This window comes from Hibiscus syriacus, unplaced genomic scaffold (genome assembly GCF_006381635.1).
Source record: "Hibiscus syriacus cultivar Baekdansim isolate YM2019G1 unplaced genomic scaffold, ASM638163v2 tig00004988_pilon, whole genome shotgun sequence".
In the NCBI taxonomy this organism is placed as follows: domain Eukaryota; kingdom Viridiplantae; phylum Streptophyta; class Magnoliopsida; order Malvales; family Malvaceae; genus Hibiscus; species Hibiscus syriacus.
In genome coordinates this window covers 1-64244 of record NW_024062038.1, presented here as the reverse complement: position 1 = coordinate 64244, position 64244 = coordinate 1, and the positions used below count along the sequence as shown (strand labels likewise).

At 34.8% G+C, this 64244-nt stretch overlaps 5 protein-coding genes and 3 pseudogenes across 8 annotated transcripts; 6 read left to right on the top strand and 2 right to left on the bottom strand.

The window, feature by feature from the left end:
* The first annotated feature begins 39 nt into the window (after window positions 1-39).
* On the top strand, window positions 40-2959 carry LOC120198896 (protein CONTINUOUS VASCULAR RING 1-like). 4 transcript variants are annotated; one of them, XM_039200138.1, is made up of 7 exons: window positions 40-154; window positions 270-344; window positions 1102-1211; window positions 1760-1927; window positions 2030-2121; window positions 2242-2374; window positions 2649-2959. In XM_039200138.1, exons 1-7 carry the CDS (start codon window positions 126-128, stop codon window positions 2741-2743), a joined length of 702 nt encoding a protein of 233 aa, XP_039056069.1. In that variant the 5' UTR covers window positions 40-125; the 3' UTR covers window positions 2744-2959. The 4 variants fall into 4 exon arrangements, with proteins under 4 accessions (XP_039056069.1, XP_039056068.1, XP_039056067.1 ...); XM_039200137.1 differs by having other exon boundaries at window positions 47-157; window positions 273-344; window positions 2030-2127; window positions 2248-2374; XM_039200136.1 differs by having other exon boundaries at window positions 48-154; window positions 2030-2127; window positions 2248-2374.
* Window positions 2960-4019: 1060 nt separating this feature from the next.
* Window positions 4020-5411, top strand: LOC120198895 (annotated as a pseudogene).
* A 297-nt stretch (window positions 5412-5708) lies between these two features.
* LOC120198893 lies at window positions 5709-8766 on the bottom strand (annotated as a pseudogene).
* Window positions 8767-10495: 1729 nt separating this feature from the next.
* LOC120198888 (protein Mpv17-like) lies at window positions 10496-11340 on the top strand. The gene is made up of 3 exons (XM_039200132.1): window positions 10496-10645; window positions 10724-10815; window positions 10953-11340. The coding sequence occupies exons 1-3, from the start codon at window positions 10496-10498 to the stop codon at window positions 11338-11340; spliced, it is 630 nt and encodes a 209-aa protein (XP_039056063.1).
* Window positions 11341-15732: 4392 nt separating this feature from the next.
* LOC120198892 (kinesin-like protein KIN-13B) lies at window positions 15733-20235 on the bottom strand. The gene is made up of 12 exons (XM_039200135.1): window positions 19975-20235; window positions 19702-19878; window positions 19219-19407; window positions 18599-18700; window positions 18186-18263; window positions 18024-18105; window positions 17589-17748; window positions 17208-17510; window positions 16832-17050; window positions 16319-16748; window positions 16165-16230; window positions 15733-16085 (listed from the first exon to the last, which is right to left on the bottom strand). The coding sequence occupies exons 1-12, from the start codon at window positions 20104-20106 to the stop codon at window positions 15909-15911; spliced, it is 2115 nt and encodes a 704-aa protein (XP_039056066.1). The 5' UTR covers window positions 20107-20235; the 3' UTR covers window positions 15733-15908.
* A 9548-nt stretch (window positions 20236-29783) lies between these two features.
* On the top strand, window positions 29784-42861 carry LOC120198891 (splicing factor, arginine/serine-rich 19-like). Its single transcript, XM_039200134.1, has 4 exons — window positions 29784-30074; window positions 30374-30573; window positions 30609-30642; window positions 42852-42861. Exons 1-2 carry the CDS (start codon window positions 29865-29867, stop codon window positions 30569-30571), a joined length of 408 nt encoding a protein of 135 aa, XP_039056065.1. The 5' UTR covers window positions 29784-29864; the 3' UTR covers window positions 30572-30573; window positions 30609-30642; window positions 42852-42861.
* Window positions 40173-57268, top strand: LOC120198890 (annotated as a pseudogene).
* A 709-nt stretch (window positions 57269-57977) lies between these two features.
* LOC120198889 (fe-S cluster assembly factor HCF101, chloroplastic-like) lies at window positions 57978-63086 on the top strand. Its single transcript, XM_039200133.1, has 15 exons — window positions 57978-58121; window positions 58226-58366; window positions 58988-59127; window positions 59220-59270; window positions 59738-59893; window positions 60070-60213; window positions 60286-60428; window positions 60564-60633; window positions 60779-60874; window positions 61105-61194; window positions 61367-61420; window positions 61838-61961; window positions 62062-62186; window positions 62539-62661; window positions 62876-63086. The coding sequence occupies exons 1-15, from the start codon at window positions 58052-58054 to the stop codon at window positions 62948-62950; spliced, it is 1602 nt and encodes a 533-aa protein (XP_039056064.1). The 5' UTR covers window positions 57978-58051; the 3' UTR covers window positions 62951-63086.
* Window positions 63087-64244: the final 1158 nt, after the last annotated feature.

Here is a 64244-nt window from a genome sequence, read left to right as displayed (position 1 = left end):
ATTATTATATATTTGTATTCAATCTCTGCTAGAAATTCCCTTGGATAAAATATAGGATATTGGATTGTAGAATTGAATTTGATGCTGACCTTCCACACTTTATAAACTTGTTACCACCATTTTAGATGGCTAAGCAAATTATTATGGTTCCTAATGAGATCTTTCTAAAACAAATGCTTTCAGCATGCTGGCCTGTATAGGATCTGTGTGCTTATGCGTGTCCATGTACTCATGTAATGATGCACGGGTGCTATTTTTCTGAATGTTCCTGACAAGCTTTGTTTTATCCAGACCTTTTACAAAGTTTTCCAGAGCTGGGCTTCAAAGAAGTTCATAAGCGGATGGTAAGCAGCATTCTTTTTCTGTTTGCTTAAGGTTTATTTACTAATGAGATTTTTGTGCAATTATCACTTGTATGATGTTTAATGATTTGCATATTCTATTCTTCCATATAACTTTTCTTATGTCCTTGATATCGAGTGAAAATGCTTTCACTAGTGCAGTGAGCCTAAATATCTTTGTTTAGCTTTACTTATAGTAATGATTATAGTGACTTTTAGAACTGAGTTAGCTGTTAAATATTTGAATAAGAGATAAGTGTAAATGCCTTGAAATAGTTTCCAAATTATCCGTATATTTTATACACAAAGAGTTTGGTGAAAAATAAGCATTTCAGTAACGATTGGGATGCCAATTGCTAGTCTTTCCTTGCCATTATTCAATATAATATAATTCTTTATTCACAATGCTTTCTTGGAATAGTTATGTTGAATCTTCATTTGAGAAGTGAAATTGGTGTGGCAGATTTAATTTTGTATCCAGCCCAGTACCATTTATTTTGTCTTTTTTTCTCTTTTTCTCATAAATTTGGTTGGTTGTCTTGAAATTCCTCTGCTACTTATCTCTCATCTTACAAAATCATAGTTCTTGGGTTCTTGCCATCATGGATTTGTGCTAATTAATTATTTGATGAACTCAGAAACTTCAGAGATTTAGTTTCTAATACCAAATATATTCTCGTGGCATTTTGTCTTATCAAATCTATATTGTCATTCACGATTCTGTTATAACAGCAACTAATTCATAGAAGATGTCTTGCAGTGTCATTCTGTTTCCTATTGCAATCACTTTCTACATAACATGGTGGTTTGTTCACTTTGTTGATGGTTTCTTCTCTCCAGTTTATGATCAACTTGGCATTGATGTATTTGGTGAGCATTTCTCTTAGCAGCTAAAAATATTTTCTTTTTGCCTTGTTTCATGATTGTTAAATCTCTATTTTCCCCTTTCTTAAGGCTTCTAAATGTGAGGACAACTTTGCCCAACTAGTTATTATTATTATTTTCTTAGAGATTGTGGAAATAACTGTGATAAGAGCTTGGATGATATTTTAAAAGGCTCGAGGAATCCCTTTTTTTGGCATCCATCATTCTTTTTAGAAGTTTTCCTTGTGGTTACTGCCTGCATTATACTTATTAGCATGCTTCATATGAAATTTCTGTAAATCAGCCTGATAGTATTGGAAATAAATATTTATGCATATATTCAGGACATTTTAGTATAGGAGAAGTGCTTATTAGATTGTTGATTTACGATTTTAAATGTGAGATCTTACCAAATATGGTGTGTACTGCAAGAAAGCTGAATTGTCTTTTCACAAGGTGGCCTTTGCAAATGATCTACCCTTGTATCCTATATCTAAATATTGGTAGTCATTTTTTAAGGTCTCTTTATGTTTTCTCCTTTTACTTCTTGATAGGTCTCGGATTTGTAACTTCTATTACATTCATCTTCTTGATTGGAATATTCATGTCATCATGGTTGGGAGCATCTGTCCTCGGCCTTGGTGAGTGGATTATCAAGCAGATGCCGTTTGTTCGCCATATCTACAATGCCTCCAAGCAAATTAGTTCTGCTATTTCACCAGGTGTGTGTTCTGCTGGTTTTCTTCCTCATGAAATAAATAAGTTTAGTTAGTCATCAGATATGCTACATTACTTTAATGTTTTACATCTTTATTGCAATTCAGATCAGAACACACAGGCCTTCAAGGAAGTAGCCATCATAAGGCATCCACGTCTTGGAGAATATGCATTTGGGTTCATCACTTCATCCGTTATTCTGCAGGTGAGCAAATGAAGCTTTTGCTCCGAAGCTATCATTATGTTATTACTTTCCTCATTTTACTTATTTTCCTGTTTCATAATCATCATGCTTCACATGGTTTCATTGGCATGCTGCCTGCAGAACTTCTCTGGGGAAGAAGAGCTATGCTGTGTCTATGTTCCCACGAATCATCTTTACATTGGTGATATATTCCTCATCAATACAAAGGATGTTATCAGACCGAATTTATCAGTTCGTGAAGGAATTGGTGAGGGTTTCTCTTCTTGTGTTGCGTCTGTTATTTACGGATATTTTCCTTGCTATTATCAAGTAGTCTGTTGTGTTATAGGCCTCCTATTGTTTGGCGGAATTGGTTTGAAATTGTCACTTAATATAAGGACGTGTTCTTGATTTTTAAAGCAATGGTTTTGGTATTGGAGTAGTTGTATGAAAAAGGGAAGAAAACAGAATGGAGCAAAGGCGTCACTCTAACTTTCTCTGCTCCAAATTAAGCTTATATCTCACTCATTCTTCTGTTGCAGAAATTGTTGTGTCCGGGGGAATGTCAATGCCGCAAACCCTATCAACATTAGGTTCGCGGTTGCCCCTTGAGAGAAGTAGGTCTGACATAAGCTGAGGTTTAATGTGGCGGTTGTAGAGTTTTTATTTATTGGTTTTTCCCCTGGTTTGAGATTGAAGTCAACAGAGTGCCCCACGCAATCAATGTTTCGGTAATGCGGGATTCAGAATGAGATTGCAAATTTTGTATAAACTTAATGCTTAACTCAATTGATTCATTCAAGTTCTGTGGTTAAAAATATTACTCATAAATTTCTTTGGTTTGTGTATGATACTTGTGGCTTATGTATGGTTGCTTGTTTACATTTTATTTTAGTAAATATCACCCGTTTGCTTTCAAATATTGTTGGGTTAAAATTACGGGGCAGGTGCCACCGAGGTAGGTAGTTTATCTTGGTCTTTAAAATTTTTGTATTTTTAAACTTTAAAAATTGCAATTTTTATTTTGAATTATTAAAAACATTAGAGTTTTACATGTTTTTATCTTGACGTCTCAATATAAAATCTACAAATTAGCTACCATTTATGGGTATTTCAAACGTTAAAGATACTTTATCTAAAATTGGTTTGTTAGACGTATTCAAGGATGGGAGTATTCATCCAAGTTTAATGATTTATTCGAGATTTTAGAGGGTTTAGATAAAATTAATAGGTTTGGAAAATGAGTGTAGATAAGAATAATAAACATGGATTGAGTTTGAAATTCATTATAGACTTGAATTTGGTTTGGTTTAATTTCTTTTTTCTTTTATTCGTTATATAATATAATATTGTATATAATATTTGAGTCGACAACATTGGAGAATGATTGTTAGTGTCGGAGAAGATTGAGATTTTTGAAAGGGATTTTAAGTTGGATTAAATTGATAAGATTTTTAGATACGGAAGATTTATTGAAGTATTTAAATTATGATCAATTTGATAGGATGTATATGTTTTGAGGATTAAAATTGTTATTAAGTCGATAAGGAGTGATTAGAATAAAAATATTAAATATAATTTTTTTAACAAAGGAATAGTTAATTAAAAGCGAGAGAATAGATGGTTGGCGAAATATAAGAACAATGCAAGTTTCTGATGGTAATATAAAGCTCATTTATGAAAGAGTTGAACGTAAAAACAATGTCGTAAGCCCTGAATCCTGATGCATGCTCCGTCAAACATGACGCTAACGTTAGTCCAATCCAACAACCAGATTAACGGAATCACTGCCGACACTCGTTCCCGAACCCCTAACTTCACAAGTTCCATACCTCAGCTCCGAACCTAACCTTTGGTAATATAGTTCGTACACTTCTTCTCTTCTCTTGTCTACCTCCCTTTGTCCTTCTTCACTTCCCTCACTGTAACTCCACAACTCAGCTGATCTCTCCGTCTTTCGAAAACAATTCAATTCAAAAGTTTACGATGCACACAAAATCCGATTCCGACTTAACAAGCTCAGTCGATCCGTCGTCTCCGAGATCCCCCAAACGCCAACTTTACTACGTCCAAAGTCCTTCCAGGGAATCCCACGATGGCGACAAGTCATCGTCCATGCAGGCAACGCCCGCATACAGCAGCCCCATGGAGTCTCCTTCTCACCCTTCTTACAACCGTCACTCCAGGGCCTCATCCGCTAGTCGTTTCTCGGGAACCCTCGAGAAAGGAAGGAAGAGAAACGAAAAGGGCTGGACTGAGTGTAACGTTATTGAAGAAGAAGGGGAGTATTTTTATGGGAAAGATAAAGGGTTAGCGAGGAGGTGCCAGATCTTGATGGCTGTGTTTGGGTTTTTGGCGGTTTTCAGTTTGTTTTGTTTGATCATTTGGGGTGCCAGCCGCCCTTACAAAGCTCAAATTGTTGTTAAGGTTTGCTTTTATAGCTATATTTAAAAATAATACAATGTTCTTGTCGTTATATAAGAGTATTATTTAATTACCCTTTGATTCCTTTAGACATAAGATACTCGAAAAAAGTAAAATTAAAAAAATTGGTTCTTGTCAGAAACTTGGGACAGTTGTGTTCGTTCTTAATTTCTGCTACACAAATCGAATTGTCTTAAAAGAAAGTGTCTGTTTTGCAGAGCTTGACAGTCCATAATTTCTATTTTGGAGAGGGAGCCGACATGACTGGAGTTCCGAGCAAGATGCTTACAATGAATTGTTCAGTAAGGATGACAGTACACAATCCTGCAACTTTCTTTGGTATTCATGTTAGCTCCAATCTTGTCAACCTAATGTACTCAGAAATCACGGTAGCCACTGGTCAGGTAACATTTTCTTAGACGTTTTTTTCACGACAATAACAAAAAGTTTTGGCATTTTGATCTTATATTTGTATTTTTGTTGATTGCAGTTCAAGAAGTACTATCAGCCAAGAAAGAGCCGTCGAACTGCGTGACTCTCCATGGAGACAAGGTTCCTTTGTATGGGGCAGGGGCAAGCTTAGCAGTCTCGAATGATGGAAGTGGAGTTCCAATGAAGTTGGTGTTTGAAGTTCGGTCCAGAGGGAATGTGGTGGGGAAGTTGGTGAAGTCGAGGCATCGGAAACGCATCTCTTGTTCTTTGGTTATTGATTCTCACAGTAGCAAACCTCTCAAACTTAAAAACAGTTCATGCCAATACGACTGAGTGGAAAATCGGTTCATTCTCCACTTGGAAAATGGTGGGTTTTAGGTGTATTTAAGTTATTTTTAAACTTTCTAGTGATTGGTAAGTGTGGAAGTAATAATAGTTTATGAAACAGTATTATCATCAGTTTGGAGAAATAGGAAATAATCTTGATCTTGTTGATAGGATATTAAGTTCGATTCACTAAGACCGTTTATGCTTGTTTACTTGTGAACTCCATGAATGATTTCTGTGATCATTGATCAAACAAGTTTTTGGTTCATGTATCTGTTGTTGCTCTGTGCATTACAAGAGTAGTCCTTTTTATAAATTAAAAATTCAATATTTCTGAACACAACGAGAAACAAGAACTGACACATGATCAGTTAAATACTTGCAAGTCTTTCGACTGTAATTCAACTATAAATGGAACCACAGAAAATTAGTTGCATTAACCATTAATAGGCTCAAATCTACATACATGACACGGCAAAACGACCTGTCTTACAAGAATAGCTTTTCTACTGAGAAATGATAGCGTTGTAAAAATTTTGAAAACTCATAATGAGCAAGCAAAAGAAATGAGTCAAATGACGTAAAAATTATAAAATCAGTAGGGCTGAATACATCTATTCAGGCACTTTGGCACCCTCCTCCTTGTTAATGGCACAGCCACTCTCAATCACGGTGCAACCTATCCTTTTGGGGGGCCAATAACGAAACACTGATCTTCCTATGATATTCTTGGCTGGGAGGGGACCCCTAAACGAAACAAAACACGAGGAATCAACAAAAAGGAATAGGGGGAAACCTGCTGATTTAAGGATCGACATGGTTGAGCACCATATCTTACCAAACGTGGGAATCATAGCTATTATTACGATTGTCACCCATCACAAAGACGGAATATTCGGGTACTTGCTGCAGCATGAATAGCAAGTATACATTCAGAAACAGATTGGCACAGACATACAATGAAGGAAACTACAAGTTTGCACAACTTGTGAAATATTTTGGCTTTAACTCAAGACATTGGTTTAACCTCTCAATGGCTAGTTGGCTACACTACTCATCTGGGCTTTGGCCAATGGAACTAAAAGTAGAAGCTAAAGGTTTTTAAATTTTTGATATGGAAACGTACAATTGGTGTCATTTCATACGAAGGTGCTTCATTGATGAACTCTTTGTTTCGTACAACCCCATTAACAATAAGCTTTCCATTATGAACCTGCATCAGAACAAATTTTAAGATTTCATTCTAATGAAACCAAAGTATAGATGATAATACGTCAAAACAAAAGAAAGAATATAACATCTGGGTAATTGTAAAAAATTGGCCTACTTTACTCGGACACGGGTGTGAGTGTCAAACACAAGTATGTTCAAGTTTTCCAGAGGGTTCTTCAAGGATCAAATTTCCATACCTAGGTCCAAATATGCATCAGAAACAGGTACTTGAATAAAAATAAAGTGTTAGGGCAACAAAGGGAGTGTGGCACCTTACATGTTACTAAGAAGAAGAAAAAGACATCTCTGGGCATACATAGTATGCGGGAGGCCAACAGAAATGACAGATATTTTGCAAAAATATCTATTTAACATCTTCCAGAGTTCTACTGATTCAACATCAGCATGCAACATTAATATTTAGTAATAATTTTCTCAATATGGTGAAAAACAGATACAACCAGCTTATCAGAAATGGAAATACGAAAGCTTAGAAATTGTCAGAGTAACCTCACCTCCACAGTATCGCCTTCCTTAGCTACTATTCGTTTAATGAAGACATCATCATCAGTGTATCCTACTTCCTGAAGAACTGGTGGCCTTTTGAAGATGACAATGTCATTAGCACATGGCTACCTAAAGTAGTAGGAAACCTGACATTCAAATTTTAAATACTGTCATGATATATGTAAGAATTAAACATTTTGTTCACTTATTGGTGCATTTCTAAAACAAAATTAGATTTTGTGTTCGTATCAGGGATTCAAATAGTGTCCGGGTAACAGAATGGAAGCGGTGTCCGAAAACTTTATTGCGGAAAATAGCAGTGGATCGCGGCCTCAATTTAACAGGTAGCGGCCAATTGCGGCAATAGCGAGCCATTATTCCTGCTATTGTTCAGCTATTCTAATTTTATCTTTTTTAAAAAAGAAAAAGAAAAAGAAATCAACTCCTTTGAAAAAATTCACGAACGCGATACCTGCAATGACCGCAATAGCAACCATTATGTCCGCAACCACGATAAGCGCAATGCGACCGAACCGCAATTTAAATATCTGGCTTGTATCATACTCCTCTAGTCAGAGTATGGTTCTTGGTAAATCCTATGAAAACATATCCTTCCCGCAGTCGTTTATAAGGCTTGCCATGACTAACATATCGTAGTTTTTCTATTTAGTTCTTTAGGCTCAAGAGATCATTTCAGTTTTCACTTTCAAATTTTAGCAATACCAGGAAAAATCATTAAAGGAAAAACTTACAGGAATGTTCCAGTTACGACAATCTAAAAACAAATACTACAAGAAAATCTGTTTCTTAAATCACTTAAGCTCACAAAGCACAAATTCTACTTCCTAAGGAATACCAGGTATTAAGAAGTTTAGTTAAAACCTGTCATTTCTTAACCTTCACTGAAAGCACTAATGTTTCAAACCATTCACCTAAGATGAAGCTTTTACCATGAAACTCTAGAAATTAAAACGCCATTCCTCAAGAAAACATAAAAATAAACACAAACATCAAACAATCAGTAGCATGTAATCCGTCTTTCCACTAGAAACCTTGTACCAATTAACCAACCATCAAACAAATAATAACTACCTTCTAGGCAACAATTCGATCCCCTACATCAAACGTAGGATACATCCACAGCGAAGGAATATACCTCGGCTCAGCCACGAATGACCAGAAAGCAAGAGATATCGCCACAGCAGCAAGAACCGTTTTTGCATCATCGGTATTAACATTCAATCATTCAGGCAATGATCCACTTTTCTTCTCTACCTCTCCATCGTCTCCATCCCCACCGCCGCCGCCGCCACCACCTCCATCGCCACCAGAGTCGACCACTTTGTCCGTATCCTCAGATTCTTTAATCCCATAACGCTTATGTCTTTGAAATTGATTTCTTGGACCTGAAGTTGTCGCAGTTTCTATCTTCAACCCCAAAAAGTTTGAACTTTTAGAAGAAAATGAAGAATTTGTATGTATTAAAAGGTGGGGTTTTGAAGTTTGGTGGAGATCGAGGATTGTGAGATTAGGGGTATTGAGGGATTTTAGGCAGGGAGTCGGGGTGAAATTATAGTTTCTGATAGGTATAGAAAATTGGGTTGAGTTGGGGTTAGGGCTTTGAAAGGGAAGCAATGGAAGCTTTGAGTGTAGAGACATCACCATCTCTACTCAAAGAACGTAAGGAGTATAACTTTGTTGGGGATTGATTGAAATCTGAGCGTATAAATATACTGAGAGTGAGAAATCTTGTTCATTGAATATATACCAATCTTGTTCTTTGAGAATGAAGAAAAAAAAATTAAAAAGGCGTAGGAGGTCCTTGTACTTGAAAATAAAAATAAATGTAACTCTTGTATTATATTTTCATTTATATCATTTTTTAACTCAAAAAATAAATTTAGTATGATATTTTGATAAATATTTTTCGTCGTTTATTGTTAAGATACTGACATGACGGTTTACAGTGTTGATGTAACAATCTATAGTGACATATAACATGATAGATGAATTAAATTGATTTTTTAATTTTATTCGATGGCTAATTTTTTAAGTTTAGCTGCTTAGGGACTTATTTTGATTTTTTAAACAATTTTTTTAATAATAATTTTAGTATTTTTAATATATAGTTAATTTTTTGTATTTTAATTTTAATTTTTAATATTTTTTATTAATATTTTTGAATATTTAAATATTTTATTATTTAAAATTTAAAATAATTTTATTTTTCAAAAATTTAAATAAGCTTTTGAACTTAAAAAATTAATTTTATCCTGAAACAAAATTAAAATATCAATTTAGCTCATCTATCACGTCATCAATCACAATAGATTGTCACATTAGCATGTTAAATTGTCATGTCAACATAGTGAATTGTCATGTTAGTACCATAACGTTTAACATCATAAAGTGTTGGTCAAAGGGTCAGACTGATTTTTTAAAAAGTATACGAGTCTCTGATGCTTTTTTATCAAAGAAAAAATGTTTTCTTTTAAATTAGGCTTAATATGAAAATAAGTGTCCAAACTATACCACTTTTCTTAAAGTTGTGCTTAAATTTTTTTCAGTTAGTCCAGGTGTCTAACGTTATAAACGTTACAGTTGTAGACGACAGTTAAAAAAATTCGTTAAATAACACGTTCTGGTAATTTTGAAATCTTTATTTAAAAAACTTTAAAATATTATTATATTTTTAAAAAACCTAAAGTTCATTATTTTACACAAAATACACCACAATTCATAAAATATCATATTCTAATCCCTTTTACTTTATTTGTCGGTCATCTCCGATCAACCATCCGTTGTCGAACGATCATTCATTCATTGTCGACCACCCAATGATCATCCATCACCATTGCTATCGTCTTAAATTCCTAAACTTAAATATTTAATCTCTAAAAATCTCAAATAGCCAATCCCTAAACCTTAATAGCTCGTAATATGATGGTCTGAGCTTTATCTCTCATGCTAAATCTAGTGCGAGCTTTCTCTCTCAAGCACAATAATCATAAAATATTTATTATAGTAATCGAATACCATTCATAAAATATTATAAAAGTAAATTTTAATAAAATTAAAATCATAAATAAAAGTCTTTACATTATAATCTCAATTTTGGTTTCTTAAAATTAAGAAATTTAATAAAAGTAAATTTAAAAATCATAAAATATTATTATAGTACTCGAATACCATTCATTTAAAGTAGAAATGGCATAGAATTGAAAGGTAAAGGGAAAAGGTAGACCAGAGATTTTATTATGGATTTCTAGCCCAAACATTGATCTATGTTTCAATTATCTAATAATATAAAGAAAGCCTTTGAACAATACGTTCTTTATCGAGACATTCTCGCTAACTAATATTGTCATCGTCAAAAGTGATGAATAAAACCAGAAAATATTCCTTTTTGCATTGATTTATCTTTCCATTCTTAGCTTTTATCTATCACTTTCCTCTCTTTTTTCTGTCTCGTTATCGTCATCATAAAATGTTGAGGATATGGAAATGGTACGAGAGATGCTTATCTATTCATCCTGTGAAAACACAAGTTGTCAGCTCAGGTGTCCTATGGGGCATTGGTGATGTTGGGGCTCAATGCATCACCTATTCCACCGCAAGAAAACGTCTCCAATGTAAAGTAAGAACCCTTTGATTCCACCTCCTTTTCATTCTTTCATGTTGTTCTAGAAACAATTATGGACGTTTCATTTGGCAGGATGCAGAGCAAGAATGTAAAATTGATTGGAAAAGGGCAGCTGTCACAAGTTTGTTTGGATTTGGCTTTGTTGGACCAGTTGGACACTACTGGTTCGTGTTTTTATTTTTATTTTTCTTGACATATGTAATAAATGAATCAAAATCATGCGAGAGTGTTATTACATTGCTACTCAGGAACAAGAAAAGTATGCTCCTTGGTGCTTACAACCTCTGTTTTGTCCATTTAGGTATGAAGGATTGGACAGATTTATAAAGTTGAAGTTTCAACTACGACCAAAGACGGTTAAGTTTGTTGCTGCCAAAGTAGCCATGGATGGCATTCTCTTTAGCCCCTTTGACTTGTTCTTATTTTTCTCCTATATGGGGCTTTCCACCGGTAAAAGCGTTCCCCAAGTGAAGGAAGATGTGAAGAGAGATTTTCTTCCGGCCTTGATCTTGGAGGGCGGTATATGGCCGATTGTTCAGATTGTGAATTTCCGATACATTCCTGTAAGATATCAGCTCCTTTATGTCAACATCTTCTGCTTGTTAGACTCTGCCTTTTTGTCATGGATCGAACAACAGAATGATGCTCCATGGAAACGGCGGCTAGGGGGAGGCCAAGGCAGATGGTGATCTTTCTTCTTCCCCATTTTTGTGTTTCCATCAACCCCATTTTTGTGATTCCATCAATTTCTCTTTACTCCTCATCGTGTTGTCAAGTGTGCTTCCCAATAGCTTTGTACTGTTAGAAAGAATTAAACGAAACAACCCCTAAAATGCCGACTAGGGTTTTAGATGCTGCGATTTTGGGAGGGATTCATCTTTGTTAAAGCTTTCTACAATCAATTAAAACGTAAATACAATACAATTATATGCAAGTACAAACGTGTCAAAATTTTGTATAGAAATTTACAGACCCGGTGAACTTGAAGACTAAAGAAAGGAACTGTATCTGTATCCTCCTCCAAGTGGTATCCTTGGTTTGAAAACGGCAGATGCCATCATGAAAGGGCAATGTTTAAAGCCAATGCTCTGAAACAATATAAATAAATAAAAAGAATTGTTAGGTAGAAGAAAAATTCCAATAAACACCTCCCCCATCTAAAAGAAAGGGCTCATGCACGTTGGGAGATGTTTATTGTCGAAAATGGCACTGTTGTCTTCCGAAATATTACAGCAGAAAGAAAAAAGGAAAAAAATGCAACAACTGATTGTCAATAAATAGATTCAAAGAGAACTGGGTGAGATGCTACACTATATAACTTTCAAAGAGGAAGAGTTTAACATACTGGGATACTTAATATCTGTCCGTAATCGTTCACCAGTACAGGGATGCTTTTTCTTGCAGCAACTGGAATATGTTTCAGTGATTTAAGAGCTACTTTTGCTGAAAACCTTGAAAAATCCGAGCATGTTATCTTATCGGTTAATGGAAGTCTTGTCACTTCAAATTATCTGAATGCCGGTTTTATAACTCAGCTAGATAGAACCAATCAGCATCGATCATGGTACGCACCTTGGCTACCATGTCATCCCTGTTTACGCAGCAGCAATGCCTGTGCGGACTTCCCCTTCCCAAATATGACAAAGAATATGATTCCTCAGGAAACACATTGCTACCAGTTTCATTGCGTAGTTTCCATGATATAATGAAACGTTTCATGAAGTAGCATGATTGCCCAGGGAGGAGAAGTTCACTCAGAAACGAAGCAACACGTTCAGTCTCCTGCTTCGACTCATACCTAGATGTGACTTCCCCTTTGCAATAAAATGATGTATCTATAAGTTGATTCACTGATAATATTTAATCTCCGAGCTTCGCCTAGCAATGATTCGCACCCCATGTCCAAAAACGGCGCTTGTGATGCATCAGGGACCAGGTTATTAGAATATGACTTTCTATTCGCTAAAATTTGTTCCAACTCGTTGGAAAAACAACACTTGTCTTCTTCATCAGAAAATGTATGAAATAACTCTGCATTTGATGGCAGAGTACGATCAACAGAGCAGCAAACCAGAGCTCTGGCACCCTTAGACCCAGGAGCCGGACAAATGTAGCAACCAGCGGCAGTAAGGGAGGTCCATAAAAATTGTAGAAAGTAAGAATCAAGAAATTTGCACTTGCAACAAAGACAAACTAAATAATTGCAAGAGAAATGCAACTACCTGGAGGACACTAACAAATTCCCTCTGATATGTTTTATGCATATCCATTTGCCTTTTCCCCCCACACACATTCACTTTAAATTCCTATCTTCTATGGGAATCACCCCTCCCACCCATGTTTGGGACTTTAATCTTCTTTGGGACATCCGTTATCTCCCACCAAATAATAATAATAAAGTGTAATCGTGTTTTATTTAGGCAAGCCTATGAATCTAATTTCTTTTTTCTAATTTATGTTGCACCTATTTTTAATCGCAATCATCAATTAAATAGTACTTGGAGTAAAAAAATGATGGAACTGAGTCTGTGTTTGGTAGTTTATATAATCCAAATTAAAAAAAACACAATTATTTAAATATAAAATCTAACTCTAAATTTGTCAAAAGAATCCAACTATAAGCGCACACTTAAACAAATATTAGGGTGTTTTTATGCATGAGAGTAAAGCGTCAACCCGTTTCTAAAGAGTAATTGTAGTGTAATCTAATTCAAAAAGTGATCAACGAGTGTCTATTTAAAGCATTGATTAAAAGTTAAATCACCTTGTCCTTTAACCTTCATCCCAAGGGTTCCCATTTAGATTTTTGTCTCTATGTGATATTTTAGAAATGATTAGTATTCTATATTGTTTTATAACAACAAAAAAAGGGTTATTCCTTAACCCCTCAATAGATAGGGAAACTATATAAAGGACTAAAAATTAGTCAATTTAGATTTTCAATTTTAACAAAAATTAATTAAATCATTGAAATTTATATAATAATATAAATATATTGTTATTATTACTATTATTATTCATCAATTATTGACTTAAATCGTGACTAAAAATTATGTTATCTAAAAAAGATTATTTCATGAGATAACATTGGATTATCATACGTAAAAAGTCTAGACTGATATCCTTCATCCACATATATAAAATGTGGATAAGGGTCAAATTATATAAGTATTATATTGAGACAATTCTCTTGACTACATCTAGACGTATGAATTAGAAGTTTATTAAAATCTAGTTGATTATCATTTAGTAAGATGTCTTTGGAATTATTTTTGACAATTTTATATAGGTATGAATCGTCATTAATTATTATTTATCCAAATACTATTAAAATAAATATATTATAAGAAGAAGAAAAACTAAAAAAGAAACTGATATAATGTCTCGACAGATGTATGCATGAAATATAATTCTCCTGCCCTTTCTTATACTCGTACACATGCCCACTATTTATATTGTGACACCTATATTAGTGATTTACTAGTAAATTAAGGATATTTTTTTCTCTATTTTTCATTTAATATTTTTATTTTATTTGTAAAACAAATGCAACGTGGGTTTGATTTTTATTTTTTATTTTTTCAATAATATTATGTTACTTATTTTATTTTATTTATTTTTATATTTCTAAATTATCTCTTTATCTATGATTTAATTTAATTTTTTAAGAAATAAAATATTTTTGATAATTCAGTTGGTTATATTTATTTCTTTTTTCATTTTCATTTTAGATTTTTTTTGATTTATTTAATAAAAACAGCTTCATTATATATATATATATATATATATATATATATATATATATATATATATTAATTTTCAATTAGATAAAATAATTAATAATTCTTATATATCGTGTTAAGTTATTTTAGATATAAATAATTTTCTATATTATCAACATAAAATTAATTAGGACATATATAAAATAAAATTTGATTCATATATCGTGTTAAGTTATATATCGTGTTAAGTTTCAAACTATGATTTGAATCAAATTTTGTTGCTCAAACCTATAAGAAAGTTATTGAATCATCAACCATCCATATATTATAACATTTACTTATGAATTATAAACCATCTAAAAAGCATTTGGTTTTTAATTTAAACATATTATATAAGAACTACTAATTATTTTAAATAAATATTTATGAGAAGAGATTGAAATTTTATCTCAAAAAGTTATAACAAAAGCTATGTTTCTCAAATTAAAATATAAAAATTAAAAATTAAAAATTCGATCAAATTAAATTATTATAAAATTTAATTTAATTTAAATTTAATAAATATATTCCTTCAATCAAATAATGACACATTTCACTAGAGGCATATCACTGTCTAATTAAAGAAGTTTTTCTTAATTTTAATTTTTAATATAAAATAAATAATAAATATAGTTAATAATTAACAAATTATATGACTTAATATCAACTATCAATTTAACGAAATGACGGGTTAATAATTAATAATAGACCTATATAATGTTTAAACTAAATTAATAGATTAATGAATTGATATCATTGATCATATAAAAATTTCTTGATTTAATGGTATTATTTTTCATATAAAATTAAATATTAAAATTATAACGTCACAAATAACAAATGAAAATATATTGAAACTCAACGTTCAATCCGATTTTTAAAAGGGTTTTTTTTACCGATTCATTTCTCACTGTTTTTCACCTCGTTTGCATTGTTTGCTTTTTTATTCCTATTGCCTTTTGTTGTGATATATCGATAATTCTCGTTTATTACTCTGAAAGATTCGATCCATGAAATTCTGGATATTTTAGTAACCAAATAGAAGGCCAGGTTATTGATCGATGCTAATTTTGCCTTTAATTTTTGTCTCCCTGTTATGTGGCAAAAACATTTATAATTATCTGTCTTCGGTTGGATTTATCTTGTGTGGATTTGTGTACAGACTCATGGATATCGAATATAATAAAACAGATCATTCATGATTTCGGTGCATTTCGATATTTAGAATCAGCAAAATAATGCAATACGGCGCAAAACGAGAAAAAACAGGAAAAACCAAAAGTAAAATGCGAAAGGAGGGTATAAATTTTACAAATTTTATTTATAGCCAAGGGAGAACCACTGCATATAAATATATTATATGGAGTCACGATAGTTACTTACCTGGATCAGCAATCATGGAAGAAATCACCAAATCAAAGGCAGGTCTGAATCAGCAATCAGGCTGAATAACTCTAAGGCATATAAAGGGCTTCACCACCTCCATTCTGTGGGTATCAATTGCCTGAACATACTAACACGTTGTACTCCTTTAAATGTTTTTGGAATTGTGCCAAGCACGCCTGCAGTTGCACGATTCCTGCAGCCTTCTGTGAGAGAATGTTATTTAATTTAGAGATATAATCATCCAGCTGATTGCCTGGTTGGTCAGCTTCAACTAGCAGATTCATTTCCTGCCACCATAATAACAGTCAGAATCAATGTAGTCATAGCTGGTAAGGGAATGAGCTACAGGTAAAATGTTATATCTACCTCCCTAACAAGCTCCATTGTGTCCTCAACTTGCTTACGATGAGCAGATACAAGATCTTCCTCTTCCTAATAACAGAAAAAGGGAAACTTCGTTCCATGAGTAAATACGAGCATGGAAGAAGAATCCGATGGCAGAAAATTTGATTGTCTGTACCTTTAACAGGGCACTTAAATCATCATCTGAACTGTTATAATCAAAGGTTGAAGAATCCACATGCTTCGTTAAATCATCTTTTCTTTTCTGCAACATCTTTCGTTGCTCGTATGTCTCCTCAAAGTAATCAAAATCATCCTCGGTCATGCTGTTTAGCCCACCTCCCTGACCCTTCACATAATCTGAATATGGTACAGCCAAATTTGTATCTCTTCCACTTGGAACAGAATCAACTTTAAAAGATGCATCTCTTTCAGTCGGTTTGGACCACCCAAATTTGTTCTTTTCAAAAGAAATATCAGTTATGCTATCCTCAAATGCTTCGGTTGGTAAAGATGAGGACAAGGGCAATGCAGTTAACTCTCTAAGATTTGTTGACGAAGATAGCATATCCTTCTTGGAGTTGTTCCCTTTTGATAGGCTCTTCACCCTAGAATGCAGGTACCACAGTATTATTCAATCAAATGTACAAGTCACTTCTTACAATGTAATTTTAATTGCAGAACCACATACCTATCAGCGTATCTGAGTGTATTCAGGGTGTGTTCACAAGACCCTGAGCTCGGTGAAATACATGATATCATAACAGTTCGTGAATCACCCATAAATGAATCTCTAAGAACTTCAGTCAGCTTACTTCCTCTGAATGGAATGTGACCCTGGTCATTGTCAAGAGCTCTGATACATTCTTTTAAAGCAAGTAAACTTTTATTAATTTCAGCACCTTCCATTCTGCAGAAATATGAAATCAGATTATTAGGATATCAAGCTATCTAGGAGACTGGGGCTCTATTTTATAGAGATTATGCAGGTACTTTATTTCATATTTTGAGTACAATGGCTTTCAAGAAGCATAATCCTAGATTGCACGGATTCAAAGTTTTTTTACCTCGTCTGTTTGTCATTGTCAGTTGTATCAGCACCACGCTCACTTCCAGCAAGATCTATGAAGGAAAGTTTCCCAACAAGTCTAGCAGGCTTCGATTCACTGCCATCAACTGATCTCTTGATGGCAAGTTGAAGAATAGCATGTGACCTTGAAGACTCCTCGTTTGCTCCAGTAGTGCCAGTGCTTCTTGTTGCATTTCCTCTCTCAATTAACTCCTTGATTGTCTGAACATCCAACACCTTGTACTCTTGCAGACCCACAATACATACTTGTTGTTTACCGTCTTCTCTCATGCAAAGCTTTCTGAGAAAGGTAGAAATCTAATCACAAACTATATGCAATTGAACAATTTGTCTTGGTTTCCATATGGAAATAACTTACTTCCTATCATTAAGGAGGTCAAAGACTTTTCCCCCATATATCTCAAAAAAACTGACAAAGAGTTGGAACCCTTGGTTCCGATATGTATGGTACATTAATCTTAATATGTCTTGAGATGCTTTTAGAGGCAGTGGCTGCATAGTATATGTCTTTCCACTTCCTGTACAGAGAACATAGGACCAACTAAATGTCATTTGCAAGAATATACACGGAAAAAGAAATAAGAAATGGAAAGTGGAAAGTGGAACCATATGAAAGTCGTAAAAAGACAAATTTCTGACATACAAAAGTAACCTATACAAGATGTTATTGGAGAACACAAAAACACATTTGAAAGTTGTAAATCCGATTACTAAAGAAATGGACTTCTTGTTGTTGTTTTCTTTATGCATGTACTCTATCACTAAAATAGAATACGTTTATAAGATTAGCTACCTGTTTGCCCATATGCAAAACAAGTTGCTTTTGTACGATTGAAAATTAGAGGAACTATTGGCTCCACAGTCTCTGAGTACACCTGACACAATAGAAAATGGAATCTAGTGAATTTAGCTGAATGATTCTTTAAAGGATATCCACTTCCTGCCATGTACTCACCTCCTCATTGCTAACATCGTCATTCAGCACTGCATCAAAAAGAAATTCATGCTTCTCAACATATTCTGTCAGGTCAACCTGTATGTATGAATCATTACATCTCATGCCAAAGAGTCAAAGACTACCACTATGTCATTTATAATTAACCATGGAAGATGTAAAGTGTTGCAGCTGGTAGAGGTTACTATGAGTTGCTTAGGCTTTCAACAATAAGTCAATTTGGATTATTACGAAAATTCAGGGAAAAGAGCACTTATCCTTCATTCAATAAAATGTAATCTCTTGAAAATGCTATAGCATCACACAATCGATCCATCAAGAACTCAACTTAGCAAGTTGACCAGATAATAAATCCAAATATCTAAATCATAACACAAGTGTAGGAAAAAAGAGAAGGCCTACCAGCTACTCACCTTTAGCTTTTTTTCATGAACGATTAGCGAATTGGAATCTATAGTGATAATATCTTCCTCTTTCTTTGCTATTTCCTTTTTGTTCAATGGTCTCTTGCGCACCTGCATTGGAATTTAATATTAGCTATTTTAACAATGACAAAAATAGAAGTTACCAAGACAAGGTTTCTTTGCTGATATCAACTATCTATAATCAATCTTGTAGGTGATGTTATCTCACATCTATTTAGTCTTCCCGGGGTCCCATATTCAGGTTGACTCACCATCAAATCAATTACCGGTAGGTTTTAGCTTGTATGCTTAATAAGTCTAGTGTTCCTATATTCAAGCTGCTATCCATTGACTATCATATTGTTTTAGGTTGGATGTTTAATAAGAACCATTTTCTTTAGCAAGAAAAAAAAAAGCATGGCTCTCTATGTCACATTGAATTGTAAATCACACTTGTTCAGATCATGAACTCATCACCCAAATAAGCATTTAAGTTTCTACACAACACAACATCATATTTCTTGGCCCAACTGATGGATCAATTAGTTGCTGCAATCACTCAAAACATTGAATTGATATTTTCAGTACAATATTAGACAGAAACCAAAGGAGGGATTCTAGCAGCATACCACAACTTTAATCTTGGCAACATTGTTAGCTCTTTCTTTATCTACTGAGATGCTTTTAAGAAGGCTATTATCAGTCATTCCTCGTGGCCTGTTTGGAAGTTTATTGGTAGATAGATATGGCTCAGAATCATCAAAACTTTTACCACGAATAGGTTTCTGAAGCCCGTATCCTTCATACAGATTAGGAACCTGCAATTATAAAAAAGGACTAATAAATTTATTATCCACGTAAAAAAAATAAAGTTTCGAATAACGAATTTTTAAAAGCCACTATATTAATATAAAGAATTTTTTAACAATTTACGGAAAATATAATGCAGCTATCGAATTATCAATTAATCACTTGATTAACCAGAGGATAAAAGCAAACCTTATGTATTCATTAGCATATAGTTTTTTATTAAAACAAAGTTAAGTAAATCGGGAATTTATGCGTGAGGATGAACCGGAAACTATAATCCAATAGAAGAAATAAAGTAAAACCTCGGAAAGCAGCTCAGTATCAAATGAATGCAGATCCAGTAAGCCGGGGCTGAGCTCACTAGGGGGCAGGTATTCATCGCTGTTCTTCCTCAAGCTCGATGACCTTGAAGAAAACGGCGGCGTCCCCGGCTCCGGTGACTTCCTATTCATTCTTCCCCCGCCGTAGAACCCGAACTCCTAACCAAACAGCAAAAAAAAAATTAAATAAATACGACGCCGTCCCAAGAAATGCAAATGTAAATGTGAAGAGATAGAGAGTGAAAGATCGAACACCTGAGAAGAAGGGAGATTCGAGGACTGAAGCCATTTGGCGTTGAACGAGGCGTCGGGGAAGCTATCGGAGTATTGCCGTTCATGATGAGCGGTCGAATTAGATCTCGCCATATGTCTCCCTACCACGCTCATTTTCTCTCGCCGGCCTACGATAACTACGCAGAGCTTCTTCAACTGAAATTTCACAATCGAAACCAAACAAAAGTAAAATAAAGAAAACGAAGAGAGAGAGAGAAAGGGAAAGGGAAAGGAAAAGCTAACTAGAGAAACAAAGGAAATACAAGTGATGGTTGGTGTGTTATTGTTTTGAAGCTTTCTTTATTAGCTTTTTCTCATAAATTTTTTTTTTCAAATTACCGGTACTAAATTTGAATAGGAGAAAGAATGTGCATAATCATAGTTCGTAATATACTAGTTTCAAAAATAAAGGGCCGGGAATCGAGGAGGAGCGGCGAGTGCATAACACAGAAAAATACGGTAAAAAATAAATGGGTAAACTGCACAAGATACCACTGAAATCTAGGTGGTATATTGTTTATACCACTAAACTTTCAATTTACCTAATTATAATATTAAATTTTGGTTTTAACTTCAATTATACCACCGGACCATTAAAATCTAAACGGTATGATGATGTGGAAAAATGACATCGTGTGGCGATAATTAATTGACAATTGATGTCCAAAGTGAGTCATTTTTTAGGTAGTTAATTTTAGTGTGTTTCGATTTTGTTATTAAATTTTTAAGCAATTCAATTTTTGACACCATACTATTGTAGTCGTTGTCAACACCCAATCATTGTCTATTATTGGCCGTTTTTCTCTGTAAGATCACCAAAATATTCTCATTTCACTCATATTTTTTCTTCTATGATTGATTTTTCACAAAACCCACTCAAAATCGATGAAATTAAACAAAAAAACTATTATTTTAGGGGTTTAAAGATTTTCTTAGATTTGTGGTGTTTGTTAGTAAATATGAATGGTGATGATCATTATTTTCGATAAAAAAATGAACAATGTACCTTAAAATTATCCTTGATAGACAACCATCGGAAGAGGTTAGAGTATTAGCACTTCAAACTTTTAAATGGATTTTCTTCATTTTTTGAGTTATTTTCGTGGAAAACTAATCCTACGAGAAGAAAGATGTGTGAAATGTGAACATTTTGATATCAATCTTGTTGAGAAAAACGACCAAGTATGGGCATTGATCTTTTGCCACCAGCGACCGAAAAAGTACAATGCAAACGTTGAATTGTTTAAAAGTTTTTAATGACAAAATCTATACACACTTAAAGTTTAATGCCTAAAACAGCGTCATTTGGGCATCAATAGTTGTCGCCCAAATGACATCATTTTACCCACGTCATCATAGTGACAAAAATATTTGTCCATATCACTGTGTCGTTAAAATTTAACCACTCAATGGCATAATTAAAGTTAAAATCAAATTTAATACTTTAATTGAAGAAATTAAAAATTCAATGTTATAATCGATACCTAACTTAAATTTCAGTGCTACTTTGTAGTTTACCTTAAACAAATACAAACCTTTACTTAGGGATAATCATATGAATGACCCTTTAACTATAAAACAGATTTCAATGCAATGCCTACACATTTAAAATGTTTGTTTTTATTTAATATTACATTTCGTAATACAGTTAAATATGAAGTCACATGTGATATCATTTCATTATGCCATGTGTATTAATTAATTAAAATAATTAATTTTAATTGATATGTGATACCATTTAATAATATTATGGAGCATTATTTTAGGCAACATTGTTTTGTGTCGAATGATATTACTAAACGGTATCATGAGATGAATGAATCTACAACGCACGTAGTATACCGAAACATATCATTAATATGATATACATAAATACATCATTGATTAAATTGTTCTAACTAAATAAATATTAAAAATTACAATGGTTTATCCAAAATTAACCATGCATTAAACTTAAAATTTATTTCTAATAGCAATCTAATGTAGTGGCTAACTATTTAGCTGCTATAACAAGGAGGCATCCGATGCAGGAGACGATTATTGATTCCCCACCTGCTTCAGCACTGATTCTGCTTCAGAAAGACTTGTAATTTTGTGTTTAATCCATTATGTTTCTTAGATGTTCAATTTAAAACAAACAAGAAAATTAACTTATATATTTTTAGGGTTCATGGCAGATTAATCCAATAACCACTATCACTGGTTGTTGGTGATCAATTGTTTGTTGTCGAAAAATCATTTTCTATAACTATGACTGTTGTCAGAGAGTTATATCAAGAGGAAATCAGTATTTCTCGTTACCAAACGTCGCCCAACTTGTCGTCGCCCAACAACCGGTCGTCGCGAACGAAAATCATTACCATTTGCATCGCCAGTCGCCCTATTATTTTCCCCTATTCTTAACACACGTAAATCGTCAAAGAACCATCCGCGACCGTCGCCTATTCTAACCAGACCAACCACAACCTCCGCTTCTCGTCCCCATGAAATCTATGTGTGAAACCGCCACTGCTTGTCAGGTTGTGATTTGGCTATACCCTGATTGCTTGTGTTTTAATTTGAACGGTCAAATTGCAATCTAGCCTGTCATACTTATGTTTTAATTTGAATGAAGAAATTGCATGTAAACCTCCCATTTTTTCCCTGTTTACATTTTAGACTTCTAAGTCAACAAATGTTTGTGCTTTAATATAAATGGATAAATTACATGGAAGCTCTCATACTTCTATTTGAATTTAAATGGTCAAATTACATGAAAACCCTCGAGTTTTGACATTTTTAATATTTACTTAATAATAACAATTTAGTTAGTTGTATGTTTCAATATGTCGTTTTAGTGGTGTGTTACGATGTACGACGTGTGCTGTAAAATTTTCCATCATAAGTTATTCTTTTTTTTATATCAAGTATCATTTAAGACAATATAAACAAAATTAAAGTAATTAATTTTTTTTTGGATAATTTAAAATTTTATTACCCAAATAGCAAATTGCTACAGTAACAAAATACAAAATCAGTAACTGAAATACTGGAATACAGGGAGTAACCTACTTACAAAGAAAATCAAAGATCACATATATCCCAATTCCTTACAAGAGTAATATTAACATTGTCATTTCTATTAAAGTTCCTATTCCTTAAGTGTAGCCTGACTATATCCCTTATGGTTTGAAACAGTTCTTGAGCATTCTTAGACCGGCTTTGAAACAGTCTCTTGTTTCTTTCATCCCACAGAAAATAGATAGTAGCGTTGAGAGTTATCTTCAAAATTGAAGTGAGCAGAGATTTTCCTTTCCAAGAAGAAGTTGCCCATGCACAAAAAGAATTCCATGTACTTGGAAAAAACTGAATGCCAGAAATAGAGAAAACAGATTTCCAGATGAAATCTGCCATAGAACATTGAAGGAATAGGTGGTCCCTTGTTTCAGTATGTTTGTCACAAAAAACACATTTGCAGTCGTTAATCAGTCCCATACAGTGAAGTCTTTCCTTTGTAGGAAGTCTATCAAGCATAGTCATCCAAGAGATTAAACTATGCTTAGGAATATATAGTGGGAACCAAATAATCTTCTGCCAGGAAACAAGAGGTCTTTTTTCACGAATAGAATCCCAAGTAGATCTCACTGTCACAGCACCATTAGTCAAAATGGGGTAAAGTAATTACTTTTTAACATGCAATAACGTAATGCATTTGATTGAGTTGGAAAAAATAACATATGTCGCACTCCAAAAAAATGGGATAATGTGCCTAAAGAGAGATAAATCGAATTCATTTTACAATGAGACGAAATTTTGATATATTTTATTAAAATTATCAAATAAACAATATATATTTATTTGATATATGACATCATAAGATATTGATACGTATTAATTTTTTAATTATTTTATACAAACACATTATATATTGTGATGCCACTTCTTTCTTAATGATATCAAACAATAAGTACCACTTTAGTAAATGGAATACAACTTCAATACAAAAATAATAATTTTTAAAAATATGTACCCCGTTAATAGTTTTACTATAATGCAAGGGCTATTCGACACTATTTACCAATATAAAAAAGAGATGTTTTTGAAAGGAACTGGGGTTGGAGTGACCACGCTCAGGAAGCTGCGCGTGAGAGTGGAGTGAGTTACTTTTCATAATTTAGAATTGCAGGCAGGCAAGGGGACTGTGCTGGCCGGGAGAGGCCAAGCGGCTTTGTTGGATTGTTAAAAGCCTAAAATAGAGTGGGAGGTGGGGTGCTTGTCGTTGTCGACTCTGCTTTTGGGGATTGCAATTGGATGCCATAGGACGGTTTTTGGTTTTTGTTCGTTTTGATTTTAAATTTTTAAAAAAAATACTTCATATTGATTTTAGTTTAGAGTAAATTACATTAGAAAACACTAAATTTTAGATTTTACATCATTTATATTACTAAACTTTTAATATTTATGATTACAATATTAAATTTTGATTTTATCTTTAATTATCATGTTGGATTGCTAAATTTTAATTGTGCAATGACATAGACATATCATTCTGTCACTATAATGACGTGGATAAATGACGTCATTTTGGTGAAGACTATTGATGCCCAAAACAACGTCGTTTTAATCATTGAACTTTTAGAAATATCGACTTTATCACTAAACTTGTAAATAATTCTATTTTTTGGCATACTCTTTCGATAATCACTTGAAGTCAATTATTATCCATTACCAATTGTCTTTTGTGTCAAGATCAGTTCGCATTTCACTCATCTCTCTTCTCATGAAACTCACTAAAAAATAGATGAAAATCTATTTAAAAAATTGACATGTTATTATTTCGATCTCTTTTAATGATAGTTCGATGAGCCTAATTTAGAGGTATGTTGTTTATCTTCTCGAAATAATGTGTCTCATCAGTCAGACTTTTGAACAAACTCTCAAATACATCAAATATAAGAAATTTCACAAATTCCTAAAAGTTTAATGGCTATAGATAATAGGAATATGATTGATTGTCGATGACCACTAAAAAAATATATGTCAAAATATGAAATTGTATAAAAGCTTAGTGAATAAATTGATATACCCTTAAAATTTAATGATTAAAATAACGTCATTTTGGACATCAATAACTGCACCAAAACAATGTTGTTTTGTCCATGACATCACACCATTTGGATTTTAATGATCCAATAACATAATTGAAATTAAAATCAAAATTCAGTGCTATAATTAGATAAATTAAAATATCTATAGTATAGACTATACACCATCTAAAGTTCAATGATATATGATATGGTTTACCCTTTAATTTAATTATAACTAATTTTGATTAGGTTTTAATAATTTAATACAGTGAAAGCATAATTCAATCTAACATTTCTTATTAAAAAAAACCTCAATACAGTCTTATCCCGATTTAATTTTTTTCAAAAAAAACTTTAAATATATAATATAGTATGATTATGAAATAAAAAAAATACATAATAAATATATTATGCAGATGAAGAGTGAAACGAATTCCTTCTAATGAATCTAAACTTTTATTTAAAAAAAATTAAAACAAGGGGTAAATTATGAGTTTAGTATCTAAACTATCAGTTTTGGTTCATTTTAGTATATAAACTTTCAATTGTTTTTAAAATCATACCTAACATCTAGTTTTTGTTTCATTTTGTACTATGTCGTTAAAAACTTAATGCGTTTAGTATCTAAACCATCAATTTTGATCCATTTAGTACCTAAACTTTCATTTTCCCCCAAAACTAAGTATGGTTTTGGTACCTAAACGTTTTAAAAAAAATTCAATATTTAAGTTTTGGTAATAAACATAAAACAAAAATTAAAGTTTAAGTATGATTTTTTTAAAAAAATTAAAAATTTAAATACTAAAACATATTAAAATTGATCATTTATATACTAAATAGGTAATTTACCCAAAAAAAATCTACTCGGATTTTAATTGAATCAAATAGATCGAAACTTATCATACTATAAAAGTCTCTGTCCGCACTTACTATAATATTAAATGCATAGTACGTTGGATTTCTACTTTAGATTTGATATATTAAGATAGTTTGATGTTGATATTTACTTATTTGTGGACCTTCTCTTTTATGTTGCTTAGACGAGTAGGCAGTGGCGGTTTGCTTCAATTTGGTTGGTCCAACCGTCCATGACCATCAAGGAAATGCAACCATCCTTTTTGGACTTAAATTCTACGTTAGGATAGGAGGGACGGAAACTTTTTAATTTAATTTACTGATTAAATAAGGTATTAGTTTAAAGTCGACATTACTACAAACAGGATCTGGGGGAGTTTTTAATTTGAATTGAATTCTGTCGGTGGCACTTAATATTTCCATTCTTGTTTTGTAGATGGTGCCAATTGCCAAATCATGACTATCAATGAATTGTCCGTCTAGTTCAGCGCAAGTCTTTTAATCTTGTAGTCGTAGGATCGAGTCCTACTGAGGGCAATTCATAACGGAGGTCTTCTACGGAAGCTGCTCTCAACCTGACGTTGGGGCAATCTACTACCCTACCGCCCCCTTACCTCATTACATATGAGAATAGGGTCAGTTAATTATTATAGTTTTTATTAAATTTTAAAAAATATATTATTTTGTTACTTTTACTTTTATTTAATTAAAATATAATTACATAAAGTTAACTGTCGTTAAACTTTTAAAGACGTGTTATATTGAATATATAAAATTAAAAAGGGTAAATTATACAAATGGTCACTAATATCTAAGTAAATTTTCGTTTTCTCCATTAAAGTTATAAAAATAACAAATTAATCGAGATCATTTTGTAATATATGTCCAAAAATGATCCGAAAGCATTTGAAATGTTTCTCTAAAGGAGACAAAATAAAGATGCATGGAATGAATTCTGAGTTTCTACATAAGCAGAAAGTACGAGAGGAGTCTGGAATGAATTCTAAGTTGTCGGTTATCCAGAGGAAGGTGAAATTCATCAATTCCGAGAGAAAAACCAGTTGCAGTTGATTCATCTCAAGGCAACCGCAGCTCTCTAAAGATGTCCTTGCTGGGGTAAGTGTTATTTGATAAGCAAAGCGACAATGGTATTTGTTTTCTTTTGTAGTTTGTTCCCTGAAGCTTTCATCCTATATTCATTGCAAAAATTCTCTGGTTCTTAGTAATCAAGGGCACAAAGTGCTAGGCTGGTGCAAAATGTTCGAAGAGTGGCAACTGTGTAGGTACTTATCTATTTATTGTTCAATTATTAAAATGCCGTTCTCTTGTATTTTTGGTATGATTTATCTCAACATGAAACAATTTTGGATGAAGACTCGTCTGAGTGGAATTATGTTTTGTTTCTAGCATCAATTGGTTTACCCCTGAAGGGTGTAAAAACTGGAAATTAAATCGGATTTACAATAGTAAATATATTACCATGCAACTGACTCCAATCAAAATAAAATGAGATGAAGATGTGAATTCCAAGTTCGATACAAATGAAAAGAGAAGATTAGTTCTATACATCCAATGTTCTTAAGTTGAACAACACCTTAAAAGAACATATGAATCAAAGCAAATTGATAAGAAATGAATTGGGTTGAAGGGATCCAAAACAAGCACATATTCTTTAGTCTACTGAGTGCAACAGATACCTCTATGACCAAGGGATCCCTCTCTAGCACCAGTTATACCTTGTCCCCGTCCATAGCCGATTTTGATTTCGGGTGACTGCATTAAGTTCAATGAAACTGTCTATAAGTGAGATGTACTTAGGGAGGAGTTCTTATGAATGGAAAACTATAAAGCCGAAACCATCTACGGATTGATGTTTCATCCTTCACAGTTCCAACTGCAATTAGACATTTGGAGGGTCCAACATGGATATATTTAAGTTTTCGTTTAGAAGATTATATTCTTATACCTCATCGAAAACGTCAAAAATCTCTTTCTTAATGTTTTAAAAGTATCTTTACATCAGTAACGAGGAAGGCCTACATATACGGGAAAATTATCTCGATTATTTTGTTACTTTTGAAACTTTATTAGGAGAACAAAAACTTACTTAAATATTAGTGACTATTTTTATATTTTAATCCTTTTTAATTTTATAGATTCATTGTACTACGTCAACAATTCATCCAAAGTTTAACTAGGATTAACCCTCAGACCACATCATAATTAAATAAAAACAAAAATGATTAAATATTATATTTTTTAATTCAATAAAAAATATATAAAATTTAAAAGAAAATGATCAATCATATAATCTTTTTATAAAGGAATCTTCATTTATAAATAATCTCTTACATAATAAAACTAATTTAAGTTAAAATATAGAAACTTCGTTTTTAAGTGGAGTTTAACTATCCAGTGGAACTCATTCTTTTTTCTTGATGAAATGCTTTATGTGGGATTTAATTATATGATGAATTTGTAGAGCACAAGGCTCTTAACCTTGTGGTCGTGGGATCGAATCCTACGCTGAGCAATTCATAATTCTGACTGCCGGAGGTCTTTCACGAAAGCTGCTCTCAACCTGGCGTTGGGGGCAGCCTACTATCCTACCTCTCACTCACCCCATTACATATGGGAATAGAGTCAGCTAATTTTTATAAATTTTTAAGCTTATGGAAAAGGGATGAGTTTATAGGCACATTGCATATCACAATACATTATCAAAGTGACGTATCAAAAAACATTGTTAAAAAAATTATCCTTATTATGTAAATATTAAAAAGTATAATGATTTAATTAAAATTAAGTATTTATTAAAATGTAATTTTTATTTCAATAGAATTATAATTAAATTATATTTTTCATTAAAAACAATAATTAATTCAAGAAGTTTAATTTATTTAAAATTAAAATATTTAACTTATATAAATATACTAGTAGTATTCTTTCAATTTTAACCATAACCTTTATGGTTATTGTCATTTCTTATAACTAAGATCATATTACAATGAACTTCTCAGAAATTAGATCACTTAGATAAAAAATTAGCTGAAGTAAAAAAAAAAAAAAGATACTGTCAAAGAAACAAATTACCAACAATCCAACAGAATGCAGAATTCAAGCCAAAAACAAATGAGAAATTAAAGTTCAATTACTTTTCTTTGTAACACATTTGTGAGCTTAATTGTTTAATTTGCTCAAGTGTGATTTGGGTGAGAGTTTAATGTTTGCAAACACATTTGTGAGGTTTTTCTAAATTCAATTCAATTCTTCATTATTTTTTAAAAATTTTATAATATTTTCTAAAAAGTTGATAGATAATAAAATATCATATATATAATATTATTATGGCATAATACAAAAATAACTCCAACGTTTATTAAAATGGTCCTTTTGACCCCTATTTTTTTTTTAGCATTTTGGCTGTCAACATTTTATTTTGGGATAAAAAGATCCCTCCATATATGAAAATAACAATTTTGATAAACATTAATAATTAATTTCAAAAAATTAATTTCAATGACATAATGGATATGAAGTAAAAATTATACGATATGAAATAACTATTAATAAAAAAAACTACGAGATAAGGCCCATAAACTACGAGACCCAAAAAAGAAAACTTGAACCATTGAAGAGCAATTTAACATTAATTTTATCAAATAAAACGACGATGTGATTATCCCCCCCCCCCCCCCCCCCCACACACACACAAAAAAAAAAACTATTAACAAGTGGTTTGGGCCACCAATGAGGTAATATAGACCCATAAGCGCTTAAAGAGTCGCTGAGCCAGCACATGTTAGAATACTGGCCATTGGAGATTTAGGGTCCAGTGCAAACCCACCGAACCGAGACGAACACGAGTCGCAGATAAGGCGGTTAACTCGGTACTCCTTGTGTTTTTCACTCTGGGGAAACTGTTACCACCAAGAAACCAACCAGAAAACCATGACATCTTCCATCTGCCTATCCGTATTTCCACCTTCCAAAACCCTAGCTCCGGCACCATCCACTTCCAAGAGCCGCGGTTTCAGATGTTCCCTCGTCGTCTCTGTCTCTAAGGGCCATCAACGGACGATGGGAAAGAAGCATCAGGTGGTTTGTATGGCTCCAGAGGAGGAGAAATTGACTCGTCGCAATCCCCTCGATTTCCCCATTGTAAGTTGATTCTCTGTTTATTCAGCTATTAGTAGTTTTTTAAGACAGGGAAATTCCAAATGACTGATTTGTGTTTATCTTTGTGAATAAAAGGCTCTATAGGATTCTTATAAGATGGGTTTAATTTTATACAGTTATATTTTGTTGGGGTAGTTTTATTTGATTGATGGGTACTGATTAGATAATTCAATCATTGGAAGGAACATGATGCTTTGATAAATAGGCTTTTTTTCCTGGTTTGGTAATTTGTTTTCTAAGACAGTGTGATCAAAACACGAAGACCTCGGTTTACATGGCAGGAGTGGGAGAGGCCAAAACCTGGGCGTAGACCTGACATATTCCCTCAGTTCAGCCCTATGAAAACACCGTTACCGCCACCAATGCCATATGATCCTCCTGAAGAAGATGAAGAAGAGGAAGAAAAGAAAGAGGAAGAGGAGGAAGAGGAAGAGCCCGAAAAGGAAGAAGAACCCGATAATCCCGAAAAGCAGTCCTGAGTAAAAATAGTGTTAGTATTTGCTACTAAATTTTGTTGTATTAGATTTCCAATTGTGGTTACCACTTGCTACTTCTGCCTCATATATGGAGTAGATAAGATGTCATAGTCATCTATTTTAGATCATGGATTCGAGTGGTATCTTCATATTCGAGTTGAGGGGATTGTGCAGGCATCTGATTGGGATTTATTGTCTTATTTAGGTTAATATAGGGAAATTAGGTCCATCTTCCTGATTTAGAGTATTGTAGTTCACTAGCCTTTATGATATGAAATATACTAGTTGCATTTGGGAAATGAGATTCAGTATTGGCAAATTCTAAGTTTGAGATTTTGAGTGCAATTCTGCAATGTAAGGCTCATGAATTTTATGGATGAAATTCAATGAGATATTGGACATAAAAGGAACGGTGTGATTTGGATTCCGAGTTCAAAACTGCTTCTAATTATCTAGAAGATTGGGAGGGAAAAAAACACACTACACCCGCCAAATGAATCGCCAGTGGGTATTGTATGGACAAAAGTTATTCCCCTAATAACTGCCTGATCCGCAGTCACGAAACGATGACCTCGGTTCACTTTTAATAACGTCGTATGCAGGTTCATTTGAGCTCTTGTAGAAATATATTATCAGTTGTGAGGAAAGAACTTTAGACATTGTAGGTCTGTCAATTGCACACACAGCAAAACGACCTGAGTACAACTCGTTTTTGGGGCATGATTGCCAACAGTTTTCACCGTTGATGCTTAACGTATGTACTCCAGATAATACACAGTTATGCTTTGAGATTGAAATGTTGTCATCCACCACCAATGAATGAATGATTGAGAATAGAAGAGGAAACAAAATGAGTTAGGCTGTTTTGGCCATGAATCCATGATACTTATCATACTTTTGTGTTTTGTACACGAGCAACTCATGGCCGTACTAATTGCGATGATGTAGTACTAAATTCTAGTCGTAATGTAATGATCATATTATAGTTGTTTTTAAGGTCACCGTGATATTATATTCATAATCATAATGTTAAAGTATTACTTCATAATATAAATAAATTGCATCGCAACGTCCGTAACAACAATAACTTTAACACGAGTTCTTACAATCACAATTTAATATTATGGTGATACTTTACGGATCAAACTATGCTATGGCAGCAGTTATTAAAATGACTTGATAGAAAAAAAGACAACAAACAAAGCACACAACCATCTAAGAACCAAAGAGTTGCTTATGCTTACACATTCTAAAGTCTCACAAGAAATCCCCGCCCACTGTTTCCCGCCAAAAGGGCTTTCTTACCCTTTAATTACTGCCTCACTGACGGCCTTCACTCCAAAAGAAAGAAACAAAAAGCTGAGAGAAAGTAAAACAATGAAGGGGAAAGTGACGCCAGACAAAATAGTGATTATCCTGTAGGTTAGCTCTGACAGACGATTCACAAGAGAAAATTCGCCCAAAAACCAGAGAAAAAAATCTCTAAGGTTTAATAAAATATTATAAAATCAAAAACCATCCAAAAGCAGTGCACAAGCCGGACTGTTATAGCAAAAAAATCGTCTTTATTCGAAATAAAATAAGCAATCTCCCAAAAATCCGGCCTAAATCGGATTTAAATTGACTTCCTAATTAACAATCGAAATATTACCATAAATAGTAAAAAATAACTAAATCTAGTGATTCGGAGGGGAAAACGGCAGAATTTGAGGTTGAAAAAAAGGCCAGCTCCATGTGGAGAGCGTGCGCGTCGAAAAGAGCTTTCCGGATTGGGGTCTTATGCGCGATTCTGACACCTGTAGCCAAAGTTATGGCCAAAAGACTGAAACATACTCAAAACGACCACAATGAGGAACATGTCACAATCAATTCCCGCCTTTGCACTGATCTGCCAACTCATGGTATCTCAACGCCATCAACGTACAATCTGACAGCTCAACATCATCTGTCTCGGATCCCCTGCATCAGAAAGTAATCATGGGTGCAACCCTCATAATGGCGGTGAGCCTGGCCATTGTATTAGCTCTAATCCTAGTACTCCTAGCCCAGTTCTATTGCTCTCTCTTACTCAGCTGGCGGTGTCGCCTTAAAAACTCCACCTCTGTCTGTGGCCTCACCGTTACCAAAACCACAGCTGCTGCCACTGTCCCTACAAACACTACTCCTTCACCTCAATATAACCAAAACCAATCAACCAGTCCCCTTAGGAGCTTCACAAGGAGTTCTTCATGCACCAAGGAACTTCTTTTTCCCTGCACCACTCCCTTGCAAACAAAACAAGCTTGAAAACCATTCCACTTCACATCCTCGTCTTCTCGAATCAAACACAAGCCCTCATCAAGTTGCTGTCTTTTCTCCTACATCTCCATCAACTTCCTTTGCCACCTCACCTAACCCCGTTCAAGAAATATCAATTCAAGTTGGCACCGGAAGTACTTCTAATCGTAAAGAAAGTGGTGAGAACAATTTTGTTTACATATCGAATCCCATTTATGACAATGGTGCTGGCTGCAGCAAGCCAGATACTCCGTTTGAAACACCAAAATCTTTGCCTTGGCGTTTAGAAAACAGCGGTTCTTCAGGGGATGACGAGAACGCAGGGCCTTCTCATCATGTTAAAATGCTCTACACACCTCCAATGACACCTTCTTTGAGTCCAATGAAAAAGCTCCCAGCACAAGCTTGTTCTGTGTCACTTAGAGATGCTAGCTCATTAGTCACTTCAGGGAGTGATTCTACTTGCAACAATGGTCATTCATCATCTTCATCGGGTTCTCCATGCACTTCTCCTGTATGGTGATTAGGGTTTCTAAGAAAACTCAAAACTATCCCGGGCATAACCAAAACCTGTATTTCAATCTTATTGTACCATTTTCCCTGAGCTTTGAGAGGGCGTTTTTTTTTTGTGAGTATAGAAAAGTAGACGGTAGGTAGGTTTCTGTAGCAGAAAAAAAGAATAACATTTAGCATTGTAGTGTTTTCTAAAATTCTAACAACCTTTTTTGGTAGGCAAGCAATTTCCTGAGCCATTGCTACACAAATTTCTCACTTCCTTGTGTTTTCTGTTTACGTTGCAGAAATGCGTTATCGGATTCATATGCTTGTTGGCTGTGTCGACAGCAGAAAACAAAGCTTCATGGGTTTATTTTTTTAATTACTATTTTTGGTGTATTCTATTAATGCATGTGACATTGGAAAAAGAAGTTAGAAAATTAATTAATTTGAAGGAAAAAACAAGTAAAAATCTTTCAATTTTCGAGGGGCCTTCAATGATGATTCGAATGGCGCAAAAGACCAAAACACAAAATTGTCACCAGCGACATTATTTAATAACATGTTTTGTAGGTTTCTATGAGCTTCATATGATAAAGAAGCTTCAGTTTATGAAAGTATGAACTCACTGAATTTATGTTGGCTCCTTGCCTTGCTACATGGGAAAAACAACTGAGAAAATAAATAAATGTAGAAGAAAAAAACCCAGCACAGGACCCTTGTGTCTCCAGCCTGTTTATGCTAGTCTGTTATGAATGAGGGACCAAGTGGGCAACCATGTGAGCAGCCAGCTCAAAGAATTGATCAGCACCAGAATCTAACTGAATCAATAATCAGTCATTTCTTTACATTCAACCTTTATTCATTCCTAGTTCCATGATCATCTCTTCAGCAGTGTATAAACAACCAATATTCATGGAAGCAAATTCAACTAGATAACCACATAATCTTCAGTTTCAATGAACTGCAATGGTTTCTCAACATGATAATTAATGAAGCCTAAAACAATATTGAAGTGCAGAGATCTTCATAGTTAGTATATAACAGATATGATTCCAGAGTGTTGAATTCACCAAGTCGCTTCCACCCTCATCTATAAGTTATTTTCAAGATTTCATTCATTCATTTTCCCCCCACATTGAGACGATGAACATTATGAAACTATTAATTATATTTCCCAAAATATTACAAAAACATGAAATCAACGGTAAGTTTATAACTATGGTTTGAGCTATTCAAATGGAGAAATCTCTCCACCTTCATCTACTGCTTTTTTGTCGTTGCCTCACATTGGGGATCCATTTTCAACTACTTTCCCTATGCTTTTGATGGTCATCCAAAATTTTCATGTTATCGCGACCAGATGAAATATGTTTATCTGCAGAGCAATTTATTGAAGGCGTAAAGCAATGGGTGTGCGACGACAGCGGTGGCGACAATGATGGGTGGATGATTGTTCGGCCGTGGCAGCAGTAACAGTGGTGATTGGTGGCGGGCCAACGGTGATAAAGAGATTAGAATTTGGGAATTAAGGAGTTTGATTTTTTTTAAAGAAAATTTATGGGATTTTTTTTAAAGAATACTATTTTTATTTTTTTTAAAATAAATAGGGATTTAAGGCGTATCATCATGATTTTTTTAATGGTCGTTACGAAAACGTTAGATAACTAGATTAAGTGAAAATTCTTTAGACACTTAGGTTAAGTTTAGGTATTTGTTTCTACATTAAGACTTAAAAAAGGATAAATTACATATTTAGTATATAAACTATTACTTTTGTTTTATTTTGGTACTCTGTCATTAAAAATTTAAGTGTTAAATTGATATGTTACCATAAGACAATACAACGACATTATTGAAAAATAAAAAAATATCATGTTAGCAGTTCTGTTAATATTTTAAAGATGGGTATCAAATTGAAAACTAAACTAAATGTTAGGTGTAGTTTTGAAAAGAATATCATGTTAGTGTAGGCACTAAATGTATAGTTTACCCAGAAAACAAAACTCTTTTTTCGTTTCGCAACGACTCGTGTATCACGAAAATGATTTGCAGGAGTTAATCTTTTGACTTTGCTTTTACTTGTAGTATCACAAATTAAAGCTTATTTTATACAAATTTCTTCACTATTTTCTATTTTTAAAGTATTCTTTACGGATAAGACACATTTAGACTTCCTAATTAGAAATATCGATTATCTTCGTATAGTTATTATTTATTTATTTATACAAATTAAAGCTTATATTATACAAATTTCTTCACTATTTTCTATTTTTAAAGTATTCTTTACGGATAAAACACGTTTAGACTTCCTAATTAGAAAGATCGATCATCTCCGTATAGTTATTATTTTTTTCATAAAAAAAAATTCGCCAAATAATTTGTTAAATGGGTTCACGACAGGGTTCTCTAGAAACCAAAAGAAATGTTAGACTTTGCGTGGCTCTTGGGCGATGACTTTATAGCGGCACAGCTCTCCACAGATAAACGCCAATTCGATCGGACCAACTCTCGTTGCCAGCATTGATTGAAACATGCTTCCTCAATAATTAAGATCAAAGTTGATGGTACTTTCTTTCCTTGAGGCCAAGTTGCTGTGATTGGAGTCATTGCAAGTGACCATCATGGCCTGGTTGTTGAAGGCCATGCTCGGAAGATGGAAGGTACTTTCACGGAGGAGCTGGTGGAGGCTACGACGTTCATTGGGAGGATCAAAATGGCTATTAAAAATGGATGGGACAAGGTTGACATTGAGGGGGACTCTTATGTGGTGGTAAACCGACTGCTCTCATTCAAACCGGATCTGTCGTTTGTCGGTTTTCATCTTCGCCAAGTGCGGGACCTGTTGCAGAAGAGAACTAAATTCAAAGTGCTTGTTGTCCCACAAAAAGCTAATCGTGTGGCTCATGAGCTTGCAAGATGGGCTGTAGTTAGCGGCTCTTCCACTTGGTTTGTTAGTTATGTGCCTTGTTATATTTCAAATCTGGTTGTTCACGAGGCAGTTGGTATTGATTAATGAATGAAGTTTATTTTTCAAAAAGAAAAAAGAGAATCTTAAAAATGTGGGTCAATGCAACGGAAGTTCTTCAGGCACAGAATCTGTCGTCAAGGTTCCGCCAATAAAATTCTTCAAGCTCGTTATCAACGGCAAGTTCGTGGATTCCGTTTCAGGTACCTTGCATACTATTTTTGTTGTTGTTTTTGTTTGTGTTTGAATGATTTCGTTATCAACTCCGATAAGATTCATCGCAAGTTAAATTCATGTAATGTAATGATTTTTTTTGATAATTCAATTTTATTACCTAAAGAAGCAGAATCTACTACAAAAAATCACCGATCACAAAAATCTTATGTACATCCTACTTACAAAGCAAAATATCGGTTTAAGTTATACCCCAAGAGTTACGAAGGAAATTATTAACACTATCAGACCTATTTATATTTTTCCCTCTCAATTTGATACCTACGAAATCTTTGATGCAAATAAAGAGGTCTTCAATAGCTCTTGTACAACCTTGGAAAATTCTTCGGTTATGTTCATCCCACAAAACATAGATTTTAGCACACCAAGCTAGTTTAAGGATAGTTGAAATGAGAGACTTGCATTTTCAAGTGTTACAAGCCCAATCAATCATGTCTTACCAAGAAGAGATATATTTCTTTACCCCATTATGGAGTAATATTGCCTCCCATAAATAAGAAGCAGAGGGGCATTCAAAGAACAAATGGGATCGAGTTTCCATCGTTGCATTGCAGAGAACACAATTCCCCGTAATTGTAATCCACATTCGTTGAAATCGATCCCGAGTAGGGAGACGGTCAAGAAAAGCCATCCATGCTATTATAATGTGCTTCGGAATATGAAGTGGGAACCAAATCAAGGATTGCCAAGGAAATTTATCCCCATTCATCCTAGTTTCCATCCATATATCCCTCATAGTGATGGTCCTATTCGAAATAGCTGGTAAAGCTTCAGAACGTAGCTGGAGGAGTCTATTCAAACTCCAACTGAATTTGGAACCTCCTTTCAATGTGCCAAAAATTGTTCCCCTTTAAAACATATTTTTTTATGCAAGCAACCCGTAATGATCCTTCTCATGCAAGGATATTCTTGATGAGTATAATCAAGCAAGCTCGGTTCCATGAATTTTTTAATAATTATAGTTTGTTCATTTTTATTTTAAAAATTTGATATCAAATACATTTTATTTTTTTATTAGAGTTAAGTTTTCATTTATATTAACTAAACATGTTTTTTAATTTTTAAAAAAAATTGAAAATGAAAAGTATTTTTTGAAAATAAAAACAACAAATAAAAATAAAAAATATTTTCTAAAACCAAACAAACCCTAAAATTTTTATTTATTAATTGGACGTGGTACATTAGACATATATTTTATCATATAATTTTTATTAAAAATGATATTTTGATAATTAATCAATTACGTGCATAGTAGTTAATATTGGAAAAAGGGGTGTAGGGAGAGGGAGGACTTTGGTCCCATCGGCCAAATTTAGCGATAGAATTTTTTTTTTGTTTTGGATAAGTTTCAATTGTATTGCTCAAGAAGCAGAAGACTGCTACGAAGTTACAAAGTAAATGAGATCTCCAATAAATTTTTTAGGGAATATCTCATTCTATACAAAGCCTATTATTTACAACGTTCGAGTAATTATATCGACTGCTGCTAACCTTCACCCTAACAACCTGTTTTATAGTCTCCACGGTTCGAGATCTACCTCCTGAATAGGCAAAAATTCCTGTCTTCCCAAACATAATAGTTATGAGCACACCAAGCAAATTTTAAAATGACAACCAACAAGGACCTCCCCTTCAAACAAGAAGCAGCCCAAGCAAGTTCCCGTCCCCAAGCTGTAACATCTATTCTTAAACCACAAAGTCTCGAAACCTCTCCCTAAATGCAACACGAAAATGGACAATTATTTAATTTTAGTCCCTACCAAATGTCAGTTATTCAATTTGAGCTCTTTTGAAGTTACTTTGGTTAAAAAACTTTATCAAATACATGCAATACAAATTCATATGCCAAAATATTTACATTTGCTTGCCGGTCATTCTTCTTTTGGATAACAGGAGCGAGGAACCATAATGATGCAGTTTGCAGATTTAACTGAAGAAGAAATAGCTGCAGTGGATACCATTAATGCGGGCAAGGTCAGAGACATGGCGGGTGCAGCAATGATTCTTCGTTACTATGCAGGTGCAGCCGATAAAATTCATGGAACAGTCCTAAAATTGTTAAAGGGAGTTCAAGGCTACACTCTGAGGGAACCCATTGGAGTATCATTCCCTGAAATTTCCCCACTAGCATGTTTTCCATTAAAGCTGCCCCGGTACTGGCACCATGTTTTTCATATTTTAAGATGAAGTTACACATTGATGAAGAAATAGTGGGTTTTTTTGGGTGAGTTTTACAGGGTCCGCTGTTGGACTTAAGATAATGACAGCAGCAGCAACGAGCAATCTGAAACCAGTGTCATTAGACTTGGTTAGACTTGGGAGGCAAATCACCTCTAATCATATTTGCTGTAAATATTGCTTTCAGAGCGGGAACTGTACGGATTATGGTCTAATTTTCATATATTCTTTTTTCATATCTCATTTAATATCATAATTTTAACACATTATAATTTGTATTCTAATTTTTATATATTTGTAAAAAATCTAACTAATAATATATAAAATGATATTTTTATATAATGGAAATAGTTAAAAGGGTGATTTATATTTTAAATTAAATAATATTATAATCTATAATATTAAACATTATAGTTAATAATGTAAATATAATAAAACATTATAACATATTTATATGTCCTACGCCTATGAATTGAAGATTTTGAAGCCCCATCAACTAGGGGTGAGAATGGGTTGGATTGAGTTAGATTTCGGTCAACATGACCCGATTCGAAAAAAGGATACATTCCACTTGAAGTCTAACTTAGATTCGATTTTTTTATAAAGAAAATTTGATCCAATAAGATTGAATCAGGTCGAAATCCGTCGAATTTGAGTCTTATATGCATCCCTATCATATTATCATTATACAATTTTAAATAATATATACGATTATTATTTCATACTCGACAGTTCAAAAGAAAAGATTCACATACATATTTATTTGAATATTATTTTACATATTTAAATTACTTTAAAATTTATTTATACCTTAAAAGTATACCAATTTTACCGAAGTAAACCTTAAATAATTTTTTAAAATGTATTTATCTCTTAAACTATTAAAATTTATCAATGTTGTTCCATTTTTAAGAGTCGTTGAAAATATGTACTAATCAAAATATATTCTGTGGTATTTTGACCTACTAACTTTAATAAGAAGAATAAATATAAATTTTTAAATTTTATTGACGAAAATAATCATTTGTATATAACTACGATATCTAATATACTTTATTTGAAAAAAATATATTAAACTTAGTAAAAAAATATTATACAATTAAACTTAGTAAACTTTTTTTATATAAAAACTTAGAAAATCATGGGGACATACAATTATTAGTATTAAAAGATAAAATAAATGTTTTAATAAAAAAATATTCATATTATTGAAAAATCTGATTTTTATCATTTAATTTTGGTAAAGTACGAAAATCCCTTTATACATAATAAATAAATAAATAATATATTTTTTTAAATAAAAAAATTCTAATTGATGTATATTATATGGAGTATATATTATATATATTTTTTGATGTTATTAAAATCGAATTGTACCACTCAAATAAATTAAGATGATTTAAACGATATTATAAAATTGAGTATTAATATATTTGTGAATCGATGATGCAGTTTCTGGCATACGAAGTCTTTCTTCTAGCGTGCAAAGTACTCCAGAGAAAAATGGCCATTCAGATGATGCTTCGAGAAGTCCAGAACTCTTGCAAGAGTTCCTGAAATCTGGTCCAAGAAAGGAGCTTCTCTGAACCTGTTTTCATAAAGACAAGAAAACTTCACTTTCTTCGAAGAGCAAAATGTATGAAGCGTTAAAGTTAGGTAACAGGACCATAAAAAAAGTCAGACTCAAGAAAAGCTTTAGCCACGGTCAACAGTCAGTCTTCTTCTAGGAAGCAAAACAGAATGTGGGAGAACCCAATGAGAATGCTCCCAGCTACTGAGCAGCCTTCGGTGTTGAAAATTGGCACACCAAATTGCATCAATTGTCAACATTATGGGTGTCAATTTGGTGGCATTAATGGGGTGGCAAAATTGGTCAAATTTGGCCACCAAATTGTTGAAAATTTTGGATGGTAAAACTATGCAATTAGTCATTGTAATTTAGGGTATTTACAAATTAGTCCTTAAAGCTTCAACTATAAATACCCTAGCTCATTTAGCTTCAAAACCATCCCAAAGCATTCTAGCTTTCTTCCAATACTAGAGAGATTTTAGAGAGTTTCTTGAGAGTTGTTTTCTCTTTTTTATCTAGAGAGAATTATCATTGTTTTTTCTTGGTAGATCGAGAGAGGTTGTAATTCCTATTTTCTCATAGTGAAATTCTTCTACCGTTGCCCGTGGTTTTTACCCTATATTATTCAGGGGGTTTCCACATAAATTTTATGTCTCTTTTATCTTCATTTTTATTTTCTCAAATTATCAGTTGCGATTTTGCTCTATCCGATAGCCGTCTTCCGCAACAATTGGTATCAGAGCCAGATTTAAGTGTGTAATATCTGCTTATTGTCTTTGTGGTTGCCACCAAAAGGTGGATCCTCCAACATAAGAAAATAAGAAGGTATTACCCATTCTTTGAGGTTTTAAAGAACTATTCACGATAGTGAAATAGTGAGAGCTATCAATAATAGAAGCTATGGCAACAAAATTTGATATTGAAAAATTCAATGGGAGAAATTTCTCACTGTGAAAATTAAAGATGAAGGCCATCCTGAGGAAAGACGGGTGTCTAATGGCTATCAATGAAAGGCCGATGGATTTCGCAGATGACAGCAAATGGAACGAGATGGACGGAAATGCTATGATAAACTTTCATCTAGCATTAGCAGATGAAGTATTGTCAAGCATCGAGGAGAAGAAGACAGCTAAGGGGATATGGGATTATCTCACTAAATTGTACGAGGCCACATCGTTGCACAATAAAATTTTCCTTAAGAGGAAATTGTACACTCTTCGTGTAACATCCTCAATACCGTGTTAGTGACTAAATTGGAAAGTTTCAGATTTTGGTGATTAAAATAGAATGAATGAATAGTATAAAGATTTATATGTAAATGATTGTGTAGGATTGAATTGAAAGGAAGAAGGAGTGGAAGGGCAAAAGAGTCATTTGCAAGGAAAATTAATTAAATAAGGGATAAGGATATATATGAGTACAAGTGGGATGAAAAGAAGAGAACACCAAAGCCTTCCATAGTTATCTTCTTCTTCTTTCTTCCTTGTGCGTGTGAACCAAAGCAAAGGTAAGATTTCTGATTATTGAGTTTCTTGTTAAATTTAATATTGGGTTTTGATTATTAGATGATAACTAAGCTTAAGGAAAACTTAAGTTATCTTAACATCAAAGGATGATGGAGTTAGGAGAGATTTAAGATTTGAAGTTCTTAAATGAAATCTTGGAATAGAGTTCATAACTAGAATTGAAAGTTAAATTTGACTTGTCATCAATCTAGTTAAGATATATGAAGTGTTAAAAGTGGAATTCAAACATGTTGGATTATTGATGTAATTCTTGAATTTCATATGAAGGATAGGATTTGAAGGTTAAAGATGAAATAAATGAGTATAAATTGGTTTAAGGATGTGTACTAGAGTTAAGAGTGAAATAGGGGATTAAACATGAAGGATTATCCAAAATGAATGGATTTTCGGGTTCAAAAAGAGGTTCTGGGCAGAGTGCATCGATGCACATTCATAGTGCATCGATGCATCAAGGTTAAAACCCAGAAATTGTTTGAATGTGCACCGATGCATTGGTAGTGCATCGATGCACTCTTTTAAAATAAAGACATCGAATGCAATTCGTGCATCGATGCATAAGTAGTGCATCGATGCATCCCATTAATAGTGAAACATCGAATGCAATCGGTGCATCGATGCATAAGGAGTGCATCGATGCATCCCAGCAATAATACTACATCGAATACCTTTTATGCACCGATGCATCAGTAGTGCATCGATGCATACCTTCATTAAAAGATGAAATTGACTTTTCTCTTAGTCTAAAGAGTGAACCATTAGAGTATATTAGTTATAATACTGATATAGATCCATGTGTGATTATGTAGATACTAAAAGTAAGCTTATTCTGGAACGATCAAAGGATTAGAATCGAATCAAAGCAAAGCTAAGGTAAGTGCATACTATATGTGTATTATAATGGAATAAGACTTGTGATAAGTCTAATCCCTATGTTGATTTTTATAATATAATAATTGTGAACATTCATACATGATAATTGTTGTGATACATGCATAAGACATATATATGTTCATGTGATATGACATGTGATATGACATGTGATATGAGAACATGATATGAAGTGACATGAGCTACATGATCACAAGAGAAATGACATGAGCTACATGATCACAAGAGAAATGACATGAGTACATGAACATATGAAAAATAAGAATAATGTCCATAGTATACGATATGAGAACTATAGGTGTAATTGGCATGCCAAGAGTCGAGGGTTCTACGTGGTCCTTCGGGACATATATATAATTATGTGGAATCTATATGTGGTACTTCGGTACACTGATTGGAGCCATTGTATTATGTATGTGGTTCTTAAGGAGAAGTCCTTCGGGACATTGTCCTTCGGGATGTAGGAGTCCTACGGGACGAATACTGAACTAAGGTTCGGTGCCCCATGAGGGAATAGATACGAGCTGTGGTGACATCATTAGTGCACAACCTCAATGCACTCATATACCTCTAATCTCAATAATATACATGGGATATGCAATTGAAATACCAATTTACAGTGAAAGTGATACAAGAAGGTAAGTTTCGTATGTGCATTATATGTTATCGTGCGATAGATACATGCATATTGAAATGTCATGATCCAATTGTAAGTATGAACATTCATAAGTTTATTGTTGCATATTCATTTATTGACTCACTAAGTCTATGACTTAGCGTGTAAGTGATTTACACGTAGGTACCAAGAATCAGGAAAAGTGGAAATAGAAGTAGCACGGACAACAATACTACTAAGAGATCAGATCAGAAGTAATTGACAAAGTATGTACTTGGTTATGTATAGAGTGTTGGCATGTAATAAGTGTTAATTACGAATACTCTGATCGATTTTGTATTTTATGGTTTTATGTAAATTAATGTGTTTCGTTTTAATGAAAGTTTTAAAAATTCCCGGGATTTTCTATAAGAGTCAAGGTTTTGAAAAGTCAATGTGACACCTCAGACTTGTATTCAGGTCGGATATGAGTTAAGGGTGTTACATTTAATGGTATCAGAGCTATGTTTTAGTCGATTCTCGGCATAAACCGAAGTCTAGAGTATCTTATAAGGTATACATGCCAACAAAATAGTGGAAACTTCTGATCTGATGGAATAGTAAGTATGTTGTTTTGCTAATAGAACTATATTGTTGTATTTTTATAGATGTCCGAACAAAGTAGATCTAGAAATGAAGCGGGAAACGATAGACCCGCTAAAAGTAGTAATTCACCTGCCCTGGCCAGGCAGAGTGAAGAACAGACATCCTCTGGAATGCCTGTTAATGATCAAGATATATTCTTTAGAACGTTAGACGCGGTATTGACGCGTTTCCAACCTCCTGTTACTTCAACTCTAAAAATTAATGTTGCGAAAGAGTTGAAGGGATTAGGAGCTCCAGAGTTTAAAGGGGAAGCCAATGAAGGTCATGTTACTGCGGACCTTTGGCTTAATGACATGAAAGTCATGCTTACGGGACTTCATTGTTCCGATGCTGAGAAGCTGGATGGAGTAATTTCCTTGTTGAGAGGACAAGCAATGATCTGGTGGACCAATGTTACATTGAGGATATCTAATGCCCAAGTAACTTGGTCATTATTTTTAGAAGAATTCAAGCATAAGTACATTGGAGATCAATTTGTTCGTCAAATGAAGCAAGAGTTCATGAATTTGAAGCAATGTAATCACACTGTATATGAGTACGAGTGTGAATTCAATAAATTGAGCCGCTTTGCTGCCAAGCTAGTTCCTACTGAAAATGATGTTTGTGAGTGGTTCGTAGAGGGTTTACGTCATCGGTTAAAGGAAATGTTGATTGTCTTGAATTTATCATCATTTCAAGAAGTAGTTAACCGTGCCAAGGCTCTGGAAAGAGCTCAGAACGAGAGATTTGAAAATTCGAGATCTCAGACAGTCAAAAGATCGGGTGCTTCTTCGAGTTCCGCACCATCAAAAAGGGGCAAAGATGCTAGTGTTCGACCCCAGGTTAGATCAGAATCAGTGGCATCCTCCGCTAGAGGATCAAATCAAATGAGAGGTAGACAAACTCAGTCAATGGAATCTGGAGCTGGGAGAACTAATCAGAGTTAAGCTAGACAATGCCCGTATTGTGGAAAGAATCATTTAGGGGTATGTCGAATGATTTCTAGAGTCTGCTTTAGATGTGGAGACGCCGGACATTTCGTTCGAGATTGTCCAATGTTAACCAGTGAATCTGTACAGCCAGAGAGGTCTGTTTCAATAGCCCAGAGGGAAAGAGGTAGAGGCAGAGGAAGAGGTCAGTCAGAGTCCTCTGCTCAACAGGAGATACACTCAACTGCTCGAGTGTACAACCTCAAGACCAATGAGGATTGTGATGACCCAGATATTATAACAGGTATCTTTCTAATGTTCGACAAAGGTGTTATTGTATTGATTGATCCGGGATCTACATATTCATATATTACTAGTACGTTAGTAAGAGAATTGAACATTCCTTTAGAAACTACTAGTAATGAAGTAATAGTGACAAATCCACTAGGGCACAGTGCTCAGGTAAATATGGTGAGCCGAGGGTGTCCCATACGGATTCAGGGAATTGAATTTCTTACTAATCTGATGGAATTACCTTTTGACGAATTCGAAGTGATACTGGGGATGGATTGGTTATATCTTTATTATGCTAATGTCGATTGTAGATTGAAAAGAGTAACGTTGAGAAGTTCTGAAAGAATAGAAGTTATTGTATTTAGTGAAAGATGAAATCCATTAGCAAGTGTGATTTCATTGATGACTGCAAAGAAGTTACTGCTACAGGGATGTCAAGGGTTTATTTCTAATGTACTGGATGTTAGAACCAAGGAGAAAGGGATTGAAGAGATTCCTATAGTTAGAGAGTTTCTCGATGTATTTCCTGCAGAGTTGCCAGGTTTACCTCCTGACAGAGAGGTAGAATTCCAGATTGAGATAATACCAGGAACAACGCCCATTGCAATGGCACCATACAGAATGGCTCCAAAGGAATTACAAGAATTAAAGATTCAATTAAAGGAGTTATGGGACAAAGGGTTTATTAGACCAAATGTATCACATTGGGGAGCTCCAGTTCTATTTGTTAAGAACAAAGATGGATCAATGCATCTTTGTATCGATTACAAACAACTCAATAAAGTGACCATCAAGAACAAGTATCCACTTTCCCGAATCGACGATTTATTTGATCAATTAAAGGAAGCTTCAGTGTTTTCAAAAATTGATCTACGTTCGGGTTATCATCAATTAAAGATTCAAGAAAAAGATATTTCGAAAACGGCGTTTAGAACAAGATATGGTCATTATGAATTTATCGTGATGCCGTTTGGAGTTACGAATGCACCAGCTGCTTTTATGGATTTAATGAACAGAATTTTCCAACCGTATTTGGATCAGTTTGCTGTGGTGTTTATTGATGATATTTTAATATATTCAAAGTCAAAAGAAGAGAATAGTTCACACTTACAGATTATTTTACAGACTTTACGAGACAGGAAGCTTTATGCTAAATTCTCTAAATGTGAATTCTGGTTGAATGAAGTGGCATTCCTTGGACATGTAATTTCTGCAGAAGGAGTTCGAGTGGATCCCCAAAAGATTAAAGCTATTCTGGAGTGGAAAGTTCCAAAGAATGTATCGGAAGTTAGAAGTTTTCTGGGGTTAGCTGGTTATTATCAAAGGTTTGTTAAAAACTTTTTGATTATAGCATTACCCATGACTAAACTGTTGAAAAAGGAAGTAAAATTTGTTTGGACTCAAGAATGTCAAGAGAGTTTTAAAAAGTTAAAGAAGATTCTTACAGAAGCTCCAGTGTTAGTTCAACCCGAGTCTGGAAAGAACTTTTATAGTGTATAGTGATGCGTCTCATAGTGGTTTGGGATGCGTATTAATGCAAGAAGGCAAAGTGGTAGCCTATGCTTCGAGACAACTAAAACCGCACGAGAAAAATTATCCAACACACGACCTAGAGATGACGGCAGTAGTGTTTGCTTTAAAGATCTGGCGTCACTACTTGTATGGTGAAAAGTGCTACTTGTATACGGATCATAAGAGCTTAAAATACTTGATGACTCAGAAAGAGTTGAATTTAAGACAAATAAGATGGGTGGAATTTCTCAAGGATTATGATGTGGTGATTGATTTCCATCCTGGAAAGGCAAATGTGGTAGCTGATGCCTTGAGTCGAAAGACGTTTGCAGCTTTGCGAACTCTTGATGCTAGATTATCGTTAAGAGAAGATGATGCAATTTGTGCAGAATTGACAGTCAAGCCCGTTTGGTTAAATCGAATTAAATAATTGCAAGTTAAAGATGAAAAGTGTTTAAAGAGGATGCAACAAATAAAGAATGGAGAGGGTACGGATTATGAGATTAAGTCTGATGAGAATTTGTATTATCAAGAAAGATTAGTAATTCCGGATGATGATGAATTAAAGAATGATTTGTTAACGGAAGCTCATTGTAGTCCATTGACAATGCATCCGGGAGGGAACAAAATGTATATAGATCTTAAGAGTCGATATTGGTGGCCGGGAATGAAGAAAGACATTTCGGAATTTGTATCAAAGTGTTTGACTTGTCAACAAGTCAAAGCTGAACATCAAGTTCCGTCAGGATTGTTACAACCAATTTCAATTCCTCAATGGAAATGGGAAAACATAACGATGGATTTTGTGGCGGGTTTGCCTTTAACTCTGAACAAAAAGGATTCAATCTGGGTAATAGTGGATAGATTGACTAAGTCAGCCCATTTTATTCCAGTACGAACTTATTTCTCCATGGATAGGTATGATGAATTGTATATTAGAGAGATTATACGGTTGCATGGTGTACCTATTTCCATAGTTTCTGATCGAGATCCTAGATTCACATCACGGTTTTGGAAGTCATTACATAGAGCATTGGGAACTCGGTTAAACTTCAGTACATCGTTTCATCCTCAAACCAATGGTCAATCCGAGCGAACTATTCAAATTCTGGAGGATATGCTAAGAGCTTGTGTTATTGAATACAAAGGATCGTGGGAAAGGTATTTACCACTTGCTGAATTTGCGTACAACAATAGTTATCAGTCAAGCATCAAAATGGCTCCCTATGAAGCTCTATACGGAAGAAGATGTCGTACGCCCTTGAACTGGTATAAACTTAAGGATCGAGAAGTTATTGGTCCTTAGTTGATTCAGAATACAGAAGAGAAACTTCAAGTAATTCAAAATAATCTGAAAGCTGCAGCTGATAGACAGAAATTGTATGCTGATTTAAAAAGGAAAGAAATTGAATTTCAATTCGGAGATAAAGTGTTCTTGAAAGTGTCTCCGTGGAAGAAAATATTGAGGTTTGGACGTAAAGGAAAGTTGAGTCCTCGGTTCATTGGACCTTATGAGATTACTAAGAGGGTAGGATCAGTAGCATATCAGTTATTTTTGCCACCTAAAATGGAAAAGATACACAATGTTTTTCATGTCTCAATGCTTAGGAAATATAGATCTGATCCATCTCACATTGTGACTCCTGAAGAAATTGAAGTCCGACCAGATTTAACTTATGAGGAAGAACATGTTCAAATATTAGCTCACGAAGTTAAACAACTAAGGAACAAGACTATTCTATTGGTTAAGGTCTTGTGGAGGAATCACAAAGTAGAGGAAGCAACATGGGAACGCGAAGAGGACATGAGGATTAAGTACCCCTACCTCTTTGCATAATGAAAATTCGAGGACGAATTTTCTTAAGGGGGAGAGTTGTAACATCCTCAATACCGGGTTAGTGACTAAATTAGAAAGTTTTAGATTTTGGTGATTAAAATAGAAAGATTTATATGTAAATGATTGTGTAGGATTGAATTGAAAGGAAGAAGGAATGGAAGGGTAAAAGAGTCATTTGCAAGGAAAATTAATTAAAGAAGGGTTAAGGATATATATGAGTACAAGTGGGATGAAAAGAAGAGAACACCAAAGCCTTCCATAGTTATCTTCTTCTTCTTTCTTCCTTGTGCGTGTGAACCAAAGCAAAGGTAAGATTTCTGATTATTGAGTTTCTTGTTAAATTTAATATTGGGTTTTGATTATTAGATGATAACTAAGCTTAAGGAAAGCTTAAGTTATCTTAACATCAAAGGATAATGGAGTTAGGAGAGATTTAAGATTTGAAGTTCTTAAATAAAATCTTGGAATAGAGTTCATAACTAGAATTGAAAGTTAAATTTTACTTGTCATCAATCTAGTTAAGATATATGAAGTGTTAAAAGTGGAATTCAAACATGTTGGATTATTGATGTAATTCTTGAATTTCATATGAAGGATAGGATTTGAAGGTTAAAGATGAAATAAATGAGTATAAATTAGTTTAAGGATGTGTACTAGAGTTAAGAGTGAAAGAGGGGATTAAACATGAAGGATTTAATCCAAAATGAATGGATTTTTGGGTTCAAAAAGAGGTTCTGGGCAGAGTGCATCGATGCACATTCATAGTGCATCGATGCACATTCATAGTGCATCGATGCACATTCATAGTGCATCGATGCATCAAGGTTAAAACCCAGAAATTGTTTGAATGTGCACCGATGCATTGGTAGTGCATCGATGCACTCTTTTAAAATAAAGACATCGAATGTAATTCGTGCATCGATGCATCCCATTAATAGTGAAACATCGAATGCAATCAGTGCATCAATGCATAAGGAGTGCATCGATGCATCCCAACAATAATACTACATCGAATACCTTTTATGCACCAATGCATCAGTAGTGCATCGATGCATACCTTCATTAAAAGATGAAATTGACTTTTCTCTTAGTCTAAAGAGTGAACCATTAGAGTATATTAGTTATAATACTGATATAGATCCATGTGTGATTATGTAGATACTAAAAGTAAGCTTATTCCGGAACGATCAAAGGATTAGAATCGAATCAAAGCAAAGCTAAGGTAAGTGCATACTATATGTATATTATAATGGAATAAGACTTGTGATAAGTCTAATCCCTATGTTGATTTTTATAATATAATAGTTGTGAACATGCATATATGATAATTGTTGTGATACATGCATAAGACATATATATGTTCATGTGATATGATATGTGATATGACATGTGATATGAGAACATGATATGAAGTGACATGAGCTACATAATCACAAGAGAAATGACATGAGCTACATGATCACAAGAGAAATGACATGAGTACATGAACATATGAAAAATAAGAATAATGCCCATAGTATACAATATGAGAACTATAGGTGTAATTGGCATGCCAAGAGTCGAGGGTTCTACGTGGTCCTTCGGGACATATATATAATTATGTGGAACCTATATGTGGTACTTCGGTACACTGATTGGAGCCATTGTATTATGTATGTGGTTCTTAAGGAGAAGTCCTTCGGGATGTAGGAGTCCTACGGGATGAATACTGAACTAAGGTTCGGTGCCCCATGAGGGAATAGATACGAGCTGTGGTGACAGTATTAGTGCACAACCTCAATGCACTCACATACCTCTAATCTCAATAATATACATGGGCTATGCAATTGAAATACCGATTTACAGTGAAAGGGATACAAGAAGGTAAGTTTCGTATGTGCATTATATGTTATCGTGCGATAGATACATGCATATTGAAATGTCATGATCCAATTGTAAGTATGAACATTCATAAGTTTATTGTTGCATATTCATTTATTGCCTCACTAAGTCTATGACTTAGCGTGTAAGTGATTTACACGTAGGTACCAAGAATCAGGAAAAGTGGAAATAGAAGTAGCACGGACATCAATACTACTAAGAGATCAGATCAGAAGTAATTGACAAAGTATGTACTTGGTTATGTATAGAGTGTTGGCATGTAATAAGTGTTAATTACGAATACTCTGATCGATTTTGTATTTTATGGTTTTATGTAAATTAATGTGTTTCGTTTTAATGAAAGTTTTAAAAATTCCAGGGATTTTCTATAAGAGTCAAGGTTTTGAAAAGTCAATGTGACACCTCAGACTTGTATTTGGGTCGGATATGAGTTAAGGGTGTTACACTTCGGATGTCAGAATCTACTTCAGTGATGGAGCACTTAAACACACTGAACAGTTTATTTTCTCAGCTTACATCCTTAAGCTGTAAAATAGTAGAACAAGAACGTGCTGAACTTCTACTTCAAAGTCTACCGGATTCGTATGATCAACTCATCATCAACTTGACAAACAATAATGTCACCAGTCTAGTCTTCGATGACGTTGCAGCTGCTGTTCTACAAGAAGAAAATCGGCGAAAGAACAAGGAAGACAAACAAGTAAATTTACAATAAGCAGAAGCGTTGACAACGATGAGAGGGAGATTAACAGAACGTGGCCAAAGCAGCAGTCACAAACATGGTAGATCGAAGTCGAGAAGCAAGAAGAATTTAAAGTGTTACAACTGTGGAAAGAAGGGTCACTTGAAGAAGGATTGTTGGAGTCTAAATAAAATCTCAAATCCACAAGGTAATACCGCAAACACTTCAGATGATGGAGATGCTCTATGCTGTGAAGCGTCAACCACTGTGGAAGGAAGAAAATGATTTACAGATATATGGCTCATTGATTCGGGAGCAACATATCACATAACCTCAAGAAGAGAATGGTTCCATCATTATGAACCTGTCTCAGGATGATCTGTATATAGTTGCAATGATCATGCCTTAGAGATCGTTGGCGTGGGAACCATCAAATTGAAGATGTATGATGGAACAATTAAAGTTGTTCGAGGTGTGCGACACGTGAAAGGTCTGAAGAAAAATTTATTATCCTACGGATTGTTGGATAATAATGCTAGCAAGATTGAAACACGGAAAGGAATCATGAAGGTGTTCCGTGGAGCGCTTGTGGTGCTGAAAGGTGAAAAGATAGCTGCAAACTTGTACATGCTGAAGGGAGAGACATTGCTAGAAGCAGAAGCCTCTGTTGCCTCATGTAGTTCAGATTCTACAATGCTATGGCATAAGAAACTTGGACACATGTCAGAACAAGGAATGAAAGTCCTTATGGAGCAAAAGCTACTTCCAGGCTTAACAAAGGTATCACTTACTTTATGTGAGCATTGCATAACAAGTAAGCATCACCGGTTGAAATTCAACACGTCAAATTCTAGAGGCAAAAATGTTCTAGAATTGGTTTATTCTGACGTATGGCAAGCACCAGTTACATCCCTAGGTGGAGCAAAATACTTTGTCTCATTTATTGATGACTACTCTAGGAGATGTTGGGTGTATCCTATTAAGAAGAAGTCAGATGTGTTTTCAACTTTCAAAATCTTCAAAGCGCAGGTGGAACTTGATTCTGGAAATAAGATCAAGTATTTCAGAACAGATAATGGAAGAGAATACACAAGCGAAGAATTTGATGACTTTTGCAGGAAATAAGGCATCAAAAGACAGTTCACAGTGGCAAACACTCCTCAACAAAATGGAGTGGCAGAGCGGATGAACAGAACCTTGTTAGAAAGAACAAGAGCAATGTTGAGGGATGCAGGCCTAGAAAAATCATTCTGGGCAGAAGCAGTCAATATCGTTTGTTATTTGGTGAATCGAGCTCCATCAATTGCAATAGAGCTGAAGACACCAATGGAGATGTGGACTGGTAAACCAACTGATTATTCAAACCTCCATATATTTGGAAGTATTGTGTACGTGATGTACAACTCCCAAGAAATCTCAAAGCTGGATCCAAAATCCAAGAATTGCAAATTCTTGGGGTATACTGATGGAGTCAAGGGGTATCGCTTGTGGGATTCACTGCCCACAAAGTGATCATCAGCAGGGATGTTATCTTTGTAGAGGATAAACTACAAAGAAAAGAAGATAATGATAGCACTGAAAAGTCAGAGACTACACAGATAAATGTGGAAAAGGAGTTTGAACAAGGAGATTCTTCAGAAGCAGAACCAGCACATGATGAACAAGAACCAGAGAGTTCTGAAGCACCAACAACTCGTCAATCAGATCGTGTAAGAAGACGTCCTAATTGGCACTCAGATTATGTTATAGAAGGTATTGCATACTGCCTTTTAACAGAGGACGGTGAGCCATCAACATACCAAGAGGCAATAAACAACTCAGATGCTTCACTGTGGATGATGGCGATGCAAGAAGAAATCGAAGCCCTTCATAAAAATAATACATGGGACCTTGTGCCACTACCACAAGGAATTAAGCCAATTGGTAACAAATGGGTTTTCAAAATCAAGCAAAATGGTGACAATCAAGTGGAGAGGTATCGTGCAAGACTGGTGGTCAAAGGATATGCTCAGAAAGAAGCTAGATGTTAAAACAGCTTTTTTTCATGGAAATCTTGAAGAAGAGATTTATATGCTCCAGCCTAAAGGTTTTGAAGAAGACGAAAAGAAGAACTTGGTTTGCAGGTTGAACAAATCGTTGTACGGTCTAAAGCAGGCACCGAGGTATTGATATAAGAGATTTGATTCCTTCATTATGTGCCTTGGATACAACAGACTTAATGCAGACCCTTGTGCTTATTTCAAGAGGTCTGGTGATAACGATTTTTTTATATTGCTGTTGTATGTAGATGACATGTTGGTTGCAGGACCCAACAAAGATCATATTGAAGAATTGAAGGCACAACTGGCTAGGGAATTTGAAATGAAGGACTTGGGATCAGCAAACAAGATTCTAGGGATGCAAATTCACCGAGACAGAAGTAATAGGAAGATTTGGCTTTCACAAAAGAATTACTTAAAGAAAATCTTGTCACGATTTAGCATGCAAGATTGTAAGCCAATTTCTACCCCTCTTCCTATTAACTTCAAATTATCCTCCAGTATGAGTCCTAGCAGTGAAGAAGAGAGGATGAAGATGTCTCGAGTACCGTATGCATTAGCAGTGAGAAGTTTAATGTTCGCTATGATATGCACAAGACCAGACATTGCACAAGCAGTGGGAGTGGTTAGTCGGTACATGGCGAATCCAGGCAAAGAGCATTGGAATATTGTAAAGAGGATCCTAAGATACATCAAAGGGACCTCAAATGTTGCATTATATTACGGAGGATCAAACTTACTTATAAATGGGTATGTAGATTCTGACTATGCAGGGGATTTGGATAAAAGCAAATCTTTACTACAGGATATGTGTTCAAAGTTGCTGGTGGAGCTGTAAGCTGGGTTTCAAAATTGCAGTCAGTTGTGGCTATGTCCACAACAGAGGCAGAATATGTAGCAGCTACACAAGCCAGTAAAGAAGCAATTTGGTTGAAGATGTTATTGGATGAGCTTGGGCACAATCAAGAGTATGTCTCTCTGTTTTGTGATAGTCAAAGCGCCTTGCTTCTAGCAAGGAATCCAGCATTTCATTCAAGGACTAAGCACATACGAGTTCAGTACCATTTCATTCGTTAAAAGGTGGAAGAAGAAACGGTAGATATGCAGAAGATCCATACCAAAGACAACATAGCAGATTTCATGACGAAGGCAATCAATGCTGATAAATTTACCTGGTGTCGATCCTCCTGTGGCCTGTCAGAAATGTAAGCAACATGAAAGGTACAAGGTAGAAAGAATGGTGTGAAGATATGATTGTTCCAATCAAATCTTCAAGTGGGAGATTGTTGAAAATTGGCACACCAAATTGCATCAATTGTCAACATTATGGGTGGCAATTTGGTGGCATTAATGGGTGGCAAAATTGGTCAAATTTGACCACCAAATTGTTGAAAATTTTGGATGGTAAAACTATGCAATTAGTCATTGTAATTTAGGATATTTACAAATTAGTCCTTAAAGCTTCAACTATAAATACCCTAGCTCATTTAGCTTCAAAACCATCCCAAAGCATTCTAGCTTTCTTCCAATACTAGAGAGATTTTAGAGAGTTTCTTGAGAGTTGTTTTCTTCTTTTTATCTAGAGAGAATTATCATTGTTTTCTCCTTGGTAGATCGAGAGAGGTTGTAATTCCTATTTTCTCATAGTGAAATTCTTCTACCGTTGCCCGTGGTTTTTACCCTATATTATTCAGAGGTTTTCCACGTAAATTTTATGTCTCTTTTATCTTCATTTTTATTTTTTCAAATTATCAGTTGGGATTTTGCTCTATCCGATAGCCGTCTTCCGCAACATTCGGACCATGGTTTTTCTAACTCATGGATATGTAAAAATTATGCCTGTAGAGCTGTTCTTTCCATAGATGACACATTTTGTAAGAGATGCTCATGTTGTATCTGTCACTTATTTGATGACAACAAGGACCCAAGTCTTTGGTTGGTATGCGCTTCTGAATCTGGTGAGGGGGATTATTGTGGGTTGTCATGCCATATTGAATGTGCTCTTCAACATGAGAAGGTTGGGGTTGTTGATCTTGGACAATTGATGCAGCTAGATGGCAGTTATTGTTGTGCTTCTTGTGGTAAAGTGTCGGGTATACTGGGATAAGTATCAGCTTGCAGCTCATGCCTTATTCAGCTTTCGGTTATGTTCTCTCCCAAACCTTACAAACTCCTATTTTATTTCTGCCAAAACTGTTATTTATCTATGTATGGGAAATGATTACAATTTGATGGATCAAAGTTTCAGACAATATGGTAAAAAAAATTATGTCTATATCTGGTTTAGGTTTTTCTGGTTTTATTTGATAGGATAGATATGATTTACTTGCTCCTGGCAGATGTTGGAAGAAGCAGCTAATGATAGCTAGGGAGGCTTGCCGCTTGAATGTACTCTGTTATAGGATATACTTGAGTTACAGGCTCCTAGATGAGACTTCTTTCTTTAAAGAACTGCATGAGTTTGTGAAAAATGCGAAGGCCAAACTAGAAACAGAAGTGGTCCTGTGAATGGAGTTTCTGCTAAAATGGCACGGGGAATAGTGACCAGGCTTTCTGTTGCTGGTGATATACTGAAACTATGCACTCTTGCAATTGAAAAAGATGAATGGTTGGTGACCATGTCTAACACTAATATAAAGTGCCAAGGTTAGAACCAACAATGTCTTATTTTATTTCTTATTGGTTATTTTGAAGTAGTATGAGAAAATTGTTCTCCTTTTTTATGTAGATTCACGTCCTGCGGAATCTGTTCTCAACCTAGTGTTGGGGGCAGCCTACTATCTTACCTCCCTTTGCCCCATTACATATGGGAACAAGGGACATCCATTTATTCAGGTCCTGCTGCTTGCAAGTTTCTATTTGAAGAAGTGAAGCCGTCATCTGTTTTAATTATTCTAATTGAACTGTCAGCTGCATTGTCTGATGACATTAAGGGCTACAAGCTCTGGTATTTTAAGAGTAGAGATGAATCACATACAAACGAACCTGTCTCTGTCTTTCCAAGAACTCACAGAAGGATTTTGATATCTAATTTGCAGCCCTGTACTGAGTACACCTTTCGAATTGTTTCTTATTCTGAAGCTGGTGATTTGGGCCATTCTGAGGCTAAATGTTTCACCAAGAGTGTAGAGATAATTCACAAAAATCCTAATTTAGCTGTTGTAATGAATAGGAAGAATGAAAACAACCTTATCGAAGGAAGTTCTTTAGGTTCAAAGGAGCGCCCTGTAGTTGGTTCTTCTGGATTTAGGGTTCGAGAGCTTGGAAAGATCTTACGTCTTGCTTTGGCTCAGCAGCAAGGCTGTTTTGAAGGGTTTTGCAGTGCTGATTTAGAAAAATGCTGTGGAGCAATAAAAAAGATTAAGCCTGAAACTCGAGAAGAGGATCACATGCCACCTGTTTCCCGTGGGCTTGACTTAAATGTTGTCTCGGTCCCTGATCTAAATGAAGAACTAACTCCTCCATTTGAGACCTCCAGGGATGAAGAAAACGGTTGCACTTTAGAACTGACTGTTGAGGCTTACGATGATGCCGCTTCACCTGAAATAGAGAAGAACGGGTTTGCAAAATCACATGGTAGTGGAGATTCCCAGACCTAGACTAATGGGCCAAGGGGGGAAGGGTCTGCTGTTGACTTTTACAGAGTTGTGCAGGAAAATGGCGTCACACTCAAATGATGAGACACATGACTGTGATAGCACTCTTATTAACAACTCACCATTCCGAATCAGCAATGATTCAGGTTCCTTGGACAAGAATTTCGAGTACTGTGTGAAGGTAATCAGTTCACTAGAATGTGAGGGTCATACCAACCAGGAATTCAGATTGAAATTACTAACATGGTTTAGCTTGAGGTCGACAGAGCAAGAACGCAGGGTGGTCAACACATTCATTCAAACCCTGATCGATGATCCAAGTAGCTTGGCAGGGCAGTTACTTGACTCATTTTCAGATATCATATCCAGCAAGAGGCCACGAAATGGATTTTGTAGTAAGCTATGACAGTAAATTAGTGCAGGTCATTCTAAAACAACAGCATTGCAATTTGCTTCTGGATTTATTCTTTTCCCTTGCGATAGGCTTACCCTTGATTGTTTCATTTCACCAACCTTGTACAGGCATTTTCTTTTTACCCTAATCACTTTCTAAAGACCATTCTTTGTTGGTTGGCTGATTGCTGCCATGTTTCCCAGTTTAGTTGAAAAAGGGTGGGGGTCAAGTACATTTTAAGCATGAAAGAAAAGCTTTATTCATGGATAATTTAGATTAATATTGCCTTCTGAAATTCAACGAAGGGTATATGAATTAAGTTACCCATTTGTCCTCTAATTTACTTGCTGCTACCCTTGACCACCTGGTTCGAATTGTGGATCTTCTCATCGTCCTACCCTTTCATGATTATTTTTTAATAACCAGGTTACATCATGCCCCTCTCTCATTGTCTTTTCATACTGGAATTTGAACGATTCTTGAGTATGCACTGCATCCAAGATATCATATTTCAGCACCCTTTACCTCTATTACAATAGGTACTTGTGTTGCGAGAACCTCTTTTAAGGGAGCGGATTTTGGTTCATACCAAGAAAAGCAGACTTACGGATTGCATCTTTGAGGGGACGACGGTACCTTGAGTGTAAGCCGGATATGGTGTTTAATAAATCAACGAAATTGAAGATGGGTTGTTAATGAATTCATTTAAGGCTAAACAGGTGGACTATTTTCCAAATCTTGTATTCCACACCAGTATGGGACGTGGGACAAGTCAGCAACTTGAAACTTTGTCGTTTGGTCTAGAAAGATTAGATTTTGAGCCATTAGTTTTTATCACTCGAGCAACTGAAACATGAGGCTAACAACTGCCGACCGCTAACCTCCTATGTTTTCTTTTTGCTAACGCTGGGGGGGAAAATTTCTCTTATTCAGTATCTCTAAAATGCAACTTCTTCACGCTCCATCGTGTCCCCGTCTCTGTTTTCAAACTCCAAACCGAAATTCTAAAGGAGGTATTTTCTTCTTCTTTCAAGTTAAGCTTCATGTTGGTAACACTAACAGCTACTGAAACTATTTTCAGTTTTTCACTTGAAATTCTCTGTTTATTTTATTGTAGGACTGCTTTCACTTGGGAAATGTCTTCAACCGTCAACTGCCAACTGCTGCTTTCAGCCTCAAAAACCGGAAAGGTGGATGTGGGTATCGGATAAACGGTCCGTTTTTAGCTTCTTTGCACCCAAAGCTACCTCAGTTGATGGTAATGCTCCATTTCTTACCCAAAGCTAAAACCGGGAAGGAGAAAACTTTCTCGCTTTTCCTTTATTGTAAAAAATCCAACATGTGTAGTACATTTCTGTTCAAGCCGGGGGGATTTTTTTTAAGTTGAAAACATTGCCAGGAAGCATGATTATCTCTTTGGTTCTTCAAAATTTCGGAACGGCTTTGAAATGGATGATATTGCTGTTTTGCTTAATGTTATGTTTGAACGTAGTATTTTATTTGTGTTCATATTTCTTAAGATATTGACCCTTTTACTATTCGTTTTCTGGCAACCACCTTAAAAAATCTGTATCCTAAGTTTTGTAGCTGAAATATTGCAATTTTCACACTTGTAAAGCTTGAATGTCTTCATGCAAGGCATGCTTAATTTGTTTCTAAATTAAAGTCAAATAATTACTTTAATAAATAAAATATTTATGTCATCCTTTTGCGGTTAAATCTTTTCTTGTTAATTGCCCAGTCGCCATCTTTGCTGTTATTGCTTGCACAAAGATACCTTCCAACCCCATCTTTTTTGCCCCTAAAATTGCTGTTATTGTTTGAGGTGTCGGTTGGATTCCTATTTTGTCATCCAAATTTTAATTTTGGTTGATGGCAGCTAGTTCTTCTGCTGCAACTGGAACAGCTGAGGGTGACGTATTAAAAGCCTTGTCTCAAATCATTGATCCAGACTTTGGAACAGATATTGTCTCCTGTGGTTTTGTGAAAGACCTCCTCATTGATGAAGCTTCGGGAGAGGTCACTTCTATGTTTGAAGATTTCGTAAAATAACCTAAAAAAGAGTGAGGGGAAAAACACACCTGCTAAGAAGTTTCAACTTCACGTTTCAGGTTTCCTTCCGCTTGGAGCTTACGACACCAGCATGTCCAATCAAGGACATGGTAAATCACATAACCACCATTGTTTGATCAACAACTGACGTATGTTTGGAATGGTAGAGGACCTTTGTTTCACATATTCACTTAAAACTGACTTGTAAAATTTATGGTACTCTTTTGAAACATAAAACTTAATTAGGTTAGTTGGTTGATGCTTTTTGTATTTCCCTTTTTCCCCTCTATTCTTTTTGCTTTCTGTTAATTTTCTGCATGAAAGCAAAAACAATAAATAGTAAAAACATCAACTGGACAGAACGAACCTTAGTTTTCGTTTCCCTTTCTTGGTTGTCCATTATGCACATTGTTTTCTGTGGACATGTCTACACTATCCAGACTATTTTCCGGTAATGCATCTTCAATGATCAATGTTTTTATGTCTACCACCACACGCATTTACAAATGGAAATAGATATGGTCTTTTGGGATAATAGTGAAATGGCAAATCTAACAAGATTTTTGGTGCTCGACAGTTTGAGCAGCAAGCAAATGAGGTAGTGGCTAGGCTTCCATGGGTGAAGAAGGTCAGTGTGACCATGTCAGCACAACCAGCCAAACCTATTTTTGCAGGGGAACTTCCAGCTGGTCTGCGTAGAATTTCAAATATTGTGGCAGTTTCGAGTTGCAAGGTAAAATTTTTAGAATAATTTGGTTATTGTCTTTCTGAACTTTTTGGTGGGTAAATATGTTTTTGTCTGTGTGACCTTGTTGTCCATGTTATCTTTCCTCTAGCAACATAAAATAAGTAATGTTGAATCTGTTGTTTATTTTTTGTCATAACACCTGTTTGGGAAAAACTCTGTAGGGAGGTGTAGGAAAATCAACGGTTGCTGTAAATCTTGCGTATACTTTGGCTGGAATGGGAGCTAGAGTAGGTGTTTTTGATGCCGATGTTTATGGACCAAGTTTACCCACGATGGTCTCCCCTGAAAACCGATTGCTAGAGATGGTAATATTCAGAGCTTGAAATTTATTTTACTTGCACATAGGTGGTGTTCTGACTCTTTAAATTTTACTTCAGAACCCAGAAAAGAGAACAATCATTCCAACTGATTATTTAGGAGTCAAGTTGGTATCCTTCGGATTTGCTGGACGAGGTCGTGCAATAATGCGGGGTCCAATGGTTTCTGGGGTCATCGATCAGCTTCTGACAACTTCTGAGTGGTATGATGTGCTATGCTTTATCAATTTCCCCCCCATGAAATGCTTTAATGAATTTGCATATGTTTTCAGCTTGTTTGAATTCTTAACTCTGTGGAACCTATGCACTTCGAAAACCTGACTAATTCTACTTCGTAGGGGAGAGCTTGATTATCTTGTGATTGACATGCCTCCTGGAACTGGTGATATCCAGCTAACCCTATGCCAGGTTCTTTTCTATGGTCATCTTTCTTGCCCCTCCTATACCGTGTATCTTCTATATAAATTTTTATAAAAATGAAATTTTAATAATCGTCTTGTTATTGGCATGCCTCCTGGAACTGGTGTTTAATGTTGCTTAAAATGAATGCCAGGTAGTCCCGTTAACAGCTGCTGTTATTGTTACCACCCCTCAGAAGCTAGCGTTTATTGATGTTGCCAAAGGAGTTCGCATGTTTTCGAAACTTAAGGTTAGCCCTTTTTCTGTACAACTTAACCATACTTTACAAATAAGCTGATGAATATCAGACAGATTTCCTTTGATGCCTTGTAATCACTAAACTTTGAATCATTTCATACACCCTACTTGCTCTTATGTATAAGATACATTTCTGAAAATATAGTTTGCAATTTATCAGAAGGTAAAACCTTTCTTCTTGCCTCGAATATTCAAATATTGTGCCGTTGTTAATGCATGTAGGTGCCATGTGTTGCTGTGGTAGAAAATATGTGCCACTTTGATGCTGATGGCAAACGCTACTACCCATTTGGTCGAGGTTCAGGCTCTCAGGCATGCACCGTTTTCCAGAACTTAATTTTCATGCCTAATAGATAGTAACATAATTTATGGTGCTATACTCGGCTCGTTATTGGCATGTGTATTGGCATGTGTTTTGTGCACAAAATGAAGAAAAAAAGAAGAAAAACTGCATAACTGATTGATCATTTCACTGGCTTTGCAGGTTGTCCAGCAGTGTGGGATTCCTCATCTGTTTGATCTTCCCATTAGACCAACTGTATGTCCTATGATTTTTGTTCGAGTTTATCTAGTGCACTGTGACTTTCTGTTGCATACTTGAAACTGGTTCTGTTATTTATCGGTTAGAAAACATCATTGCATCAGCTTTTCCTCTGCACTTCCACGATGCATATCTAATAAGCTTTTCCAGAATATAATATGTGCCAAACACCCTTCTCTATGGTAGACAAATTTGAATTTAAGCATTTATTTTATCCTTCCATGAGTTTTAATCTTATCAAGCAAGCATTAAGATCCTTATGTGCAAAGTTTACAGATTAATAGATAATACCATTGATGTGCTTCTTTTAATCAAATCTTATTATCATTTACTAATAAGCATTTAAAAAAGAATGTGTTGAATTTGCTGGAAATCCTACTCAAGTTTATATTTCATTACATTTAATTTTTGCAGCTTTCCGCTTCTGGTGATAGCGGAACGCCAGAAGTGGTGGCTGATCCTCAAGGTGAAGTTGCCAAGACGTTTCAAGACCTTGGAGTGTGTGTTGTGCGACAGTGTGCCAAGATTCGCCAGCAAGGTACTTGCATTATCTTTTGCTTTCCCGATACTTTGTCCTTTTCAAGTTGCACTTGATGGAAGAAATGCGTATTTTTCCCCTTTATCCTCTTTGGTTTTAGTATCAACGGCAGTTACCTATGACAAATCTATCAAGGCCATAATGGTTAAGGTACCCGATTCAGAGGAAGAATTCCTTCTACATCCTGCAACAGTTAGACGGAATGACCGCTCAGCCCAAAGTGTGGTAAATATGTTTTTCCTTCTATATCTGTATGTTTTTCTACTATATATATTGTGCTTGTCTAAGGAATTATTTGCTTGTATGATGGTAGAAACTAGATAGTCCATAGATTAATCTAGATGGTAGAAGCAATCAAAATTCTTCGTTAGAACAGTGGACTGAAGATTTTCAGCCAATGAAGTGTTCCTTTCTAGCAATCTAAAAGCTATTCTCTAGACCATTTGAGTAATGATCAGAGCAAACAAATCGTTACTTGCTAAGAAGAAAAGTCTGCCCATGTGGTGGAACTCGGCTGTCACCAGAAGTTTGAACTCTCTCAACTTTTATTTCATCTTTTTTACTTGGTTTAAAACAGGATGAGTGGACAGGGGAGCAAAAGCTGCAGTATGGTGACATTCCAGAAGATATTGAACCCGAAGAAATTCGGCCTATGGGAAACTATGCCGTGTCCATTACGTGGCCCGATGGGTTTAGCCAGGTGATGCTTATTCCGTGTTTCCTTTGCCTTGGAGGACTGGGTTTTGTTACAGTTCTGCAAGTAATAGATATTAATATGAGGCAAGAAATTATGAATCTACTAACCTAATGCCAACATTAAGATAAACTCAAACATCGTTGCCTAGTTATGGAAGACTTAAACCTGAGAATGAAGTAAACATCAAATTTTTCTTAAAATTTCTGTCATCATGCAGATCGCACCATATGATCAGCTCCAGATGATAGAGCGTTTAGTTAATGCTCCTCAACCAACAGCCGTCCAGTCATGATTCCACCAAGCAGTGTAATGAAACTAAAGGGCAGACTTGGAGTACAGTTACCTCAATTTTAAAGCTACAACTTGAATACAATTTAGGCATACATGTATGGGACAAAAAAGTATTGAAATGTAATATTTCTCTTCAATAGTTGTATGTATACCATTTCATTTGTGAGAATAAGGAAGGGATTCCATGTGTCCAGTGAGAAAAAGAATCGACGTGGTAAGTTATGGTCTCTGCTAGTAACACTCTCTTCTCCTTTGAACAAATTAAATTGAAAATGTTACGGAATACGGTATCGGATAGAACAAAATTACTACTAATAATTTGAAAAAATAAAGATGAAGGTAAAGAATACACAAATTTTACGTAGAAAACCTTAAATATAGGGTAAAAACCACGGGCAAAAATAAAAGAATTTCACTATGTGAAAATAGAAATTACAATTTCTCTCGATCTAACAAGGAGAAAACAATAACAATTCTCTCTTGATAAAAATGAGAAAACAACTCTCAAGAAAACTCTTTAAGTTCACTAGTATTGGGAGAAAGCTAGAATGATTTAGGATGATTTTGAAGTTAAATGGGTTAGGGTATTTATAGTTGAAGCTTAATGACTAATCTTGTAAATACCTTAAAGTGTAGGGATTAAAATTGTAATTTTTCTATGTAAAAAATTCAACAAAATTTGCAGCCTAATTTTGACCAAATCAGCCGGCCCAACCAAATCAATCGACTACCATTTAATTTGACTTTAAACAATATCTCACTTGAAGATTTGATTGGAACAATCATATCTTCACACCATTCTTTCTACCTTGTTCCTATTTGATGTATTCCAATGCTCTTTGCCTCGATTCACCATGTACCAACTAACCACTCCCACTACTTGAGCAATGTCTGGCCTTGTGCATATCATAGCGAACATTAAACTTCCCACTGCTGATGCATACGGTACTCGAGACATCTCCATCCTCTCTTTTTAACTACTAGGACTCATACTGGAGGATAATTTGAAGTTAATTGGAAGAGGGATAGAAATTGGCTTACAATCTTGCATGTTGAATCGTGACAAGATCTTCTTCAAGTAATTTTTTTGTGAAAGTCAAATCTTCCTATTACTTCTGTCTCGGTGAATTTGTATCCCCAAAATCTTATTTGTTGATCCCAAGTCTTTCATTTCAAATTCCCTAGTCAGTTATGCCTTCAATTCTTCAATACGATCTTTTTTGGGTTCTACAACCAACATGTCATCCACATACAACAACAATATAACAAAATCGTTATCACCAAACCTCTTGAAA

Coding starts and splice junctions, on each gene's coding strand:
- LOC120198896 (XM_039200138.1), top strand. CDS start 126: ATGGCTAAGCAAATTATTATGGTTCCTAA. Junction 1,928..2,029: donor TAGTTCTGCTATTTCACCAG/GTGTGTGTTCTG, acceptor ATTGCAATTCAG/ATCAGAACACACAGGCCTTC. Junction 2,375..2,648: donor ATCAGTTCGTGAAGGAATTG/GTGAGGGTTTCT, acceptor CTTCTGTTGCAG/AAATTGTTGTGTCCGGGGGA.
- LOC120198888 (XM_039200132.1), top strand. CDS start 10,496: ATGTTGAGGATATGGAAATGGTACGAGAGATGCTTATCTATTCATCCT. Junction 10,646..10,723: donor GAAAACGTCTCCAATGTAAA/GTAAGAACCCTT, acceptor TTCATTTGGCAG/GATGCAGAGCAAGAATGTAA. Junction 10,816..10,952: donor GGACCAGTTGGACACTACTG/GTTCGTGTTTTT, acceptor TTGTCCATTTAG/GTATGAAGGATTGGACAGAT.
- LOC120198892 (XM_039200135.1), bottom strand. CDS start 20,106: ATGAGCGTGGTAGGGAGACATATGGCGAGATCTAATTCGACCGCTCAT. Junction 17,051..17,207: donor GACAATGACAAACAGACGAG/GTAAAAAAACTT, acceptor ATATTTCTGCAG/AATGGAAGGTGCTGAAATTA. Junction 16,231..16,318: donor ATTTAAGTGCCCTGTTAAAG/GTACAGACAATC, acceptor TTCTGTTATTAG/GAAGAGGAAGATCTTGTATC.
- LOC120198891 (XM_039200134.1), top strand. CDS start 29,865: ATGACATCTTCCATCTGCCTATCCGTATTTCCACCTTCCAAAACCCTA. Junction 30,075..30,373: donor ATCCCCTCGATTTCCCCATT/GTAAGTTGATTC, acceptor TTTACATGGCAG/GAGTGGGAGAGGCCAAAACC.
- LOC120198889 (XM_039200133.1), top strand. CDS start 58,052: ATGCAACTTCTTCACGCTCCATCGTGTCCCCGTCTCTGTTTTCAAACT. Junction 58,122..58,225: donor AAACCGAAATTCTAAAGGAG/GTATTTTCTTCT, acceptor ATTTTATTGTAG/GACTGCTTTCACTTGGGAAA. Junction 61,421..61,837: donor ATCTTCCCATTAGACCAACT/GTATGTCCTATG, acceptor TAATTTTTGCAG/CTTTCCGCTTCTGGTGATAG.